The 72,089-nt window shown below is 42.5% G+C and overlaps 1 protein-coding gene across 2 annotated transcripts; it reads right to left on the reverse strand.

The window, feature by feature from the left end:
• Nucleotides 1-10,347: 10,347 nt before the first annotated feature.
• LOC147422291 (uncharacterized) lies at nt 10,348-43,908 on the reverse strand. Of its 2 annotated transcripts, XR_015186810.1 has the most exons (3): nt 42,061-43,908; nt 10,575-10,636; nt 10,348-10,423 (listed from the first exon to the last, which is right to left on the reverse strand). XR_015186810.1 is itself a non-coding variant. In XM_086503316.1 (1 exon), exon 1 carries the CDS (start codon nt 43,827-43,829, stop codon nt 42,057-42,059), a length of 1,773 nt encoding a protein of 590 aa, XP_086359442.1. In that variant the 5' UTR covers nt 43,830-43,908. The 2 variants fall into 2 exon arrangements, 1 of the variants encoding a protein (XP_086359442.1); XM_086503316.1 differs by lacking the exons at nt 10,348-10,423; nt 10,575-10,636 and having other exon boundaries at nt 42,057-43,908.
• Nucleotides 43,909-72,089: the final 28,181 nt, after the last annotated feature.

The following is a 72,089-nucleotide window of genomic DNA, read 5'->3' on the forward strand; positions in this document are numbered from 1 at the left end:
GCCTCTACAGGCTCCTCAGAATCAAGACGACATCAAGCTGTTTGTTATTCTCTTCTTGACTCTACTACAGAAGCTCGTTTTTTTTTAATTGTGAGTTTCACACTACACACTATTTTCAATTGGCCATGTTATTTGATGTCTTTGGCTTAAGAGCCCATTCACACCCCCTTCAATGGAAAAACTGAAGCACCCTTTTTTCGAAAGCTTGATGGTCTTCAGCCATGTGAAGTATCAGAGTTGAAAGCTGGGACACACATATTTGTTGTTTATAGTGACATTTTTTTTCAAAATGCAACTTACACAATTGAAGCTATATCAATCAAGTCCTTCAAAGATTCTACGGAGCAGCTGAGGGATATAGAAACACAGTTTCTTAAAAAGAGAAGCGAATTATGGCAGTTTGAGACCGAGTACAAAGAGACACTTTACCATGAATCATTGGAAGTTGAAGATTCAGGCATGGCATCAAATATTGACAAGTTTGACAATGGTGACCAATTCCAATTTACATCATCAGTTAGAGAGTTTTTCACTATCAAACCTCCATAAGATTTTGACATTTCAAAGGATTTACAATTTGGATCTTCTCGAATGCAACCATAATTTTTTTTTGCATGATGAGTGTTCTAGATTTCTCATGTTTTGTTTGTCAACATAATCATATACTTTCTAGTTCAAGCCGCCTTTTGCATTATCTGTTGTCAGTTATTGTCATGCTTGTCAGTTATCATCATATCAAATTTGTACAGGTTATAAACACTGCCACAACAATCAAGTGGTAAGACCTCCCAAAAGTATTTGTTCTCAGCCCATTTTCGTTGCACTTTCATGAGGTTACTAGGTACACCTTAAACCCAAGGTTTGGTAGTGAACCAAAAACTCCATTTTTTGGTCGCTAAATATTTGGCCTACACCCTATCTGTTCAAGGGGGGATTACTGACACAGCACCAGGTTATGGATACACCAGAAATCATTGGTCGTGAGAGAACCTAAAACTCACGGTTGACGAGTACACCAAAAACTCGAGGTATCATGAGTTGCATGTCTAGTTTGGGCTTGAGGGGGGGGATTGTTAGGTATTCAAGCCCAAGTTCGGCTAATATGCCCGTGGGCACATGCCCTTATGGCATGCAGATAAACAAGCATCTACAAGTTAAGTTTGCATGGAAGCCTCTTTCGGCTATATATGTAAGGATTACACAATCTATTAATAATAAAAAAACAATAGCGTGTTATTTTTGTTCTTTCTTGCTGTGTCGACTACTCTCTCTCTCTCTCTCTCTCTCTCTCTCTCTCTCTCTCTCTCTCTCTCTCTCTCTCTCTCTCTCTCTCTCTCTCGTTCAACTTTCTGTTGCACCTGCATCTCGCCATGAACCCCCTCTGGCATCATCCACCATAGGCTGCCTCAACATGATAGTCAACAGACATACGGTAGGACCCATCCATCTTTTGCACTAAAAGCATAAGTGAGAAAAAAGGAGATAAACTTGCACGTACCAGTCCCTTTTCTATGGGCTCATTAACTTGGGAGAGAATCTTCTCTTGTTGTACATGAGAAAAGAGGGGAGTCTTTGACAAAAACCATATACAAAAAAAGAGAAAACTTTATTGATTTTTGTATAGATACATGAGAAGACCTTTAGAGTTTAGCAAAAAGAATGGGTTTTGCTTAAACTCCTAAGACCTAATTAATTCAAAAGTCGGACAAGAACCCACAGAAAATCAAAACTTCTATGTAAACTCGCTAAGAGGAACTAAGATTCATTCAAAATTCTGCAAAGAATCAATGATACAACAATTATAAAGTCAAGTTGCTTGACCATTGACATATACATAATACATTTCATGTGAGTCTACTTAAGCCATTTAAGGAAACATCGACCCCTGTTAGGAAATAGGACGTAGCTAAGTAGATATTAGAGTAATTTACTTAATGGAGAGACATAATTTTTACACATGAGAGATTATAGAGTAGAGAGAGAGCACAATATACGTGTTTCACCCAATGTGGGCTACATTCACGAGAAAGCATCCATTCAATGAATTTAGTACTTCAAAGTAAAAGTAGGTTTCAAAGATATTATACCTTTAATGGAGCTCCCGCCTTGCTTCACTCTCAACACCTCACATCAACTTCAAAATGCACCACACTGCGTTTTGTGTGTAGAAGTGGCCTTCTTAGGCCAAAAGGAGTACCCTCTCTCATGAGAGGCAGCCGTGTGTAGCAGCCCTTGTGTAGACAAGTCCAAGTTGGATTCTCCAATGCACCCATGTGTGGCCGCCCTTGAGAAGACAAGTTTGATTTGAAATCAGCCATCGGCCATTGAATTTTGACTGATGTCCATCCTGGCTTCTTATCCTTGAATGCCGATTGAAGATGAGCAAAAGCTTAACTTCTTCTTGTTGACTAGCTTTGTAAACATGTCTGCAAGATTTTCACTTGTGTGCACCTTTCCTAGCTTTAGTTGTCCCTCTTCTAAAAGAGTGCGTATGAAGTGATACATCACCTCAATGTGCTTTGTCCTTGAGTGAAAGGCTAAATTCTTTGCAAGATGAATGGTGCTTTGACTATCAATGTATAAGACACAATTGTCTTGCTTATATCCAAGCTCCTCTAAGAATCTGTGAAGCCACTGAATTTATTTGCTTGCCTCCATTATTACTACGTATTCTGCTTCTGTGGTAGAAAGTGACACCACTTTCTGTAGCTTTGAAGCCCAACTTCCTGTTGTGCCTTCAATCGTGAAGACGTAGCCAGTAGTGCTCCTTCAAGTATCTTTGTCACCTGCGATATCTGCATCAGCATACCCTTGCAAGAAAATATCAGTGCCTCCAAAATACAAAGCATTTGTTGTTGTCCCTTTTAGATACCTAAGTATCCACTTCACAGCTTGCCAGTGCTCTTTACCTGGATTGTCCATGAATCTACTTACGACTCCCACTGTATGTGCAATGTCTTGCCTTGTCTAGACCATAGCATACATTAGAGAACCTATCGTTAGAGCATATGGAACTCTAGACATATAGGTTATCTCCTCTTGTGTCTTTGGACACATATCCTTGGTTAGTTTAAAGTGACTAGCCAAAGGTGTAGAAATCAATTTTGCATCTTACATTGCAAACCTTTCTAGTGCCTTCTTGATGTAATCCTCTAGAGATAGCTTTAGTGTCTTCTTTCTCCTCTCCCTTGATATCTTCATACCAAGTAACCTCTTTGCAGCACTTAAATCTTTCATTGAAAAAGAACACCATCTTAGAGAATTTAGAAATTTTACAATCCCCACTTTTAACAAGAGCTTAAGATTTGACCACATGGTCAAATCTTAGCCAAATTTTTTAAAGCATGGCTTGGAAGATCTTTTCAAGTACTACCTTGTGGAAGGCTTTGATCTTAAAAAACACATTGAGATTTCTACGTATGGACAAATCTCCAAGACATTGGTGATTCCCAAATTGGCTCTAAAGTTTCAAACTCTCTAATATGGTGTTATTTAGACGGCTCCTCTTTTAGGTCTTTGATGTCTTGCATGTTAGCACTTGCAATTAGCATGTCATCAACATACAACATTAGGATGATGAACTTCCCATCTCCCAAATTCTTTGTGTAGAGGTAGTGATCTGAGTCGCATCTTCTGAATCGGTGATACAACATCCATCGATCGAACTTCAAGTACCACTATCTTAATGCTTGTTTTAAACCATACAAGCTCTTCTTTAATCTACAAACCATTTTCTCCTTGCCTTTTACTTCATATCCCTTTGGTAAAGCATGTAAATTTCCTCCTCTAAGTCGTCGTGAGGGAATGTCGTATTTACATCCATTTGCTCAAGATTTAAATCATGAGCAGCCACAAGGCTTAAGACAAGCCTAATTAAGTTCATTTTTATAACAGGAAAAAATATTTCATTGAAGTCAATATCTTTCTTTTGAGAAAACCCTTTTTACCACAAGCCTCGACTTGTACCTTTTCTTTCCATCTTTTTCTTTCTTTAGCTCAAGATTTAAATCATGAGCAGCCACAAGGCTTAAGACAAGCCTAATTAAGTTCATTTTTATAACAGAAAAAAATATTTCATTGAAGTCAATATCTTTCTTTTGAGAAAACCCTTTTACCACAAGCCTCGACTTGTACCTTTTCTTTCCATCTTTTTCTTTCTTCAGCTTATACACCCATTTGTTCTGCAGTGCCCGCTTATCTTTAGGCAACTCGCGATGTAATGAGTCCATCTCCACTTGCATGCTCTTCATCCATTCTTCTTTGGTTTCATGTTGCATAGCTTCTTCATATGATTCCGGCTCTCCAGAATCTGAGACCAAGAGATGGTTGAAGGAAGGAACAAACCTTTCTAGAGGTCCATTTGCTCTTGTGGATCTTTGGATAATAGGTTGAGGCTCCTCATTTGGTTGACGTTGTTGCATGTTGTCACCGTTTGCACTCCTTGAGTCTTCACCGTCCTCAAGCTCCATGTATTCATCATCTGTTTATTTTATTTCCAAGTAATCTTTGTACATATTTTGTTCATTGAAAATTGCATCCCTACTTCTAAAGATTTTACCATCTTCAGGATTCCATAGGTGATACCCAAAGTTAGCTTCTCCATAGCCAATGAAGAAACACTTTTTGGGCTTTGAATCTAGCTTTGACCTAAGGCTTCTATCTATGAAAGCCTCCAAACACTTTGAGAAATGTATCATTCACCGGTTTACATGTCCATGCCTCTTCTGGAATTCCCCCATCCAATGCAGTTAAGGGTGACCGGTTGATTAAGTACACAGACATACTTACTGCTTCTGCCCAAAGCTTGAGCAGTAGGCTTGCATGTAGCCGCATGCTTTGTGATCGCTCCATGATTGTTTTGTTCATCCTTTCGGAAATGCCATTTGGTTGAGGTGTCCTTGGGATTGTCCTCTGCCTCTGAATGCCATTGCTAGCACAAAAGCTTTCAAAAGCTTGGTTGCAATATTCGCCTTTATTGTCGGATCTGAGGCATTTAATCTTGGTACCTGTTTCATTCTCCACAAAGGCTTTCCACCTTTGAAATATGAAAAACACATCAGATTTATTCTTCATTACATAAACCCATGTTTTCCTAGTCGTATTGTCTATGAATGTTACATAATACAATGAGCCACCAAGTGATGGTGTACTTGCAGGACCCCAAACATCAAAATGAACTAGCTCAAGTTTTTTAATTTTTCTTTCATTTTCTGATTTTAGAAATTTTACCCTCTTTTGTTTATCGTAATTATAATCTTCACAACTCTAAGTCCACTTCTTTCAAACCCGGTAGAAGTTTCTTTGATTGAAGGATTTGCATTCCTTTGACACTCATATGCCCAAGCGGGTAGTGCCACACCGCACTGTCGACTTCCATGGCTATTGCACAAGTTGAAGATTGTGTGCTGACAGTACACAAGTAAAGTGTACCAACCTTTTTTGCTTTGGAAACCACCAAAGATGCTTTTGAGATCTTCCAGCATTTGTTTCCGAATGCAATGTTGTGACCCTTATCCTGTAGAGATCAATTTTTTGTGAAGAGAAGGAACATGCCTAACATCTTTAAGCTTCCATTCATTTCCCTTAGTAGTTTTAACACAAACTGTAGCTTGCCGATAATTTCACAAGCTTCATTATCTCCTAGGTATACATACCCAAAATTAATTTTGGTGTAATCTTGAAAATACTGCTTGTCCATTGTAGCATGGAGTGAAGCCCCGGAATCTACTATCTAGGAATTAGACACATTGTCTAATGAGAGAATTAGAGCGTCTTGCAATACTTTACTTGCCACATTGGCCTCTGATGTTTTCTTGTTGTCTTGAGATTCCGACTCCTTCTTCTTCTTGGACCAGAAATCCTTCTTGGCGTGGTCCTTCTTGCCGTAATTCCAACATTTAAGAACTAACTTTGTGCGTGACTTGCTTCGCCTTGAGCAATCACCACCCTTTTGGTTTCTGAACCTTTCCTTAGGTCTTCCTCTTGTTTCCATTGACAGTGCAACACTTGATGATTCACATGTGCTTCTCCTTCACAATTCCTCGCTAAGGAGAACACCCACAACATCATCAAACTTAAGGGTTTTTGTATCAGAGACAGAGTTACTTACGGCCATCACAAGGCTGTCCCAACTATCCGATAGAGACGGTAGTATAAGGAGGGCTCGCACGTCGAAATTGACCTTCACTGATCGAAGTTAACTCATGTTGGTGTTAAAGTCGTTTAGGTGTTCTGCAACTACACCATTCTCTATCATCTTTAGATTGAACAAGCGCTTCATGAGAAATACCTTATTGGATGCTGATGGTTTCTCGTAGAGGCCGTCAAGTGACTTCATCAAGTCCTCCTGGTCTTCATCTCCGAAACGTTGAAAGCCATCGTTGACGCCAAGCTTAGCCGAATTGTTCCTAATACCTTTCGGTCAAGGACAATCCATGCTTCATCTGCCATTGTTGCATGTTTCTTTGTAAGATCGCCTAGTGGCAAATAAAGGTCCTTCTGGTAGAGATAGTTTTCAATCTAATCTTCCAATGTTGGTAGTTTTTGCCGTTGAACTTCTCAATCTTGAGTATCCCTTCCTGCGCCATTACTCCCACTCAATTCAAAGAATCCTTTCCTTGAGATACTTTAGCTACTACGAGCAAACCTTGCTTTAATACCATTTGTTAGGAAATTGGACGTAGCTAAGTAGATATTAGAGTAGTTTACTTAATAGGTATATCCCGTCTATGTAAAAAATCCTTCTCTCGCGTAAAGGTGTAGCGAGTAGAGGTTGTTGCTCGTGGCATGTGTGCTACACTAAACTGAAAACACTTGGTCATTGATACAAGGACATGATCTACTGTCACCCCAACAAGTCTGGTCCAACTATGAGGTCCTGGATACTAGAGATAAATCTCGGCTATGCCATGACATAATCCATTGTGCTAGCTCCATGTCTATGTGGAAAGCATGTAAAACCTCCCGCAATGGGAAATCTCTATAGGCAATGTCAAGATGGCCAGGCCATGTGCAGTCCCCATGTCTATCAAGTACCGTACATACTCAGTATGTTCCATATCCTGTGATAGTCTAGATAGGCCCATCTCCGTAGTATCCAGCTCCCTCAACATCTCCTCTGAAGTATCATAAAATATTGTCTGGTGGTGGGCAGTCCTAGCATTGAAGTCCCCCCGGATGATAATGTCACCATCCTCGAAGAACTCCCATATATCATCATCCAAAATAGAAAAGGGGGACTATCCTTTCGGTGGTGCTTGTATTGATGTACTCAGAGGAAAGTAGCAAGTAGCAATGTAGAGATATTTGCACATGTACCTAGCATGCTCATCCCTGCGAGCTATATGTATGGCTGCAACTCCCTGAATAAAATTGCCACTACCCTCAAGCCTCGTCCTCTGTGCTTTGATCGAGTCTCCTGTCTACAAGCTCTCCCATCTATATCCGCTGACATCTCACATAGAGTGCCCAAGGGCTAGAGTAGAAGATGATGTCCCTCCCAATGAAAGTATCCTGAAAGACACCCATGTCAAGGTGTAGGGACCCATTACAGTTCCAAGTAGCAACTTTGAGTGTGGTCTGATAGGTCTCGCACCGTCATACGGAGTGTCAGTCCAATATCACCACTCTTCCGTCCCGATAAAAAGCAACCTTTCCCTTTTCCCTTGCCGCTCTAATATTTGGCATTACCTCCTACATATGGCCAATTTGTGAGAGGTCATCTCTAATGAAGATGCCCGTCTTCTTAAGAGTTGGTCTCTTCTTCAAAAAGTCCTTTGCTTCCATGGAGGGGAAACAAAGGATAAGTCCCCTTTCTTTCGAGGTTTCCCCATTGCTGTCATTTGTCTTATTGCCCACTCTCCAAGTTGTTGTATGTGTCGGGTCATTAAACCCCATCATAGTCATAAGTTCTTTTACTTCCTTCTCCACATTATCTTTGTCTTGAAGGCCACAAATTCTCACATGTAAGACACGCACACGTCCTCTTTGCTCCTGTTCTAGTGTCAAGTTAATAATGATAGGTGTGGACGTTGTTTCTTTGCCTTTCCCTTTCTTGGCAACCTTGATCCATTTCTCGGTCTCGTCTACTTTCTGTTGGGTCTTTGTGATAGCATCCACCCCAGAAGTTGTCATTTCTTTGTGTTGTTCCTCCCCTCTTTGATGGCCCACACATGCACGTTAATCGTGTGGAGTTCTTCAATTACTGAGGGTTGAAGCTCTCCCTCTTCAAGTGTGCTTCATGATTGCACCTCTACCAGCTCCTTCTCAAGTAATGCAATCTCCGCTTCTTGGGCAATCACACAACTTTCAAGTGTGGTTATCTAGCTTTCCTAGGTCGACACACGCTCTTTGAATGCCTTTATTGTGCCTAGGAGTTTGTGAATAATTTTGTTGATGATCTCGCCCATTTCTTCTTTGCATTTTTGAATGGCGTACTCCAACGGGTCATCCTTATCGGCAAGCTTCTGCAAGTTTGAGAAGCACACTAGGGGAGGGAGAGGTAGAGAGGAGAAAAGGGTGGGAAAGAGACCGTACCATGCAAATACATGTTTCCACATATACATTTATATTGCGATCATGCATACATATGCTTATGCCACAGCCAGCTTCATTCTCAATCAATCCGAATTTATTGCAAATCTGAAAATCTCTACCCTTCTGAATTTCTAAAACTGGCTGAAATTCTGCTCTCTGGACAGCTGGCTGAAATTAGAAATTCTGAATTTTCACAGAAATTTACAAAATTTGGAAGAGTCTGAAAAGTTAATGTCTGAATTCTCTGGACAGCTGGCTGAAATTCTAAATTTTGAATTTTGGCAAAAACTCACAAAAATTGAAGAGTATGAAAAGTTACTGAAAAAAATTATGCCCTAGCGAAACAGAACGAAACGAAAAAAGGCGGGGAGGGGGGGGGGGGGGGGGGGGGGGGGGGGGGCAGAGAGAGAGAGAGAGAGAGAGAGAGTTTATGAAGGGAAGCACTAGGGGTAACCGGGGGGGGGGGGGGGGGGGGGGGGAGGGGGGGAGTGTCCCTTTTCTTCACTTTTTTAATTCCCGGAGTTAGTGTTTCTTGCGCCATATAATACACAAACTAAGACAAAATTTGAAAGAAAGAGGGAGACAAGACAAGCCTCCACACTATCTCGCACGGGCATGCTCAAATGGGATCGACGGCTGAGGTGATCTGGGCCGTCGGATGGGCATTTGGTAAATTCGGGAAGAAAAGTAAATTCGGGCAAGTTTGGAAATTCGGGTCAATCCGCACCCCATGTCTCGAACCCCCGACCTCCCCACCACAAGCCATGTGCACCAACCACTACGCCCTCATGCATACATTGAAATATAGGCGATTCGAGTATGTCATATTGTAAATGTGGGCCGATTAGTAAATTCGGGCAAATTGGTAAATTCAAGGCAACTTCATTGCTGACGGTCCATAATTGACGTGCGTCGTCTTTTCCTCCTCCACCATTGATCCCATTTGACCATGCCCGTGTGATATAGTGATGAGGCATGACGAGCAACGGGTATGTGAAAAGAGGGTAGTGTTGTGCTTATCACAAGTAGGTGCATCCATGGCATCTAGCCAATAAGTTAGTGCCTCTTAAAACCATAGACATAAAGGCATTCAAAGAACTCATCCAACAAAACAACAGGAGTATGCTCTATCATAACAAAACACACACTCAAACTGCACACTTAAGATAAAAACATACACAAAACGATGACATCTATATCATACACCACTGCCTTGCACTCAATACTGCTGCATGCAGCAAGAAATAACAGCCCTAATAAGAGGTGAGAATTTCTTTGCACTTTAAGGTAAATCTCAAATCCATAACAAACATGCAAAGTTGAACACGGCGCCTGGAGACAAACACTGGCACTGCCTTTCACTCCGGCTAGAGAGAGAGAGAGAGAGAGAGAGAGAGAGAAGGGAGGGGAAGGGAAAATGCCTTTAAAAATTTGAAGGGCACACGGCTCTGAAACTCCCTCGGCATACACTCCCTTTCTGCTGGAAGGGAGTGCCACAACGCTACATGCAATAAAGAACCTCTTGACATACCAAGAAAATGAACAGTTAAAAAGCACAGTACAGGATCCACGTGTGCGCTTCCAATGATGAGGACAGCATTCACAAGCCTAATTGGAAGTCGGTGCTAATCATAGATTAGATCACTCATTTTCTAAACCTACATTTGATGGCAGTCACACTAAACATTTATACCTTTGATGGCAGTCACACTAAACATTTATACCTCCATTCTTTGAGTCGAATGAGATGGCACTTTACAAGCAAAGCACGCAGAACGTATCTTATGCTTTGTGATCATGGCAAGGCAATGGAAGCAGTAAAAGGGCTTAAAATGAAACAGCTCGCCACCATTGAAGCTTTCTTTTGCCCTCCATTATTCTTGAGACCCTGCATTACAGGTCCTCTGTTGAGTACAGAGCCAGCAAAGCAATCACCATTACATAGACTGCCCGTTGCGAAGTTCACCAGTAGCCTTCTATGAAATCAATTACTATGAAAGAAGGCATGTAAACAGACCGCAAACACAGCCGCACGTCACCTTTACATGCAACCCAGCAGCAGTACCGTGTGGACGACAAATGACGACCCAAGTTTCAATCCCTGAAACAAAAAGTTTCAAAGGTTAATTTAACAACCTCAATGTCTAATCAAAGTCACAATAGTAAACCATCACAACAGAATTTAACAAACATTCACAGGTGAAGTTTATGTCCCACTGCCCATTCTCATAACTTAGTTATGTTTGGCTGCATTACCTAAACCTACTTGATACAGGCAGTCTAGTGTTCATGAGCCCTACTACCTTTTATTTCTACCCATAGTTACTTTTCCCAGATGGTACTGGAGTTCCAATGGACATTCTAGCCCTGTACTCCAGACACAGAGGGAGATAGGTCTCTTGTAACTGTTATGCATCTCAATTTATAGCCTGTTTATTAAGTTAGTCCTTTTATGTATTTGACATAGTTTATTTGGGCTGGGTCAGGCAACTTTCTATGGGAAATACGTATAAGAGCCCCAGAGCTGTTCTTGTTCAACGTACAGAACGTTCCATACGTTCCGTACGGTTTCGTCCCATCCGATTATCTCGTCATTGTCCCATCTGGCAGTTTCTGGCCGTTCCCTGTAGCCTGTTGACCGTTAACTGGTGCAGCTTTTCAGTTGGCAGTTTTCAGCCACCCATAGGATTCCCTTTTTGGGCCTCCTTGGTAGCATAGGATGCTCTCATAGCATCCTCTTACGCTCTCTCGAGCCCTTTGAGGGTGCACGTGAGGCTTTAGGCCTACCTCCTTTGAGGTTTGTGAGAGGCATAAGAGCATGCAATTGTGCTTCTCTCTCTCTCTCTCTCTCTCTCTCTCTCTCTCTCTCTCTCTCTCTCCAAGTATGGTCAGGAGATTGTGGAGTATACAGATGCACACACTTACTTGGGGGTAGTCTTTACTGGGCCGAGATTTTCTTTGAGAAGAGCAGCAGAGACTAGACGACTAACTAGAGCTGGTGCGGCTCTGAGAGGAATGGAGAGGATGTGTTCGCAGGTTCGGTTCCAGGAACCTAGGACAAAGTTATGGCTCTTTGATACTTTGGTTGCCTCTACTATGTTATATGGGGTGCAGGTTTGGGGACCTTCTATAGGCCAGGATGGTTGGAGGCGTATGGAGAAGCCCCTGGTATCTATGATCTCTCGGCTGATTAGAGCCAAGGCTTCCGTACCACATGATATCATTCGAGCGGAATTAGCTGCCCCCCCTATGGAGATTGAGGCGCTTACCAGATCGGTCTCCTTTGTACACAGTCTATGGGATCTAGAGACAGATATGCCAGGGTGGCTCTAGAGTCCTCCACACAATTAGCTCTTAATGGGGATACATCATGCTGGTTTGAACAGATGGCATCATGGTTTCAGACACATGGTTTCACCATGGACAGGTTGCCTCCTTTTCAATACTCTCTACAGGCACCCTTGAGGTCTCTGACACGGGTAGAGATTAATAGACTTATTCGTCAGGATCTAATCCAGCTGGACACGAGGACGACTTGGATAGAGCCGTTACAGGAGTTGGGCACAAAGATGGCTTTCTATTGAGAGCATCTTCTCCACCTCACGGGGGATGGGTTTGTGATTCGACCTAGCTATATGGACATTGTGCCATTGGCCAGATACGCACGTCCTCACATCAGCTCGAGATTGAGACTGGCAGAATCAGAGGGACACCAGCAGATAGCAGGATATGCCGCTTATGCCATCTAGAGCCAGAGACAGAAGTACATTACATATGTCATTGCACAGTGTACTATGAGATACGAGGCCGTTTTCATTGTCGATTCAGAGAAGGTTTTGGGCCTCTATCTAGGGTCATGAGTTATGAGGATCAAAGATGTCTTGGGCAATATCTACTTGAGTTACACAGGCATAGAGAAACTTTACTGAGAAGAGCTCAAGAGAGACAACCCCAGAGACAGATCACAGATTTCTTTACACTAGATATTGTACACCCAGAAGAACAGACAGAGGAGCAGCCAGCAGTCGAGAGGTCTACCCACACTACTGGCATTCTCATAGACCGAGCATTGGAGCTAGGGAGATCTAGACGACCCCGATGGAGAAGAGGAGCTACACAGTTTTGAAAGAGGCTACAACAAAGGATTTGAGCCATACTCTTTCTACGTCCCGAGTGCAGATGAAGATGGATCTCTATGAAGATGGATCTCTACTCCCATATTGTCTTCACATTGTAGTGCTTAGTTTAGGATCCCACAGTATTTATATTTTGTTATCCTAGTTTAATTTATTTTGTTAATCTGACTTTGTATCAGATACACCGCATTGTAACTTTCTGGTCTCATAGGTCACTTTGGCCTTTTGAAGACTAAATTTAATATAACATTTCAATTCATTTCATCTCTCTCTCTCTCTCTCTCTCTCTCTCTCTCTCTCTCTCTCTCTCTCTCTCAAGCTTGCCCATTCCTCTCCTTCACCATTCAGTTATCTACATACAAGCTTGAAGGCTTGAAGCTCATGCCTCTATCAAACTACGCAATTGCTCAAGCATCAACTCTCAACCTCTAGTCTCTCCAATGTCGATCCATCTCTCTCCCTCTCTCCAACACTTCTCAATGCTCGTCTCCATCAAGCTCTCACTTCATCACTCCTAAAGCTTTCAAGCTATAAGCCTATATCCATTATCCATCTACATCCTCTCTGAATCAGTACTCATCTCCTTCAAGCTCTACATACTACACTCTAGTATACACAATGCCGCCCCCTCTTCATGAAGCGCTTTGCCGCTACTATGAGAACAATGTTTGCAAATATCGCCCCAAGACCATGACTTCAAGTGTCACCCGCCTTATCATTCACTAAACAAAGTTGGACGGTCAACCTGGGCCATGGAATGCATTCCCAAAGACATCTTGATGAAGTGCAAAGCAATATCTCCCAGACTTGCTTGAACAAGATACAAACTCTAAAACTTTGCTCTGTTTCTCCAAGTGGTAGAATCCGAGAGAGAGAGAGAGAGAGAGAGAGTCCAACACACTTATTCAAAGGCCCTTGACCTACCAAAACTAATTACATGAAAAGCACTGAATCCAAAAGAATCTGGTCCAAAAGCTGCCGCCCATGGGGCCGTCCGTACAACGCTGCCACGTTAACAAGAGGCTCCACAAAAGGAGGGCAGATCCGTCCCAGCTGCCAAATCATCATCCTTTGCACAAATGGTCTATGCGCATGTGTGTGTGTTGGCTCTGCTTTATTTAGGGTTTAGGCCCCTCGGTCAATGTATTGCAAGATGCCTACCCCCTTTATCTTTTAGGCTCCTCAACCATCTTCAATAAGTTGGTAGGAACTTCTTCTACTTCTCTTTGTTAGGGTTTAGGCCCCTCTGCCGGGATCTACAGGTTGGCTAGGGTTAGGATCGGAGAGTCCTAAACCCCTTCCTCTTCATTGGTTGACGCGTCAGTAGTCTGTGACAGTTTTCGTAAGGTTTAACACCACATAAGCATATTTGTGGTTGTATGTCACAAACTGCTGACGTGTCAAGCCACTGAACACCTGGCAAGTTGGGTTCCCAAACCCAACCCTAGCCGACCTGCAGTGCCACAAAATCATGACGTGGCAGCAGGCTATACGGACAGCAAGATGACATGGCAGAAACTGTATGGACAATGGACAATACGGATTTCCGAAATCTGCACTGGCAGGCTGACGTGGCAAACAGTACGGATTTCGTGATTTGAGCTGACAACGTGCTAACGTGGCCAACTGTACGGATTTTAGTAAATTGTGATGGCTGTGTTTTGGGACAGATTTTTGACCGGTTGCTTTTGGGACTATTTGCTTTTGAGTTTAAAAGCTTTTGGGGCTCTGCTTTTGGGGCATCCCTTGTAAGAATAAATAAATAGGCCCAAGGGGCCTCACTCTTCAAGGCATCTGGACGCAGAGTCTGAGAGCAAAGAACCCCTCGGGAGTTATACTTTGCTCAAGCATTAATATAAAAGAAATACCAAAAGGGGCGCCAGTCTTTGGGGCCAATCTCTCTGGGCACGGGCCATGTTGACCAAATTGAACTGTGATTTTAAAGTTGTGAAGTATTTTAAGTGATTCTCTCACGTGTCGAGCCAGATTCTTCTCCTAGGGTGGCCAAAATTGTGACAGTGGTATCAGAGCACGGTCGATTTCTCTTCTTTCGGGAAATACGATCCTCTTACTGTCACAATTTGGTGGCATGGCATGCCCGAACACACTCTCAATGGCTGGTAGCAGGGTACAGGCCCGCAAAGAGCACCCACAGGCTGACGGCATTTCCTGAATTTGCGCCGCAAAATACGCTTGTAGGCTATATGGCAGATTGTACGGAAATCCGCTTTTTAAGATGTCTGCTGCTGACGTGGCATTGCGTACCCTGGATTTACGCTAGCTGAATTTACTTACAACTTTTGGGATGAATTGCTTTATTTTAAGGGCTTTTGAATTGGCAGCTTTTGGGGCTCTGCTTTTGGCATCCCTTGTAATCAATAAATAGATGGGCAGGGCTCCCACTCCTCAAAGCATCTGGACGCAAAGTTTGAGAGTGAGAACCCTCCCACTCTCTTGTACTTTGAACACAGATTAATACAAAAAGAAATACCGAAAGGGGCGCAAGTCTTTGGGGCCAATATCTCTAGGCACGGAACTCCGCTGAACGGTAAATCTCTGCTGTGTTGCAGTAGAATCTTGACTTGGAGTGTCCAAGTTTGTTACAGTGGTATCAAAGCGCAGAAAGATTCTTCTTCTACCGAGGATCCGATCCTTTTTACAACGCACACAGCTTTTGGGAAAGAATCTTCATGTCCTGACCCCGGACTTATTAGACACAACCACCCTTCATACATTGCGTATCGGGCGCGCTCCCGTCTTCGGCGCTCTGTCTTACAGGGCATAAGCCATTAAAAATCCCAGATTACACATGGGTTCTGGTGAAGAATCTGACAGAGATGACACCTCTCAGTGGGAAGGCAAAGAAAAGTTGACAATCCAGCGCGGGTATTGAAGAAAAGAATGAAGATTAGGACAAAAAAAAAATTCGGACAAGTTTGCCAGAAAAGGAATACAAACGTCAACTGCAGATAGACATATATGTGAACAGATTGATTAAGGACTCCAAGGACCCGAGATTGGTAATACACCTGAAGAATTACCAGATTGATAAGATTTACTCGAGACGGTGTGTGGCCATTGCTTCTCCTCTCAGGTAGGGAGTAAAGTCAAAAGGACAGAAGAGTGCAGAAAAGCAAAACCTATACTCGTTGAAAGACATGGACAAGCGAAGCAAAAAAGGCAAAGCCTCGAAAAGGGCAAGAAAAAGGCAAAAAAGCCTAGATTTCGCCCAATCTCTGACAGTTCTACCGAGGACTCATCCTTAGATGCTTCGGACTCCGACGATCACATGTTTTATGCAAAGAAGAAACATTTTTATAAAGCCAACCAATATGACTTCCTCGAAGATAAAAGCAAGAAAGTAAAAGAATTTAAAGAAGGTGGACGCTCAATTTGAATCCTTTCCGAGATGCTCGAACATGGTGGTTTACTCTTCTACTGAGAAAGGAAGCTCCAGTTTAATGGTTGAAAGGCTTTTTATTTCCTCTTAGCTGAGTACGAAAGAGAGATACGAATTGCTTGGAATCATCTTCGATGACCAAGGGAGATTCTTTGGACACTTATTGCGAGAGATTTTGGAACTCTTTTCTACCAACCTCTTCATTTACGAAGGTCTTGTTTAAGGAATAGATTGATGGATCATGTGAAACGGGGTTTTTGCGATACAGTGGAGAACTTTGACTTACCCCATGGATGAGATCTTGACTCAGAGAACCCAACAAACCTTTCACAATGAAAGTAGAAAGAGAAAGTTCCCAGAACAAAGAAAAGAAAGATACACGTCCCCGACAGACTCTTAGAGAAAGGGTTATCTATCTCAAAGAAGGGAAATGTTTTGGATGCAGGGAACATGGGCACATCTCCGCAAGATAGCCAGAGAGTTCTAGAGCAATAGAGGAATGTGGCAGAAAAGGCAGTTGAAAACAGAACTGGTACCTCATTGCGTGGGGCTCGAACCGAATCAGATGAACAAAAGTACAAACTTTGCCGCACCTAGGGCAAAGTGAAAGAACAGGAAGCCCTCATTTTCTTTGATATAGGAGCCAAGGCCAAACTTCTTTTCACTTGAATTGGCGGCTCGATTTGGGATTATGCCCGACAGGCTGAGGTAGTTCTGTACTCGATGAAATTCAGCTTCTTTCCTTGATTTTCTGGAGAGAACTGAATGATGATTGAAGGTCGAATATGTTTTGACCTAGAAAAAGAACGCCAAATTTTCTCCACACTCATGCCAATTGCTTTTCTGAGGGCCTGCAAGGCGAGTTGCCACCAGCTCGTCCCAAGGATCATACCATTGATTTGATACTTGGAAGCACACCACTGAACCGGCCACCTTACCATGTGAGGCGAGCCCAAAATGAAGAGATTATGAACCAAGTGAAAGACCTCTTGGAAAAGGGTCTTATCCAGCCGAGTACTTCACCTTACTGCTCTCCGATGTTGTTGGTTTTGAGAAAGACGGATCTTGGAGAATGTGCATTGACTATAGAGCTCTCAACAAAATCACCATCAAGAACAGATTTCCGATTCCTAGGATCGATGATATTATAGACCAACTACAGGGATCCTCTTGTTTCAGCATGATCGAGAGCGGATATCATCATACTCGAATCGCGCCGGCAGATGTCTACAAGACAGATTTTCGGATGACTTTTGGTTTATTTGAGTTTTTGGTGATGCCTTTTGGCCTAACCAATGCTCCAGCGGCATTTAACCGAATGATGGACAAGATTTTTCGAGAGTACAGACTATTTGTTGGCACTTTCTTTGACGATATTATTGTTTTCTCCAAGGATGAGGCAAAACATAGAGAATATCTGCTTTAGGTCTTTCACGCATTACGAGATCACAAGTTGGTGATTTATGCAAAGAGAAGTGAATTTTTCCTACCCGAGATACACTTTTTGGGACACATCACCTCAGCAACAGGAGTGCAGATGGACCTAGCCAAGATAGAGACTATCCGTGATTGGCCCAATTTGAAGAATGTCCATGAAGTTAGAGCTTCTTGGGCTTATGTTCTTACTACCGGCGGTTCATTAGAAAGTTTGCAAAGATTGCTTCCCCTTTGCATATTTTGACACAATAAGGCATCCCTTTCTCGTGGGGACCCACAAAGATGATTGCCTTTCAAACCTTGAAAGAGAAATTGACTACAGGACCAGTTTTGACTTTGCCACATTTGCAGAAGTCATTCGAAGTATATTGTGATGCTTGTGGTCGTAGTCTCCGTGTGGTCTTAATGCAAGAAGGCCATGTCATTGCCTACGAGAGCCGATTGTTTTCAAGGCCGGAATTGGCAGCACAGATTTATGTGAGAGAGCTCTTGGCGGTTATCCATGCTCTTACTCAATGGCAACATACCTACTTGAAGCGAATCATCAGAGTTTACGCTACTTCTTGTCACAGAAGCAGCTATCGGAAAAGCAGATGCGGTGTCACAAACGAGAGCGCATAACAATATGTCGGATAAATAGGCCAGAGGATATAGAGAGAAATAGATAGATAGATAGAGAGAGAGAGAGAGAGAGAGAGAGTGGAGAAGATCGACACAGTACTGGGGACCAGAAGATGGGTTGGTTGGTCACAAAGTGATGACGTGGCGGACAACGAGAACCCTAATTTCTGCCAAAAAATCTAAAATTCCTGCAAACCCTAATTTCTGCCAAAAACCCTAATTTTCGGAAATCGCGGAGGCTGAAAAAGAAAAAAATTTGAAAATGATGAGCGACGCGAATTTTGCTTTTTTTTATAAAAAAGAGAAAAGACTCTCTAAGAGAGAGAGAACTGATGCTTTTTATTTTAAAAGCTTTTGGGCTCTGCTTTTGGGCATCCCTTGTAATCTTTAAATTAGTGGTGAGGGCCTCACTTCTCAGGGCATCTGGACGCAGAGTATGAGAGTGAAACCCTAACCGCTCTCTTGTACTTTGATGATTGATTAATACAAAAAGAAATATCGAAAGGGGCGCCAGTCTTTGGGGCCAATATCTCTAGGCACGGAACTCCGCCGGGCCAGTGCAAATCTATTGTGATCTGTGAATTGTTTTGAAGTGGTTATTTGGTGCTCTCGCGGTTGATTCTTGACTTGGAGTGTCCAAGTCTGTTACAGTGGTATCAGAGCACGGCCGATTTCTCTTCTACGGGAAATCCGATCCCCATTTTTTTTTCCGCAGCACCTATGGCTTCATGCAAGGATCAGTCGACTCCCTCTGCATCTGGAGATGCAGGTAGGGATCACAACGAAGATTCCGGCAAAGAGTATGGCCCACCTTGGCCTACTCAGGCGGAGCGGCGAGAGATGGAGCATCGCCAGTTGATCGGCGATGCAACAAAGATGATGCTCAATTTTGCCAAGGACCCAAAGATGGCAAAATATATGAACCAGACCTCTTTGGAAGAGGTACAGACGGAGTGGCAGAGAACCACAACACCACTCCCGAAACCAGCTCTCAAGAAACCTTCTGCCTCCAAGAAAATATACGGAGAAGGAACTTGAGAACGTGGTTGATGCACGGATTGCTCAGCCTTTCGACGTGCAAAAGAAAGGCAAAAAGCACGGCAAAAAGCAGAAGAAAGGCACTGACTTCCCGGGATATTTGGGTCGTCGATCGACATTTGACAAGGCAAAGAAATTGAAGAAGCGCGTCAAGTTTGAAGACCTGCCCAGTTCTTCTTCTTCTTCTTCTTCTTCTTCTTCTGACAGTTCTTCTAGCTCTTCAGACTCGAGCGAAGAAGACAGGAAAAGCAAAAAGCGAAGCAACAAACAACACTTCGGAAAGGGCAAGAAAAAGGCAAGGAAGTCTAAGTCTCGCCCAGTGAGTGACACTTCTACAGAGGACTCGTCTACGGACACTTCAGACTCTGACAATGGGAACTTTTATGCGAACAAGAAGAATCTTTACAAAGCCAACCAGTATGACTTTCTCGAAGATAAAAGCAAGAAAGTCCGAGTGTTTAAGGAAGGTGGCCACTCGATCAAGTTTGATACTTTTTCAGGATACTTAGATGTTTCGAAGGCTTTGTCCTTTATACAGGAGTTTGACATCGCTTTTGCGGGAGGACGCTATTCAGAGCACTCCAAGATTCGGAGAGCTGCCTCTTACTTTAAGAGGAATGCTCGTACTTGGTGGTCCACGCTTCTTTTAAACAAGACTGCGCCAGTTAAATGGCTGAAATTTAAGAAGCTTTTTATTTCTTCTTGGTTGGTGCAAGAATATGAATGAGATATACGAGCTGCTTGGAACCATCTTCGGATGACCAAGAAAGATACAATCAATGCTTAATGTGAAAGATTCTGGAGCTCTTTTCTACCCGCCTCTTCATTCAAGAAGCTTTTATTCAGAGAACAGATTGAGCGGTTTACCTTGGGTCTACCTACAGAGATCCGAGATCACTACTTGGAACAGAAGTCAGCTTCTATTCAAGAGTTGATGAGTCATGCGAAGCGGGGCTTTGCCATTCACTCTGGCAGTTTGACCTACCCCACAGATAAGGCCATGACACAACGAGCCGAACAAACTTTTGGGAATGAAAGTAGAAAGAAAAAGAGCAACCCAGAGAAAAAGGATGCACGACCCAAGCTTACTCCTGAGGAGAGAGCTCGCTTCATCAGAGAGGGGAAGTGCTTTGGATGCGGGGAACAAGGACATATCTCTGCGAAGTGTCCTAAAAAGGCATAGAAAGAACAGAATGATAAAGACGACGACAGGCCTGAGAGTTCGAGAGCAGCTGAGGAACGTGGCAGAAAAGGCAGATAGAAAAGCAGAACTGGTACCACATGGCGTGGGACTTGCACCGAATCAAATGAATGAAGGTACAAACTTTGTCGCTTTTTGGGGCAAAGTGAAGGATCAGGAAGCTCTTTTGAAGGAGCCAAGGCCAAATTCTTTTCACTTGGAATGGCGGCTCGATTTGGAAATTACGCCCGACAGACTGACACCACAGGCGGAGGTAGTTCGACTGGCACCCAGATGGGATGTTGCCATTGGATGTTGCCATTACACCGAGCATTGGCAAACTTTGTTTGCAATGATAGGGGTGTTCAAGGCACGCGAGTGACGTTCTACTCAGGATCCCTTGGTACCACAAGAACTACGCCGTGGTTGACTACGGGGCCAAGAAAGCGACTTTGATAAATGAAGGGCTTAGAGATTGTACTTTATGAACTTCGGTTTCTTACTCATTCTTTTGGGAGAGAACTGAACGGTGGATAAAGGTTGAATATGTTTTGACCTTATCAAAAGAACGCCAAGATTTTTCTCCACACTCATGCCGATTTCTTTTCAGAGGGCCTGAAGATCAAACCATTGATCTGATACCTGGAAGCAAGCCACCGAATCGGCCACCGAATCGTGTGAGCCGAGTACAGAATGAAAAGATTATAAACCCAATGAAAGACCTCTTGGAAAAGGGTCTTGTCCAGCCTAGTACTTCACCATATTGCTCTCCAGTGTTGCTGGTTTTGAAGAAAGACGGATCTTGGAGAATGTGCATCGATTATTGCGCTCTCAACAAAATCACCATCAAGAACAGATTTCCGATTCCTATGATCGATGATATACTTGACAGGTTACAGGGATCCTCGTGCTTTAGCAGGATTGACTTGAAGAGTGGATATCATCAGATCAGGATAGCGCCAGGAGATGTCTACAAGACAGCTTTTCGGACGACTTTTGGGTTATTTGAGCTTTTGGTGATGCCTTTTGGCTTAACCAATGCTCCTGCGACATTTAACCGGATGATGGACAGGATTTTTCGAGAGTACAAGCTATTTGTTGGCACTTTCTTTGAGGACATCATTGTTTTCTCCAAGAATGAGGCAGAACACAAAGATCATCTGCTTCAAGTCTTTGAGGCATTACGAGATCACACGTTAGTGATTAATGCAAAGAAAAGTGAATTTTCCCTACCAGAGATACACTTTTTGGGACACATTGTGTCAGCAGAGCAGCAGGAGTGCAAATTGACCCGGCCAAGATAGAGACTATCCGTGATTGGCCCGATTTGAGGAATGTCCATGAAGTTAGAAGCTTCTTGGGACTGTGTTCGTACTACAGGCGGTTCATACGGAAGTTTGCAGCGGTTGCTTCCCCTTTGCATACCTTGACACAGAAAGGAGTACCTTTTTCATGGGGACCCACAGAGGTGACTGCCTTTCGGACATTGAAAGAGAATTTGACTACGGGACCTATTTTGACTTTGCCGGACTTGCAGAAGTCATTTGAAGTATATTGTGATGCTTGTGGTCGTAGTCTGGGTGCGGTCTTGATGCAAGAAGGCCATGTCATAGCTTACGAGAGCCGTTTGTTCTCTAGGCCGGAGATGACAGCACAGATATATGAGAAAGAGCTTTCGGCAGTGATCCATGCTCTTCCTCAGTGGCGGCACTACCTACTTGGAGCGGATTTTACTGTCTTTACAGACCATCAGAGTTTGCACTACTTCTTGTCACAGAAGCAGCTTTCGGAAAAGCAGATGCGGTGGGAGAACATCTTGTCACAGTTTCACTTCCAGATTGTCCATGTGCAAGGACAGAAGAATGTGGTGGCAGATGCTTTGTCTCGGAAACCGTTGGTTCTGGCTATTTCTGCGATACATCATAGGAGCTTCGAGGATATGGTCGATCAGTATGCCACAGATACAAATTTTGCAGATATTTTTCACAAGGATACGAGATGGGGAGACAGTAGCTCGATACTTCCTTCGGGAAGGCTACTTGATGAGGAAGACTATGTTGTGCGTTACACAACCGTTGAGGGAAAAGGTTATGATTGAATGCCACTGTCCACCTTTTACGAGTCACCGCGGCATTGCTATCACCATGAAGGGGGTAGAGAGATACTTTTTTTGGCCGAGACTCAAAAAGGATCTGGAAGAGTTTGTGCGCAGTTGCTTAGTATGCCAGTAGGTCAATTTTGACAAGTATAAGGCACAGGGATTGTTAAAGCCTTTACCCATACCCACCCGCCCCTCGAAAAGTATTGAAATGGATTTCATTTTTGATCTCCCGAGAACACAGAATGATCACGATGATTTTCCGATTACATGGCAGTCTGAGACGATTGTCTCCGACAGAGGCCCCAGATTTATGAGTTTGTTTTGGAAGGCAATTTGGGAGAACATTGGCACGCGGTTGCAGTTCTCGTCATCGTTCCACTTGCAGACTGACGCGCAATTTGAGATTGCCAATGTAGTGATTTTAGATTTATTGAAGTCTTGTATCTCGGATCAGAAGACTCAATGGGAAAAGAACCTATCTTTGGTGGAATTTGCCTACAGTAACACGATACACTCTTCAACGGGGAAGACTCCATGTGAGATTGTTGAGAGTGCGTCAAAGGTTCCATCCTTCCTGAGCACAAAAGATTAGATATTGGAAGCGGATGAATATCGCGAGATTTGGATACGGCTTTTGCCAAGGTTCGCGAGACTTTGCAGAAGTCTCAAGAACGACAGAAAAAGGCAACGGATCGCCATCGTCGCGACTTGAAACTGAAGGAGGATGATTGGGTGCTCTTACTTTTGAGAAGGCACGCCTAAGAAAGAAAAAGGAAAAGGAGAGGCTTTTTCCAAAGCTTAGTATGTGATACTACGGACCTTTCCAGATTACTGAAAAGATAAATGATGTCTCCTTCCGATTGAAACTGCCAGATACTTGGAGGATTCACAATGCATTGCATGTGAGTCTCTTGAACTCTGTTAAGGGTGATGTGCCTGATGATGGGGAGCTTGATAAGCAACCCGCAGTGGAAGAAAACAAGGAGACCCTTGTTCTTGAACAGATTTTGGCACATACGGATACGAAGAAAGGTAAAGTCCGAAGGCGGTTCTTGGTTAAATTCAAGAACTTTCCTGCATTTGATGCGAAGTGGATGGAGGAGGAGGACCTAGCAGATACTCCTCGGATTGTGAAACTCTACCTCGATGCTTTGGTTTAGCATAGCCTACTCCAAACCGAACCCAGAATTCAGCTTGGCCGGAGATCTGGTGCAGTGGGATGCACAAGAGGAGAGTTACTCCACTCCTTTGTCAACAGATGCCTCGATTTTGATACTAAAGTCACTGATGTCTCTTTGAGCTTCAAGGATACTGAGAGCTGACAGTATTCTGCTGGATGACTTTATGAAATGGAATTCCTGATAATGATACTGATTTGTTCTTGACTTCTTGTGAGTGTAGGAACTGATAGACAAAATGACTGCAGCATTTTGGTCTGATTGATCTCGAATAGACATGGTTGCAATAGGGGTTAGTCAATCGGACATCGATGAAGTTCCGATTGGACCTAGATGTGATTGCTAGCTACATTGCCGATAAATCATGGTCTAAGATCCGAATGAATGTTGAATGTCATGTGATTTCCTGTGATGTCTGGTGATGTCCTGTGATGTCGTGTGATGTGACTGTCGATTTTGTACATGTGCTAGATGTGTGTTCCTAGTACGTAGGTACTAACAGTCAGTGTCTGCTAAGACGGTTTATGGCTTTTGTCAGTTTTGCAGGCGTAATCGCGATCGATTACAATGCTTTCAAGAGGGGGGTATGTCACAAAGTGATGACGTGGCGGACAGCAAAAACCCTAATTTCTACCAGAAACCCTAATTTTCGGAAATCGCGGAGGCTGGAAAAAAAAAATTCGAAAAATGATGAGCGACGCGAATTTTGCTTTTTTTTATAAAAAAGAGAAAAGACTCTCTAAGAGAGAGAGAGAGAACTGATGCTTTTTATTTTAAAAGCTTTTGGGGCTCTGCTTTTGGGCATCCCTTGTAATCTTTAAATTAGTGGTGAGGGCCTCACTTCTCAGGGCATCTGGACGCAGAGTCTGAGAGTGAAACCCTAACCGCTCTCTTGTACTTAGATGATTGATTAATACAAAAAGAAATACCGAAAGGGGCGCCAGTCTTTGGGGCCAATATCTCTAGGCACGGAACTCCGCCGGGCCAGTACAAATCTATTGTGATCTGTGAATTGTTTTGAAGTGGTTATTTAGTGCTGTCGCGGTTGATTCTTGACTTGGAGTGTCCACGTCTGTTACATGGTTCCCCCCCGTAATAGTATCTTTATTACTGAGGAGAAGTCTATACGAGCACTTGAACCGAACGTATTACCACGTTCGTTCTAGAATAAGACTTTATGGTTCCCGGAAGCCTCAGCTTCCGATTCCTAGGGCAAAACCCTATTCCAAGAAACTTCCGTTCCTTATTCCAAATCCTTGAGAACCAAGGTTCTCGCCTCTTGATCTCACTTTCCAGACTCGTGGCATGACATCCTTGCAACTCTCTTTTCCAACTCTCTTTCCAAAGTCCTCTTCCCGTAGAACAACTCTGCTTTCCCAGACACGAAGTCCTTACTTGGGAATCCCAACTTCCGGATCACAACTTGAGAGACTACCTCTCTCCGATCCGTGGATCTACTTCCCAAACTCGGGTACAAAACCCTTGGGCTGATCTGGCTCTAGTTCCTCAAAGCGCTTTTCTCTTGCAGAGGCTCGTGCCTTCCTCTGCTCCTACTCCCTCACGAAGAGGAAGTACACCTGCAATCAAATACTCAGAGATCATAACATGAAAATCGTTACCTTCAAAGTCTCGACGCTCGGAACGCAACTCGGTTCTCGAAAATCAATTCCTCGGAAGAGATCTCTACATAGAAAATCCTCTCTTCCAATCCTACACACAAAAGAGGTGTGTCCTCGGGTTCCTTCTCGTACATCAGTCCCGTCTACGACGTTTATGGGCTGAAAACAGAGAAAAACAGCAGCTTGTCGCGATGGAAACACGCTCCGTAGGCACTTCTTCGCGAGGGAACTCGCGCACTCTCTTGGCGACATCGGGTACACTTGGGGCAGCCATGGGCATCACCGGCAAACGTCTTCTTTGCGGGTGAACTCTACAGCAGCATCTTTTTGCAAAAACCTCTGAGTGAGGGCATATGATGCTTTTATAGCTCCTGGCCACGGCACAATAGCTGCTCACGTAGAGATAGCGGCCGTTTTTTTTTTCTTTTTTTGCGTTGTTCTGCCAAAAAAAGAGAGAGAGAGAGAGAGAGAGAGAGAGAAAACGTTGGCTGATCTGTTGCCTTATTTATCAAATGGCTGCCCACTCATCAAGTGGTCAGCCGGCGTATTCTAAAAATAGTATGAATCTGTCCAAAAACTCAATAAAACCTTATAAGTTAAAAACAATGCTTTCACAGCACTTCAGGCGTCCCTGGATGCAATCACATGCACAGTTGCAATGCAGACATAGACTTCCTTGCGGGAAAGCATCTGCTTCTCGAAAGGCAATCCCGCCTTCTCAAAAAGCATCTGTTTTTCCTCAAAGTTTCCTTTGAACCCATCTTCATTCAAGTGCTTGCTTTTCCTTGTGTACAATTCCAACACAGTTCGGAATTTCCTCTCGACTATGGATATCCCCTTTCCGATGCACCCGTCACCCACCTTGTGACGCATCAGGAATACCCATCACCTAGTCCTTTCCTACCGACTTACGGTACAATCTCCTTCTCGATGCTCTATGTCACCCATCCTATGACGCATCAGAGATGTCCGTTCTCGGATGGTCGGATACTTCTTCCCGATGCTCCCTATCACCCATCCGATGTGACGCATCAGAAGTACTCGTTCCTGGTGGCCTTACAGATATTTCCCCTTTTGAGTGCTCCCGTCATTACTTTGAATGACGCACTAGGAATACTCTATACTCGGATGTCTCCAGTGAGAAAAACCCTCTCACTTAAAATTCCAATAATTCATTTAGAATTACTTTTCCTTGGTGTAACCAAGCAAGAAAACCCTCTCACTTATAAATCCAATAATTATTTTTCTGTCAGATAAAGCCAATTTAGCAACACGCAGTGGGCAAACATCTTGTCACAGTTTCACTTCTAGATTGTCCATGTGCAGAGACACAAGAATTTGGTGGCAGATGCTTTGTCCTGGAAGCCATTGGTTCTGGCTATTTCCACGATACAACATAGAAGCTTCGAGGATATGGTCGATCGGTATGCCACAGATACAAATTTTGCATATATTTTCACTTAGATACGGAATGGAGAGGTAGTAGCAGGATATTCCATTCGGGATGGCTACTTGATGAAGAAAACAATGTTGTACGTTACACAGCCATTGAGGGAAAAGGTTTAACCGAATGCCACTGTCCACCATTTATGGGTCACCGCGGCGTTGCTACCACCTTGAAAGGTGTGGAGAGATACTTCTTTTGGCCGAGACTCAAGAAGGACATGGATGATTTTGTACACAGTTGCTTGGTATGCCAGAAGGTCAAGTTTGACAGGCATAAAGCATAGGGATTGTTGCAACCTTTACCCATACCCACCCGCCCCTGGGAAAGTATTGCAATGGATTTCATTTTTTATCTCCCGAGAACACAGAGTGCGTTATTGACAGATTTAACAAGCAAGCTCATTTCATTCCAATGAAGAAAACAGTCAAGCCAGATCACTTAGCGAGATTGTTTGTGGCCCAGATCTTCAGATTACAAGGCATACCTAAGACAATTGTCTCCGACAGAGACCCCAGATTCACAAGTTTGTTTTGAAAGGCTATTTACGAGAACATTGGCACGCGGTTGCAGTTCTTGTCGTCTTTCAACCCGCAGACAAATGAGCCACCTAAGATTGCAAATTCAGTCGTATTGGATTTGTTGAAGTCTTCTTCGTAAGATTAGAAGACTACATGGGAAAGGGTTTCTTTTTTACCTTTGGTGGAATATGCCTACAATAACACGATCAACTCTTTGATGGGGAAGGCGCCATTTGAGATTATTGAAGGTGCTACGAAGGTTCCACCCTTCCTAAGCACGAAAAATAAGTTTTTCTTTTGGAGCGAAAAAGGCAGCAGATCGACATCGTTGCGATTTGAAATTAAAGGAGAATGATTGGGTGCTCTTACGTTTTGAGAAGGCACGCCTGAGAACGAAAAAGGAAAAGAAGCAGCTTTTTCCAAAGCTTAGCATGAGATGTTATGGACCTTTCAAGATTTCCAAAAAGATAAATGATGTCTCCTTTAGACCGAAGCTGCCCGATACTTGGAGGATTCACAATGCTTTTCATGTAAGTCTCCTGAAGCCTTTTAAAGGCGATGTGCCGGATGATGGGAGCCAGATGAGCAACCCAAAGTGGAGGAAAACGAGGAGATGCTCGTTCCAGAACAGATATTGGCACAAAAAGATAGAAAGATAAAAGGTAAAGCGATAAGACAGTTCTTGGTTAAATTCAAGAACTATCCCGCATTAGATGCAAAGTGGATGGAGCAAGAGGACCTCGCAGATACTCCTCAGATTGTGAACCTTTACCTTGAAGCCTTTGGTTTAGCATAGTCTATTCCAAATTGAACCCCGAACTCAGCTGGGCAGAATTTAGTGCAGCAGTTATGCACAAGAGGGGAGTCGCTCCACTCCTTTATCAACAAATTGCCCCGATTTTTGATACTAAAGTCATTGACGTGTCTGTTGAGTTTCAGGGATACTGTGAGCTGACAGTACTCTGCTGTATGACTTTATGAACTGGAATTCCCGAAAATGATACTAATTGATTTGTACTTAACTTCTTTGAATGCAAGAACTGATAGATGAAATGATTGCAGCATTTCGGTCTGAAAGATCTCGATAGACGTGATTGCAATAAGGATTAGTTAATCAAGCATCTATGAGGTCCCGAGTGGATCTAGATGCGATTGCTAAATACATTGCCGATTAATCATGATCTAAGATCCAAATGAATTTTGAATGTGATTTGTCATGTGATGTGACGTGATGTCAAGGGATGTCCTCTGATGTGACTGTCGATTGGTACATGTGCTAGATGTGTTATTCCTAGTGCGTCGGTACTAACAGTCAATGTCTACTAAGACAGTTTATGGCCTCTGTCTGTTTTGCAGGCGTAATCGAGGGCGATTACAATGCTTTCAAGAGGGGGGTATGTCACAAACTGGCGAGGTGGCATGCCCGGACACACTCTCAATGACTGGCAGCAGGGTACATGCCCGCAAAGAGCGCCAACAGGCTGATGGCACTTCTTGAATTTGCGCCGCAAAATACGTTGGTAGGCTGTACGGCAGATTGTACGGAAATCCTCTTTTTACGATGTCTGTTGCTAACGTGGCATTGCGTACGGATTTCCCCTGGATTTACGCTGGCTGAATTTACTTACAGCTTTTGGGATGAATTGCTTTATTTTAAGGGCTTTTGATTTGGCAGCTTTTGGGGCTCTGCTTTTGGCATCCCTTGTAATCAATAAATAGATGGGCAGGGCTCCCACTCCTCAGAGCATCTGGACGCAGAGTCTAAGAGAGAGAACCCTCCCACTCTCTTGTACAATTATGAATCTCTGTTGTGTCATGGTAGAATCTTGACTTGGGAGTGTCCAAGTTTGTTACACTTACCGCGACACATATGGATTCAATCGACGAATCCCGCAAGAATCACAAGAACCCTCCTGACACTTTTGAAACGAGAGGCAGCACGGAAAATTCGAATGGAGTAGCAGATCACGAATATAGGCCACCTCGGCCTACGTAGTATCAATTAATGGAGATGCAGCGTCAACAGAGCAGGTTGATGAGTGCACAAAGCTGATGCTCAAGTTTGCAAAGGATCCACAATATGCAAATTTTTTGACCCAACACCCGATAGACAAAGTGCATACGCATGGCAGAAAGCCATTGATACACCAATAAAACCAGCCTAAAGAAACCTCCTATCCCACAGATGTTTATTGAAGATGAACTCAAGGACGTTGTTGAAATACGAGTCAACCAACTGTTGGAGTCAAAGGAGAAAAAATTGAAGAAACGCAACAAGGGAACTGACTTCCCTTGTTACTTGGGCCGAAAATCCTCTTTTGCGAATGCAAGAAAACGGAAGAAGCATGTACGTTTCGAAGGATTGTCCTATTCGTCCTCATCTTCTTCTAACAGCTCATCCTCTTCTAACTCGAGTGATGAGGACAGAAAGGGCAAGAAACGACAATAGAATCAAAGATTGGGAAAGATCGAGAATAAGACCAAGAAAAGGACAGTTTTGATGAGGATTCATTCTCTGAGAGTTCAAACTCCGATGACCATACATTTTACTCAAAAAGGAAGCATCTTTACAAAGCCAACCAATATGATTTTCTCGAAGACAAGGGCAAAAAGACCAAGGAATTTAAGCGGAGGGATATGCCGTAATTTGAAACCTTTTCAAGGTTTCGAGATGCTTCTAAGGCTTTAGCCTTTATCCAATAGTTTGACATAGCATTTTTTGGAGGCCGCTATACAAAGCACTCCAACATTAGACGGGCAGCATCCTTTTTGAAAGGCAATGCACGGACGTGGTGGTCCACTCTTTTGTTAAGAAAAGCACCGACAAAGTGGCTAAACTTTAAGAGAGTGTTTATTTCTTCGTGGCTCACACAAGAAAATGAACGGGACGTGATTACTGACTGGAATCATCTTCGGATGGTCAAAACAGAACCCTTGGGTACTTACTGTGAGAGATTTTGGGATGTTTTTCTACCTGCTTCATCCTTTAAGAAGATCAGTTTCAAGCACCAAATCAAGCGGTTTTGTTGTGGACTTCCCAAAGGGATCCGAGATTACTGCCTTGAGAAGAAGTCCGACAATTGATGGGACATGCTAAGCGGGGATTTGCTATGCATTCCGATAACATGACGTATCCACTAGATGAACCTTCCACAAGTCATAACAGAAGCAGACGACAAAGAGATACACGATCTCGACTGACAGAAGAATAGAAAGATGAATATTTCAAAGGGGGAAAGTGTTTTGAATGTGGAGAACAAGGACATATCTCTGCACGGTGCCCCAAAAAGACACAAGAATGAGAATAACTGACAGATTGAAGATAGATAGATACTAGATTTAATATTATAAATGAACTAGCATTATTTTGCTCTATGAATTTATGAATGAAATAGGACTTTTTTTTATGATAGACTTTGATTTAAGTATGAAACTAATGTTTATGGCAGATCCTGCTATTTGTGAACAGATAACGGTATCGAGAATGAGATGATGATGAATTCGGAGCAATGATAGCTCCAAAATGGACCCGATAATGATAAGAATCATGAATTTTGAATCATGATGAATGATTGAATGGAACTGTCGTGAGCGCATCAAGAGTTCCCACGGGATGAGATGGCCATACAGCTTGAACTGAATGATTGAAACACTCTATTCAATATGAGCTCAGTGTCTGATTGATGGATTGGGATCCTCGGAAATGATTACTGGGTTTGAGTGCAGATGAAATGATTGACCAAATGACTGCAGCATTTTGGCATGAGAAATCTATGGACATGATTGCAATATGGGATTAGTTAATCTGACATCGGTAAGATCCGATGCAGATCTAGATGCGATTGCTAAATAATTGCCACGAATCATGGTCCTAGATCAGAATATAATCTCTAGACATGATCGCAATATGGGATTAGTTATATACCTTCATAAGTTCAATATAGTCTGAACTCACGAATTATAAGACTCATAAAACTATAAAAGCAAGGGACACACGAAAAGAAAAGAAAAACAAAAACAAACAAACTAACTAACTAAATCACTTTGTTTGCTTCGAAACAAAACTAGATAAAACAAAACATTATTAACTAAAAAATGTTTTTAGGAAAGGTATGTGTAAAATAAGTTGACGCAACTTACTTGGCTTAAAACAAGTACTCAACTTTAAGCAAAAAAAGGATAAGACATCTTAAAAACTTAATCCTTGAAATCAAACTTCACACAACAACTTATAACGGAACACATTCTTAAGTCCTCAGGTAAGCTAAATATGAAATCGAAAAATGAATACTACTACAAACCTACGAAGAGCAAAGAACCAAACTTGACAATATGTGATCTCAACTTCACTGCTTGTCCAAACAGGAAGAATAAGATTATCACCTTTATCATGCATAGCTTGGACAACAGCTATGACATCCCTACTCACGTCGTCAGTGCCCAAGAGTAGGTGCAGGTTTACATAGAGGTCATTCATGCTTTGAACGTACTCTACAAAACCAACGAGCTGAGTTTCTATCACCCTCCGGAGGTGATGGGCATACTCAGCCATGATAAAGGCTAGCAATTGTCAAGCTATAGTGAAAATACTAGAAGCGCTAAAGATCAAAACAACAACATAAGGTGTTATTAAGTCAAACAATAAGTGGGCTTTTTAGCTCCCCACTTCTATTGAATTTACTACTGATTATCTTGAACATTCCAAAGGAAGAAACACTAAAAATAAACTTACTACGATGCAAAAATGAACGAACTTTTTTCACGATTCTTTTGAATGAGTATCCTTTTTCAACTAGTAAAGAAATAAGATGGCAAGATTGAACAACAAAAGTAGATTTACTAGAACAAAGACGAGAAAATCTAAATAGTTGAGAGCAAATGACACTGTACTTAGCTAAAAGAGAAATGTTCAAAGAAATGTGAGGCATGCGGATGAATTTTAGATTGGCATATTCTGGTTCAAGGCGCTTATCATAGATATCTACTTCTAATCCCAAGGGAGTCTGAAAAATCTTAAGGTCTAAAAAGGCACAACAATCACTATTTGTGGTACAGTTAAGTTCACAAAACTCCTTGGGATAAATCCCTCCACCTACACAACTCGAATTCAAGTACATAAAATCTTGAAAAGAAGGAACGTCAGGGACAAAAAGATCATCTACAAAGCGTCTTACATTGCATAACTTGTGCAAAAATATTGGGCAAGTGTTAGCAAGGACAAGACGCTCCATAAAATCAAACTCATAAGTCAAAAAAAAGAAATTAGCAAGAAAAACAGCACAATTGGTGCCCATAGGGATACCAATTGTTTGCTCGAAAAGAGAGTCGCCGATGGTTATATATAAATTGTCCAAAAGAAAATCTAACCAAGATATGATGTCAATGTCATCTACAATCCTGGTGAATCTCTTTCTTCCTTTGTCTACATCTACATTCTTATTTTTCAGCCATAAGAAGTCAAAGTTCAAGGCTGACTTTTCTACTAGCAATGCCTTGTACCTATCCTTCTCAAGCTTGTACGCAAAAATTTTTGAAATAAGAGACTTGACTCTAAATTTAAGGTCCTCCAAATCTAGCTTCGTGTATAGCGTTGTAAAGTCAAAAGTTTGAAGACATAAAGAAGAAGATTTCTCCTTAAGGCTTCTTGAAGAGTTCAAAAACTTTAAAACAGGAATCACACCTACTGAATCATTTAAAATCCAACTTGAATCGGTAGGTACGTCTGCTTCCTTTAGCATATTATTCCACAATTCATTTACGCTAGGTAAAATGGCTTTGAAACAATTATTAAGCCATTTGGAAACCTCGGTCAAAGAGGTGTTACAAGAAGCAGCTATAAATCTAGGCTTTATAGGGTTCTTGTGGAACTTCCAAACGGTATATAAAAAAGGTACTTTAGGCGGGCACTTGAAACCAAAAGACTTACAAAAGTCTTGATGTTTCAAGATAACCTGTTGCATTGAAAGATCACAATCACTGTAAGTCTGAGAGTTTACTTCACCTAACAAGCATTCTAAATAGAACTTTTTGCACGTAACAACAAAGTTATTAGAGCACTTATCTACATAAGAGATTACAAAATCACGATGAAATTTCCTAAGAGCATCACGATCAGAAGAAGATAAGTTGTTCCTTCCTGAAGAAACGTTCCGAGAGCAAGATGCTAATTTCAAAGAAGCTTTCTTGAGGATTACAGACTTCCAATGGGTAAAAATACCTTGAACTCCTAAAGACTCCTCGAACTTTACTACGAAACTAGAAATTCCTTTTTCTATGGCTTTGAGAAGGCAAGAGTCGTTTGAGGAAGGGAGCCTATATTTAGTACCTCTTGAGAAAAGGTCTTTCAAGGAATCCGAAGGAAAGATAGAACAATCGGCAGTAACTACATGACCCAAAGCTCCATTTACGTAAGAAGAAAAGGCAGTTTTACTACAAGGGCAATCAATACTTGAGATTGCAAGCCTCTCTTGCTTTTTAAGATTACGTCCTATGTCACTATAGTTGAAAGTTTTTTGTCCTAAAGTTTTCACATATTTGAAAGCTACGACAGGCTGGTTCCATACCTTTCTCACACAAGGAGGGAGAGCATCCAAAGCTTCTTGAGATCTCAAAATAGAGCTTAATCCAATCTTGTCTAAGTTAGGGGAGGTAAAGATAGTTATCAACAAATCTTTCTTTCCAACCAAGGGATTTTTCAGACTAGGACATTTGGACTTCAGAAATTTGCCTAACAGTACTCGAAGTTGAGTACTATGAGACTCTCTTAGCTCCAAATCTTCATAAGAGTAGTTCTCAAGGGTATACAAGAGCTTAAATAGGATCCTTATATTATACCTTTCAAATATTTTATAAGAAAAAGAACCCAATTCCATGGCTCTAGATAGGTAAATCAATCTCCGTTTGAAATCTCTATAAGCAAAAATTCTATGGTTAGAAGGGTCATCACTCTCAATTCTAGAGATTGAAGCCCTAGGAAGACATCAATGAGGGCCGGTGCGGATCTAGATGCGATTGCTAAATATGTTACCAGGAATCATGGTCCTAGATTGAATGGATTCTATGTGATATGATCTGAATGTGATGTGAATGTGATGTGATTGTCGTCTTTGAACAAGTGATGGATTTGTATCGTCTAGTGCGTCGATACTTGTATCTACTGAACTGGTTTATGGCTTATGTCTGATTTTGCAGGCGTGATCAAGGGCGATTTCAATTCTTTCAAGAGGGGGGTATGTCCCAAAATGATGACGTGGAAGCATGCTGTACGAACAAATGGATGACGTAGCAAAAACTGTAAGGACAGCAGACAGTGCAACTTTTCGAAATCTGCACTGACAAGCTGATGTGGCAGGTAGTACAGATTTCCGTGATCTACGCTAACAGTTGATGTGGCAAGCTGTACGGATTTGCGTAATTTGCGTCGAGTGCTTTTTGAATTTTCTAGCACATTTTAGATCAGATGCTTTTACTACTTGCTTTTGAGTTTAGAAGCTTTTGGGACTCTGCTTTTGGGGCATCCCTTGTAGGAATAAATAGGCCCAAGGGGCCTCACTCTTCACGGCATCTGAAACCTCGGGAGTTGTACCAATGTAAGGTGCAGCAAAAATGAATGTTGAACTTTGCTCAAGATGAGTGCTCCGAACTGTGCTCAAGGGTTCCTTTTACTTACGGAAGGGAGAGCCTTCCGATCCTTTAGTGAGAGAGTGCAATGGACACAAACAAAGTAGTGAACACTGTGAATGAAGGTGATGAGACTGAGAGATAGAGAGAGAAGAATACGACACCAGAATGTTGTCAAACCCTCCTCCGAAGGCCCCACTCTCTATGGCAAGAGCGGTCTACTATTGATTGCACAAATCTCTACAATGCTTTGGACTTGCCGACGATGTCGACAACGATGAGTACGACGACGAGACGGGCTGAAATCTGAAAACGCTAATGGCTGAAATCTGCAAATCTTTATCTGTTGAATTCTGACTCTATGTCGATGACGACGATGCAACGACGACGCGCTGAAAACGCAGATGCTGAAATCTGCGTTTTCCGGGCTGAATCTGCAAACTACGATGGATCTGACCGTGCGACGAGGATCTCCTGCGGGAAGGTGAGATCTGCGAAGTTCGGGACTTGTTCTACAGGCTCTGATTGCTGAAAACTGAAAACGCTGAAGCTTCTTGTGGATCTGTCGCGATGAATCTGCAAAATGCTAAGCTTGCTTGCTGATCCAAAAACGCTAGGGCTGGTTCTGTGTTCTGTTGCAAAAACGCTAGGGTTTATGTTGTCTTGTTGTTGCCGGGGCTGATCTGCTATGCGAAAACGTTGGAAGCTCTGCAAGGCTGAAAATGCTGGTTGTTCTTGTGGCTGAAAACGCTAGGAGTTCCACCCGGGGGGGTCTTGCTGAGAAGGTGCCTGATGAACACAAGGTTCCTGCTGCCTCTTCTGCCAGAAAGTGCTAGCGCTGGGTTTTCTTATAGACTTGCTTGTCAAATTGCCCTACCCAGTTTCCCAACAAAAGTCACTTAAAAATAATAAGTGAAAATTGGCTAAAATAGGGAAAATAGGTCTATGCACTGTAAAAATGTCTTGATGGGTTCTGATGGAAATCTGATGATCATGCTGTGTGCAACCAGAGGATATGCATCTACTCTAAGTGCCTGGGCATGCACGGTCTGCGAACAGACTCACAAAAGTGCCAGAACACTTCCTAAGCTAGGCTAATTGAACTAAACTGAACCCATGTCATGAAGTAGCTTGTCCACGTACACATAGGGTTAGATGTGCACATGACAACTTTGCTCAAGCATTAATATAAAAGAAATACCAAAAGGGACGCCAGTCTTTGGGGTCACTCTCTCTAGGCACAGAACCACGTCGAGCCATGTCGACCAAATTGAACAGTGATTTTAAAATTGTGAAGTATTTAAGTGATTCTCTCGTGTGTCATGCCAGATTCATCGTCTTGGGGTGACCAAGATTGTGACATGCAGCACCAGCCGAGGGGCCTAAACCCTAAGAGAAGAAGCAACACGAAGTAGAAGCAACACAAGAAGTTTTCACCAACTTACACGTCCTTGCCAAGAGGGGGCAAATGAATAAAAGAGATGTTACCAACTTATGGGACTCCGTCCAATGGGACCCAAAATAATAAAGCGGGACCTAAACATACACACACAAAGTATCCTTGCGTAAAAAGTGCTAGAGTGGCAACCGTATGGATGCCCGGCGCTTTGCGCTAACTGCCACATGGCAGTGTACGGAATTCCGCTAATAGAGCTGGTAGATGATGACGTGGCAGCCAGTATGGACAACCTTATTAACGCTAGCTTTTGGAATTGGTCGTTGTACGCTGCTTCTTGCTCAATTGAGATATACATGAGTTGCCAAGCATGAAACAAAAACCACTAGTGCAAAATCATGTGTCACAGCCACCTGTCCAATCGAAGTGTGAAAAAGGAAGGAAATCTGGTGGCAATGATCCCTCCTTGCTGCTGAAGTGGCGGGAGATTTGTTTAACTGCCTTCCATGCTTAGACTTGGGCAATACATAAATTTGCTCACCTATGAGATTGCATTCTGATTTTTGCATACATAAATTATGCAGCTAACAACTCACTGTGAGCCTAAATTATGCAACCCACAGCTTGCTAATAGAGAGTGACATTAAAGTTATCTCCCAACATCCTGAGGACTAAGCTTCAAACATGTCTTCATAATTGTAGCAATAGGCTTGTAGTCTTCAGCACGGAATCAGTGTGGCAATGTCTCAATGACTTTGACTGACACAAAGCAATGCCTCCATCACACTACTCAGAATGTATGCCCAAATAATGATGCAAGAATCCATCCCTAAAGACATTCCAAAATAGGCAACTCTACAACTTCGTCCAAAGATTCACAAGGATTTTGTAGTCCTATGTAAGGTGCAATGGAAATGAATGTTGAACTTTGCTCAAAGATGAGTGCTCCGAACTGTGCTCAAGGGTTCCTTTTACTTATGGAAGGGAGAGCCTTCCGTTCCTTTAGCGAGAGAGTGCAAATGATCACAAACAAAGTGGTAAACACTGTGAATGAAGGTGCTGAGACTCAGAGATAGAGAGAGAAGAATACGACAGCAGAATGTTGTCAAACCCTCCTCCGAAGGCCCCACTCTCTATGGCGAGAGCGATCTACTGTTGATTGCACAAATCTCTATAATGCTTTGGACTTGCCGACAATGTCAACGACGATGAGGACGACGACGAGACTGGCTGAAATATGAAAACGCTAAGGGCTGAAATCTGCAAATCTTTATCTGCTGAATTCTGACTCTATGTCAATGACGGCAATGACGACGACGCGTTGAAAATGCAGATGCTGAAATCTGCGTTTTCCGGGCTGAAACTGCAAACTTCGGTGGATCTGACCGTGTGGTGAGGATCCACTGCGGGAAGGTGAGATCTGCGAGGTTCGAGACTTGTTCTGCGGGATCTGACTGCTGAAAACTGAAAACGCTGGTGCTAATCTGAGTCTTGTCGTGATGAATCTGCAAAACGCTAGGCTTGCTTGCTGATGCAAAACGATAGGGCTGGTTCTGAGTTCTGTTGTAAAAATGCTATGGATCTGTTGCTTCTGCTAATGTCGGGGCTGATCTGCAATGCAAAACGCGAAGGGCTGATCTTGCTGAAAAACGCTAGGCCTTGCTATTGCAAAAAGGCTAGGTGTCTTTGGGGTCTTGCTGAGAAGGTGCCTGTTGAACCTTGGTTCCTGCTGCCTCTTCTGCAAGATTGTGCTAGCGCTAGCTTTACTTATATACTTGCTTGCTAAATTTGCCCTACCTAGTTCCCAACAAAAGTAACTTAAAGCTAATAAGTGAAAAATGGCTAGAGTAGGGAAAATAGGTCTATGCACTGTAAAAATGCTCTTGATGGGTTCTGATGGAAATCTGATGGTCATGCTGTGTGTAACCAAACGATATGCATCTACTCTAAGTGTCTAAACATGCACGGTCTGCAAATGGACTCACAAAAGTGCCAAAACACTTCCTAATCTAAGCTGACTGAACTGAACTGAACCTAGTCATGAAGTAGCTTGTCCATGTACACATAGGGTTAGATGTGCACGTGACATCCCCTCCTTTTCAAAGTGAGGTATTGGTACCAAACTATATGGCGTCGAGGGAGATCGCCAACAGCGTCTAGAATCCTGGAAAGGACTCTTCGCCGGCCCACTCTGATGCGTGGGTCATGCGATACTTGAACTTCATAAAAGTCTGCAACGCTTGCTTCTCTGGGCGACGCTGAAAGCCACACAAAGTCATTTGTGGCTCCTTCAATGCTTCAACTTCGTCTATAGTCATGCGTCTACCTCCTTCAAGAATCTCCGAGGTTGAAAATTCCTGAAACCACTTCCAACACAAAAACATGAGCATACCCATTCCATGTAAAGTGACTGGAAAAATTCTAGTCTTTCGAAAAGACTGTGTATGCAATGTAGATGAACATAGAGACGGAGTGGCAACCCGTTCATCGAACACACACAAACAATGGATTCGAAACTTGTCTTTCTGATCTACATCTATCAACTGTTGCAAATCACAATGAAAATGCCGATGCTTGATGCTCAATCCTTCTTGTGCTCTTTCGGATACTGTGTCATGCCAAGGAAGAGACATGGAATGTGAATTCCTTGAATGCAAACATTTCATCTTGTCATGAGTAATCCGCATACATCCGTGCTCATTCATGAGTGAGTGAATCGTGTTCATTGTACAATGTCATGCCTATGAAAAGGGATCACGTAAGGATGGTGACTAATATACACGAAAGCATCACGAATGAAACACTCGAACAATGCGTGCTAACTAATGATTCGAGCACATAGTACTTCCTGTGGGGGTTCTTGAGACCTCGACTCGAGAGCCAAGATCGGGTCTTTATGATTGATCGAATCTTCCTGTGGCGGTTCTTTGGACCTCGACTCAAGAGCCAAGATCGGGTCTTCGTGATTGATCGAATCTGCAATGAGGTTAGCTTCGCTAGACAAAGTATCAACTAAACCATCATGCTCGTGAATAATCACATCTTGATCATGCAAATCATCATGCTCATGAATAATCACATCTTGATCATGCAAATCATGTGTGTGGTGCTTCGGAGAAGAAAAGACTGAGAGAGCCTCCTTCTCCTGATTCTTGTCAATCTGCGCCTCCACACTAGAAAAGAGTCGGAACAACTCTTGCATGTGTTGGGCTCTTTGTTCCGCCACCAAACATGCGTGCTCGCGCTCGAAGGCTATCCTTCTATCTTCGGCCGCCAAGCGCGCTTGTTCGCGCTCGCAATCCAATTCGGCTCTTCTTTCCTTGGCCCCTAAGCTTGCTCGCGCTCACGCTCTATGGCTGCCCTTCTTTCTTCGCATTCACGTGCTATGGCTTCCATTCTTTCTTGGTACTTACAATCAATTGCTACCTTTCTTTCTGCTGTTCTTTCTTCGCGTAACTTCCTGTCCATCATCATCTTGTCGAAAGCCTCCAAAGGAGTTAGTGCAATCCTTGGCGTAGATGGGGAAGGGGGAGGGTCGGAAAAACCTCCTGGTGCGGAAAATTCTTCTTCGCCCCTTCCAGCTCATCACCTCTATGCGAAGTATCCATTCCGCTTCGGGTGATGACCATGCACTAAAGTCTTGGGTTCTTAAGTTCACGAGGAACTTGGGTTCTTGTGGTTCTTGGGTTCTTGGGGTTCTTGAGGTTCTTGATGGTCCGGACTCTTGAGGTTCTTCTTTAGCTTGCAATCTGTGTTAGAGAAGGATCTTCTCTTACCCAAGCTCTTCTCTTTCCCGCGGGCGCACCCCTTGGCGGCCTTGCGCTCACACCAAGGTTGCTTTTTTCCACCTCACGTCGATTGGCAGGCCGCTAAGTGCACAGTCCGCTCTCAATGAGTGAAAAGGGAAACAAGGGGAGGACAAGCCCTTCTTTCTTGGGTTTCCTGTCACTCTTCAAAAACAAGATTAGAAATCGACACGCACAAGAGGACTTGGGTTACGTGCGACCTCAACAAGCAAAAAAAAAAATGTGGTTGTTGTGGTTCTTTCCTTGAGTGATACAGAACACTGCCAAAGCTCTAATACCAATGTAAGGTGCAGCGGAAATGAATGTTGAACTTTGCTCAAGATGAGCGCTCCGAACTGTGCTCAAGGGTTCTTTTTACTTACGGAATGGTAAACACTGTGAATGAAGGTGTTGAGACTGAGAGATAGAGAGAGAAGAATACGACACTAGAATGTTGTCAAACCCTCCTCCAAAGGCCCCACTTTCTAGGGCAAGAGCGGTCTACTATTGATTACACAAATCTCTACAATGCTTTGAACTTGCCGACGATGTCGACGACGACGAGGACGACGACGAGACGGGCTGAAATCTGAAAACGCTAAGGGCTGAAAACTGCAAATCTTTATCTGCTGAATTCTGACTCTATGTCAATGACAACGGCGATGAAGACGATGCAACGACGACGCGCTGAAACCGGGCTGAAACTGCAAACTTCGGTGGATCTGACCGTGTGGCAAGAGTCTGCTGCGGGAAGGTGAGATTTGCTAGGTTCGGGACTTGTTCTGCGGGATCTTACTGCTGAAAACTGAAAACGCTGGTGCTAATCTGAGTCTTGTCGCGATGAATCTGCAAAACGCTAGGCTTGCTTGCTGATGCAAAAACGCTAGGGCTCGTTATGAGTTCTATTGTAAAAACGCTATGGATCTGCTGCTTCTGCTAATGTCGGGGCTGGTCTGCAATGCAAAACGCCAGGGGCTGATCTTGCTAAAAAATGCTAGGCCTTGCTGTTGCAAAAACGCTAGGTGTCTTTGGGGTCTTGCTGAGAAGGTGCCTATTGAACCTTGGTTCCCGCTGCCTCTTCTGCAAGATTGTGCTAACGCTAGTTGTACTTATATACTTGCTTGCTAAATTTGCCCTACCTAGTTCCCAACAAAAGTCACTTAAAAATAATAAGTGAAAAATGGCTAAAATAGGGAAAATAGGTCTATGCACTGTAAAAATGCTCCTGATGGGTTCTGATGGAAATCTGATGGTCATGCTGTGTGCAACCAGAGGATATGCATCTACTCTAAGTGTCTGGACATGCACGGTCTGCGAACAGACTCACAAAAGTGCCAGAACACTTTCTAATCTAGGCTGACTGAACTGAACCGAACCGAACCCTAGTCATGAAGTAGCTTGTCCACATACACATAGGGTTAGATGTGCACGTGACATCCTAAGAGGCATGGAGCTTCCATAAATATTCAAAATAGAAGCCCAAACCAAAACAAGAAGACAACCTGATTGACCAGCCTAAACATAAGCTCCCCTTCCTAGCATGGGCACAACCACAATGAGGCCCTCACTTAAGAGAGAGGGATCGGAAAATGAATACATGGAAACCATACAAATGCACAACACTAATACATAGGTTCTAAACCTTTTCAACCGGCCACAAAATGCTATGAAATACTAAAATCAGCTTTTGTGGTGATGACTGTCTTTGTAAACCACCAAACTCTTCTTAACAATGAGAGCCTCAGGTGTTTGAGCAAATGAACGGTACTTAAATGAATAACCACTCCTATCAGAAAGCATCAATCAAAGACGCTTGGCCCCTCCAAACTCTATGACTAGGTTAGAATGCAATGGAATACAACATTAAAAAAGCGTCACAATATGCCCCACATGTATGTTTAGTAATCTGCACATTCCCCCCCCCCCCCCCCCCCCAATGGGCCCCTTAATCCATGGAGATGCCAATCTTAAAACAAACATAAATATAATTGAATTTCCGAACAGAAGCTAAGATAGCTACAGGAATTACATAGACAAAACAAAACTTACCAGTATTTGATGAGCCCGTCCCAGCCGCATGTAGCTACTTTGCTCTGCTCCAAAGGATGCCACTCACAGCCAATGCAAACACCATCATGGCAATTCAAAGTCCTGAAAACCTTACATGTCTTCCAGTCCCAAAACCAGCAGCGACCTTCCCCATCACCTGACATAACAAAGCGCCCATCGGGCGAGAAGTTGACCTGACAAGCATAACCTGCTACGATGTGGCCTGCAAACCGTTTCTTTTTATTGAGACGAAACCTTTCTCTGGTGCTGTAAATAAGAATTTGATTATCTAGACTCTGTGCTGCAAGCCAATTTCCGTTTGGATGCATCGAGATGGAAGGCATGGAGTGCATGTGGGGCTCACTGATATACTTAATAACAACAGGAATCCCAAACTCCCACACGCGCAATGATTTGTCATCACTAGATGTCACAAACCGACGGTTGTCATCTACAAAAGTGATGGTATTCACAGCCCCGAGATGCTGATCATACTCCTGAGTAATTTCACCGGTGTTCATATCCCACTGGACTATCTTCTTGTCACTCATTCCAGCTAAAAGAACAGATTGTTTGTCCTCGTCAGGATGAAGTCTTACCACATAAGGAATCTTTCCCGTAGAAAAGGTGGAAATAACTCTACCAGTTTCAGTGTCCCACAGCTTAATTCTCCTGTCGTAACCAGCACTTAGAAACTTTGATCCATCATTGTTAAAGGATATGTCTCTGACTGCTTTTGAATGCCCCATGTACGTTCTCATGCATTTGCCGCTACCATGCACATCCCATATTTTAACTTTTGTGTCCATACTAGCTGAAAGGAGAAGGTGCCCATACTTTGGAAAGAAGCGAATGGCTGACACTCCTTTAGTGTGACCACTCCATGAACGCACCCATCTCTTTGGAATATAACAGTGATCATTTGATGCTTTGACATCTTTAGGAGGAGCAATCCACGATCTCCCTTGGTAATCATGTTCCTCTTTCCCATGAAACGTACTTTTGTCCTGAATTTCAACATTGTCGCCCTTCTCTTTCTCACTCTTCTTCAGAGCATACTCCTCAGCGTACTTCTTTTGTTCCTCAGTGAGCTCAGTTTGCAAGCCTTCCTTCTTACCAGACCAAGGACTCTTACTATTTTTCAGCAGCCAAAGCTCAGAGGCAGGATTTTGAGTTTCCTCAACGGCCTCAGCATCCATCTCTTCATCTGCGTCACTTTCTTTCTTATCTGCCTTTCTTTGAGCCTTTCGCTTGCGGTGTTCGCTCTGCCGGAGGTTATAAACAGAGGCAACATCATTTGCCTTGGCAAGCTCACCATTGCCAATGATGTTACTACCCACATCTGCAGAAGGGTCCGCAGCATACCCAAACCTGTGGAAAGTGTTGTATTGCTCATCAAAAATAAAGGAGGATATGGCAGCATCTTCCACAAATCCTAGTTTGTGATTACGCATGCCCTGTGCAATTCCATCTTTGGAATAGGGGTGAGCAGGACCAGAGATAGGGGCCCATAGCTGATCATAAGTAGGGTTGAAGTTGATTTTTCGCTGTGAAGGATCGACAGGACCTGTGATGGACGACTTGTCTACAGGTGCAAGGGCCAACAAGGATTCGTCAACAGCAGGAGCGCAAGACTTACTGAGGACCATGAGGCGGACAGGTGATGAGTCCGGCGACGATAGGGGGCTCCCTGCTGCTTCTGGTGCTGCCTGCGGTCCGCCCGTGTCGTCTTCGTCCACTTCCCCTTTGTACTGTGCGAGAAGATCCATGACGAGAAGCGAGGGAGGTAACAGGTCTTTTTGGTGACTGTTTTTTGTGTTAAACTTACGTTTAATCGCTTTTCGACTTGCAACATAGCTTTTAATCATTTTCACGGAGATGATCGGTTAGTGTGTGTGTGTGAGGACCAGGACGTCTATATAAAGTAGAGTGCTTCAGCATTTATGACTGGAATCTCTAAAGATGCCAATCTCTCTCTAGCATTGGAAATAGAAGGCATGCGATGGTTGTCTCTCTCTTTCTCTTGAAGAGTCTCTCTCTTTGGCCACTCATCAAGGCTCTTTCAAGAGGGAGTCAGGCAGGCCTCTCTCATGTAGGCTTTCTTCTTCTTCTTCTCTCTCTCTCTCTCTCTCTCTCTCTCTCCCCACAGTCATTATAAGTAAAAACTTCAAAAAGAAAAACATCCATTATTCATAGAATATGTTACATCTTGTATGACATGTAGGGCATAAGATGGCACTTATATGTTGCGATCACAGTCAATTCTAAACGGCTCAAGTTGTAGGCAAGAGATTATTCACCACGCGCTCTAGTTTCTCCTTCAGTCTGCCCTCATCCTCCTCTATGATGATCGTAGCTATCTTTCAGTAGGAGATGGAGAATTGTCCCTTTTCATTAATTTTAGCAACATGTGCATCTTGAGCTCCATGTAAATATGATAAAGGCCATACATTTCTATTGTTGCCTTCACCGCCTGCTTGAACCATTAAGCTCCATATCTTGCTTCGCTATTGGTGATGGCCTCCAAGGCATCCAAAGCAGCCGCGATGGACGTCTCAAGGTCGTCAGACATTATGGTGAAAAACTAATGCTCTGTGTAAGGTAGTGGGTGTAGAGTCCTAAAATGTGAAGATAATGTCATTTTATAGCCCTTGAAAAACTATTGCTCTATGCAAGGTACTGGGGGTAGACTGCTAAAATGCGAAGATAATGCCATTTTATGGCCCTTGAGAGGCTTTTCCTTTTCTGATAACATTAACAGATGGTTGTTGTGACATACCAACGACTTCATTCCCTTTGGCACAATATTAAAAACCATTACAAAATAGTGCACTATAATGTTCAGCAAGCCAAGGAAGATGTGTTCCAAAATCGTATCAAAAACTTGAAGCTATCGATAAACCTTTATCATTAGAATCCAAAACTACAAACATGCAGATGGGAGAGGGTCAATGGTAAATTATACATTGAAGAACAGGTTTCATTGTTGAAGAAGGTGAACCTTAAACCCACTTACATATCTATGATAGAATAAGTGCACAACTTACTTAGTGCATTGAAGACTTGAACTTTGCTAATAACTTGTTAATGGATAAATATATTCTCATTCTGGTTTAAACTTAAGACACACAAAAATACAAAGTGTATGTGCTTACATGCAAGATATCGTTTGCATGCTACACCATTTTGAAAATCTGGGCATGTGCAAGTTGTCTCTTTACAAATTTGAAGATCGTACTTATTGCCATGGTTTCCTTCTCCATGGGTTTCCTTTTTGAAAACCTCATGGAGCCCTTTAGCCTAACAAATCTCATGTGTCACCCTTATCTTCAAAGCCAAAATGCTTTTTCCCTTCTTTACCTTGCCCCAAAAACCTATTACCTTGGAAGAAGGCATAGGTGCAATCTCATTTCAAACTTAGAAGTGCATAAATACCAAATGATCTTTGGTTAGGCCACTGCGCATTACTGCAGCAGATCATAGTAGAAGCATTCAATGTAAGGAGGATTACAAACATCGTACATTTACATATTATATTTTAAAATTAGAAAATATCAGTGCAATAGTTTATGCAATGGATCGGTGACCAGTCGTCTTGCACCAAAGGACCGATTTTCTCTACCATTGTGTAGAGTTTTTGCTTACAAACTATTTGGTATGCACCATCATAGTTTGGTATGTACCATCAACTCGAACAATTGATGACACTATTTTGCCACACACATCTATACTTTTTTTTTATCTCGATTGATGGTCTACAGCAAGCACTTTCTTCACCATTTCATTCCTTATGTTTATGAGTGATATGATGTGCCGTCATGAACATTGTTAGAGTATTTACTATGATGAATTAATAGTCTACTGCATGCCGCATCCTATAGCATCACTTAATACACAAGCATTCACAAGTTCTAATGTGTAATGTAGAATTAGAGTATTAGTGGCATACTATTTTGCCTGATGTGGTGTCACACACCTTGCCTGGTGCTGATACCCTTAACACGCTATCGCAGAAGTGTGTACAGTTTAGAATAAGCTCACAAGTTTAGGACAAACCTCATTAATGCATTTCAAAGAACCAACATATTAGCTTCAACATGTAACCCCAAAGAAGTCCGTGTTTGAAGTTTGGGGCTTTGTTCATAGATGAGAATCCTATGGATATTTCCTTCAGTCCATTGCATGCACTTTCCCATGGTCAGTGGAAACTTAAAAATGATGTCACCAACATCAGATGCCTTGGGAATCTCTGTCACCTTCTTCCTTCCTTGTAACTGAACAATGCAAAATGTGCTTCTGCTGACATATCAATCCCATTGAGGCTGCTTAAATCAATGAAATTTTTTGTACTTGTTTTGGAAGCCAATGGGGAAATTTTAACACTAATAGGAACTGTATCAATAAAGCCCCAATAAAGTGATGAAGAGTTGCACCTTTGCGGTACTCACCTTGTAAACACTTGACAAATACTCCTCAAATACATGACCACCTTCACCAAAATGGTTGATTGTATGTTCCAAAGGTACATATATTTGCTATGTACCAATATCAATCATAGCATCTATAAAGGTAAACTTTAATAAAGCAACTTGATCAACCAAATTATTCTCAAAAATTATAACATTTCCATCATAAAAAGCAAAGGTTTGATTGAAAGTACAAAATCAAAGAGTACAAGCCATAAGAAAGTGAGGGAGAGATATGGAGAGAGGGATCCAAGGGATAGAAACTACAATAAGATAGCAACCCTCTAAACATTAACTAAATTAAATTTATATGATGTCAAGTTTAATTAGCCGTTAAATGCAATTAAATAGTAATTGTTTAAAAGGTTTGATTCTTTTAAATAAAAGTATTTTTTAATTAAGAACCCCCCTTCTCTCTCTCTCTCTCTCTCTCTCTCTCTCTCTCTCTCTCATGCTTTCACTTTCTCCTCTGCCTCCCCCTCTCTCTCTCTCTCTCTCTCTCTCTCTCTCTCTCTCTCTCTCTCTCTAACCCACCGTCCCCTCTCCCTCCCTCACTCTCCCCTTCCCCTCTTTCTCTCTCTCTCTAACCCACCATCCCCTCTCCCTCCCTCACTCTCCCCCTTCCCCTCTTTCTCTCTCCCTCTAACCTGTCAAAGGTGGCAACGAAAGATGCAATGAGGACAAGACGTGGCTCGTGATCGGGTGGGTACCTCGACTCCGATCTAGAACACCTGCAATGCCAATTACATGAACAAGGCACACCTATGTAGAAGAGAGATGACATAGGTAGAATGAGACAGGACATCTAAGAATGAGAGAGAGAGAGAGAGAGATATCTGGGAAAGGCTCTCCATTCTGATAACAATATGCTCATACAAGTGACCAAGAGTGGTCCGGCTCATAGGTTGCCCTCCCTCTTCTGCCTATATAGGCCATATGCCCGACCCAAATACTCAGCCCCACGACTTGGAAAAGAAGGGAAAAATATGGGATGGGTACCACATGCATGGGAAAAATATGCCAGGGTTGGGGAATGTTATTCCCAGCTTGCAAGACAACTGGAGACCATGGAACCAAGCCAAAACCCGAGCTAAACATGGCTAGACATGACCCGACATGAGAGAACAACCTCACACTGGCCGGGCACAACCACAAAACATCCCTCACTCCCTAATCTGCTCCTAGGAGATACTGGAGCTACGACCGGACGGGAATATGAACTCTAACATCCCCTTTGAAATCCTGGACGAGAAACGGATCCAAGGAGCTAGAGTGAGCAATCTTCGACTATAAAGAGAGGGTTTCGTGGACGAGGATATCTGCTACAAAACTCTGAGGTTGAATAGTACTTGGCCAATATACCATCCACCCGCTTATCCTGAAAGAGGTCCGGGAAGTATAATGTTGTCTGTTGAAAGTAAATCAAGCTCTATGAAGAATCTCCTCAAGCCAACCGACTCACAAGTCACACAACCAGCATCTGCACAAGGTACTACTACAGACCGCTCATCCGAACTGAGGGTAAAAGGCATAAAAAAGAATGGTATCCGGATTATTTCCCAACTCTGAAGTACTCCACCCTCAAGGAAAGAATCGAAAGTTTGTACCTCCGTTCATATACCACATGCCATAAACTCCAAGCTTCTATGAAAGTCCAAGGAAGGGAGCAATCCGAGGCTATTATGGAACTATATGTCCGATGATGAGGAACCAAAGAACTGCACCAACCACCATATAGAATGACGATCTGTAAACTAAATCTGAAGAAACTTCATTGAAACTCAGAGTGAAACTATAATTGATCTTTCCGGAACACCACCCGAGAGAATATCAACCCCACTCTCACAGTGGACCGTGAACAAACATCTAGCAGAATGGAAACACACATCAATATTGGGACTGCAGCTAACACGACAAGATCAAAGGAAGATCCTGCTCCCAAGCTCTGCAAGAGAAGAACAAGGTGTTGTAGAAAGCAACCAAATAGACTGTCAATCCTGTCTACTACACATGGAACCACTAGAACTGAAAGGAAGTAGTCCGCGAAAACAGACTCCCAAGCTGGCTCCATATCCCCCTCTGAAGGGAGAACACGCGAACCATGGATAACTGCCATAATTCTCCAACATTCTCTGCCTGTGTAACTCGATCACCAAGGATAGGTGAATCCGAAAGGAAAATAATAATGATATACGTGTGGAACCTGGAACCAAATCTGGGAGAAGCAAGAAGACAATGTCCCCTCTTTGAAGAATGCCATGGCTAACTGTAGTTGGTTCCTAGTCCGAGAAGGACCACTATCCACCTGTACAAAAGAGAACATGCCGGTCTAAGGATAAGGGAAGTAGGTGTGTCCTGTATGGTACAATTCAGGGATCAATTTGGAAGACGAGGCATAGGAATTACTGCTCGGGTGCACTATGAACTTTGAAGAGCAACCGTCACACCACAAATGTGAAAGACGGGGCAACCACCAAAATAGCTAAGGGAAAACATCCACCAAGATAATAATTGCAATGTGGGCTCAAACACAGCATCCAAAGCCACAAGGAATGGGCAAGGGAAACCTAGGACTGAAAGACACCATACATGGTACTCCGCTGAATGGAGCACTGGAGCCGACTGAAGACAATAACCTGGAAGCCCCCTTTGAAAGAGAAGTATCCTCAAAAGTACGCTCTGAGGTAGCAAGTGACTCAACCCACGTCGGAATAGAGCAAACACTAGCACTGAAATCTCAAGAGCTAAAGCTAAGAACTCTGCCAAAGATGGGAAGTCCCCCTCTCGCTCAATCCTAGGAAAAGAGAATGAATACCACCAGAAAGAAATATGAGACAACCTGGAGTAAAAATTGCTTCCTCTGTTACAACATAGCAAGATTTGAATCTCATGAAACTCGAGACTCAAAGAGAATCAAACCACCGGTAAACTCGGACTGCAAAGAATAGGAAGACCTAAAAGGTTATCACCTAAAGATCATGTTTGCCAAAGAATCCGTCAGGGTCCAAATAGACCTAGCTACTCAAGAAAACTCCCTGAGATAAAACCAAATGTCCGCCATATCTTTGCATCTGCCTAGATCAAATCGATCGGTACAATCCAATACAATATGCAAAACTACATACAGATTCGGAATAGCATATATACTGCCATTGTTGTAACTTGCTTCCTTGAAATTCATCGGAAAATTGTCCGTTGTACTTGTGCTGAAGAGAACATACCCACAACTAAACTGTGCAATCAACATCCAATACACAACATAACTCTGATACTCAAATGGAGAGTGAAGGAACTAGCTTGGGGAACTAGCCCATGAAGGACACTGCGGCTGATTTGTAACATGCCAGAAAATTGGGCACTAAATTGCAAGGGAAGAACCTTCTATACGAGCCAACCGTGACCAAATCTTCTCACCTGAAGAAGGGATGCCCCCAAGGTTGGATCTCTCCAAAGGGATGTATGGAAGAAGCATCCAAATGTTGCTGACTGCGGGAGTAGGAACTAGATGTCCTCACTAACTGCCCGAAGGATCTCAACAAATCTGTTGTCGATCATAAAAAAAAGTGCCCATAAAGGGTTGTAAACCTGTCCCAAAACTGGTGTAGACTAGCTGACAAGGATCATAAAGTGTCCCACAACTGATACTGGCAAGCTCACAAGAGGGCAAGGAAGTAACCAAATCTGTAGGGCCACACTACAATTGGGGAAAGGAGAAAACATGGAGAAAGGAAGGGTCCATACTCCAACATAACCTCCTCGTACTGTTGTCATTGTTGGCTAAGGGTCTGGCACCACATGCTCCACCTCTAAACCTCATCCAAGGAAGTCAGATGATCAAACAAGAAGTGGTTCTAGAGCTAGAAGTATCCCCCTTTGCATGTCAAATCCAAATCCAACACATGCATTGGAACATGTACCTGAACTGCTGCATACTGGATAAACAAGAGTCTACTGAAGTTGGAATTGGAACTTCCATCCATAGATGGAAAATGAAAAATCATGGAACATCCCTACTTCAGGTCAGGAAGAAACCCCCCTCTGTCATCCATAATCCACAATCTGGAACAAAAGTGTGACTGAATCATCAACCTGTTACCCAAAGGATAGGAAGCTCCGTCGACAATTACAAGAAAGACGTGCATTTGCAAAAGTCAAAGCAAATCTGCCAATTCATCTTCTCGAAGAAAACACAACCATAGAAAGCTCCTCCAAAAAGGGACGAAGAAGATCCTCTTGCTATCCAAACACTTCTCTTCTCTGAAGAAGAAGCTGAAAATGAGTAGCTCCCCCTTTGGATCCAACAACCGCATGCTTGCTCTCCTTGCGGGAAAGCACGGTAACATGACTCCATCTAGGATAACTAAAACAATCCAACACTGCTTGTCATTAAATATCTAATATCTAACCAACCCAAATGATTTTCTCATATTAAACTGATCATTTAATGTGGGATAATAAACGGGAACAAGGATTAGAATATAGACATGTGCTTACAGATCTATCTCGATACGGGGCCAATGGTAAAGGGGCCCAAATGAGAGATGGTCTGTCAAAGAGCAAGGTTAACTAATGGAGCTTAAAATACCTTAGGGTTAGCTTCATTAAAGACCTCCAATGGTTAGTGTTAAAAGTCCTTTGACCTTAAGCAAGCTAGGGTTGAGCCACGGGAAACATGTCAGACTCTCACTAAGCTTAACCACATGGTGTGCTTGAATGCTATTGGTGGGGCTAAAGAGGGGTCCAATGAGCTTCTACTTCCATCCGACAAATATCTAGATATTTTCAAGCTCTCTCTCTCTCTCTAAGGGGTAAGGAGGACACTTGTCAAAAGACTACCCATGTACTTGACTGCATGATGCATGTGATTGGCTAAGGGGAGAGGGGTTCAATGAGCTTGCAACATGTAGAAAAGTCATCACTCTCCCAAAGCAAGGAGGGGGGGTGCTAGGGGGATATACTCCACACACACACACTCATTTGCAAGGCCATTCTCACTTGGTAAAAGTGGAGGAACACCACCTCCTTCTCCAAGCTTGTGAGAAGTGAGAGCCTACATCAACACTCTTGGCTATGGAATGCAAATCCAACCAAGAGCCATGCTTCAATGCTTAAGCTTGCCATCTTCTCCATCTCCATTACTATGCTATTATGTATGCTTGCAAGAAGAGTAATGATAAGTGAGGAACTATTTCTTTCTCCTATGGAGTGTTTCTTCTTCCTCTTCCCTACCCTCATTCCCCGCTAGCTCTCTCCACCTTCGAAGGTGTTTGAGGCCTTGGGATAGTTAATGCTTTCTACAAGTTAATTTTATCCTTGTGATGCATGAAGATTTTCATCTTCATCGCATCACGTAGGTCGCAAGGAACACAAAGATCGTATTGTACCAAGTCTCTCTTGATGGGAGAAACTATAATACAAATGCCTATTGGAGGGGGGACCGGCTCCATATGAATCCGGTCCTCAACTATTGTCATGTTCTCTAAACTCTCTCTCTTGCAAAAGTATTGTTCTCACCAAGTTAACTAAGTACCATGTTTATGTTGCTACCATCAATTAAGTTCACCCGCTATGCTCACAAAGTAATCTCTCAAAAGTGCTTCACCTAATTTCCTAATTCCGCTACTCTCAAAGTTCATAGGCCATTTCGATTACACTACTACAGTTCCCCTCTGTGAAGAGAGGTTGTGATAATCAAGGGTAAAGGCGGAGAAGTTGTAGACAAAGACCCAAGGCCTCCACATACCCAAAGCTGCCCCAAACTTGGAGAAAACCATTAAAAAACAACAAGCTTCTTCTCTCTCAATCATGTCCAAAACCGCACCGGATCAGCCATATCCAAGTACTCAGGGTGTTGTAACACCATAGAGCTTTGATACAAAGGTGGCAAAAGAAGATGCAATGAGGACAAAACCTGTCTCGTGATTCGATGGGTACCTCGACTGCGATCTAGAACACATGCAATGCCACACACATGAACAAGGCACACCTGTGTAGAAGAGAGATCACATATGTAGAATGAGACAGGACATCTGAGAATGAGAGAGAGAGAGAGAGAGAGAGAGAGAGAGAGAGAGAGAGAGAGAGAGAGAGAGAGAGCGATATATGGGAAAGGCTCTCCATGATGATAACAATATGCTCATACAAGTGACCAAGGGTGGTCCGGCATAGAACTGACATGCCAATGATAGACCCGAGGATACGCACAACTGCGACTGCTACTGACACTGCCAACTGCTCCTGCACCCGAGACCACTGTCACAGTCTCCACATGGGCTGTACCGAGCTGCATCTCCTCCCAGCAGCAGGATGGATCTGGAGAGAGAGGAATCAAGGCTCAAGGCTGTTGTCGTATGGTTGCCCTCTATAGGGAGAAGGAATCCTCTACTCTCCTAGGCTAGCATCAGAGATGCATTGCCTCTGCATGAGATCGTCCACCATAGGGATGCCCTGAGGAGAAAATGCTAGGAGGGGTGCCTGCTGCCCACTACATCTGCTACCCAAGGAAAACATTGGGGCTGAACTGTTGTGCAAGAAAACTCCGGGCTGATCTATGCCAAAACGCTAGGTTGCCGGCTACACCAAAAACGCAGATGTGGGGGCTGCCCAAAAACGTTGGCTGCCTCTCCTCTGCCTACCAGATGCTTGGCCTCAAAAGGGCTGCCCCTTGGGGTACCCAAGAGAGGGTGCCCTTGGTTGGGGCTGCTCTGCACTTTGCTCATAGGCTGCCCCCCCTCCCTTGCCTATATAGGCCATAAAGCTAGCTGCCCGACCCAAATACTCAGCCCCACAACTTGAAAAAGAAGGAAAAAATATGGGATGGGTATGAGATGCATGGGAAAAATATGCCAGGGCTAGGGAATGCTATTCCGAGCTTTCAAGACAACTAGAGACCATGGAACCAAGCCAAACCTGAGCTAAACATGGCTAGACATGACCTGACATGAGAGAACAACCTCACACTGGCCGGGCACAGCCACAAAATAGCCCTCACTCCCTAATCTGCTCCTAGGAGATACCAGAGATACCACCGGAAGAATATGATGTCTAACATAACCCATCTGCCTCTCTCTCTCTCTCTCTCTCTCTCTCTCTCTCTCTCTCTCTCTCTCTCTCTCTCTCTCTCTCTCTCTCTCCCCCCCCCCCCCCCCAAACGTGCTTAATGCCTCATGTGGGCACCTTGGGGCAATTGCGTCCCCATAGCATCCGATGCAAGTCTCATCATGCCTCTATGGCACTTTGTGCAAGGCGACATGCGTGCCTTGGGATAGGGATGCCCCCTTGGCAGGCAATACGGGGTGCTGCTTGTGGTAGCCAATATGGGTTGCCCCATGGGCTGCATGTGGGAAATCCCACACTCGTGGCACGACACATGATCGGTTTCTACCCACGTGGCATGTCATGAGGGTAGGGTTTTCCACTGTGGTACTAGGTAGTTCATGTGGATTGCCATAGGGTAGCCCCCCCTCTCATAAATACAATTCATGGCATATCATCGAGTGGTGCCATTAAACTTGCTACATTGGAATGGTATAGAAATGTCTAATTGGATTAGTAGATCTAGACTCAAGAAGTGTCACTTACTTCTAACCCCAAAAATGATGACACAAGCATATGGAGCATGCCAAAGAAATATGGATCGGCTACTGCAAATTTAAGAAGCCAAAGAGGAAGAAAGGCTTAGAATCATCAAAATGAAAGCTCGAGCATAAGGAGAAATACATCAAGAGTTTTTACCACCACCAATTCAAGTAACTCAATCATCATTAGAAAGGCTAGGAGATACCAATGTATGATTCAATGTGCAGCTTCCCGATGCAACATTCAAATGCACTTTAGTCAATGTTAAGGCAAGAGCAACCATGATGAACTATACATACAACCTACTACAAGTTGACCACTGCAACTCTTGCCACATAGCAAATTACTCTCAAGGTTGCAAATGAAGGCATCATGATAAAGTATGGGAGTTGCCAATGCCAACGTCAATATGGATGGTCATCAATCCCTGCATCAATTTCACATCATGGCAGACACAAATATTAATGACTCCATTTTTCTTGAAGTACCTTGGATATGCACTTGCAAGGCTACACCAATGTGATCCATGGATTCTTTATAGTTTGTTATTAGTGGTCTGACACATGAAGTTCCCTTTGCCACAACAAACTATGAATGGCCAATACTCCACAACACATCACCTCAATCAAAATCCACCACTACCGCAACCATCACCTCAAGTATGCAAGGAACTAAGTAAATTTGGTTAGCCAAAAAGATGCTCCAAACATTTTCCACACTATTTGGGTACCCAAACACAAATTACTATCAATGTCCACCACAAAACCTTTTCGCATTCAACATAGAAATCTGCCTTGCCAATCTTAGAAACTTCACCATCGACGACACTTAACAAATCCACCATAACCTCCAACAAAATAGTGAGGACGTGGAAACCTAAACCAAAAGTCCTACCCAAGCACACCACCGGCTGAAAAAATTTGCAAACCTCAGGAATGAACTAAGTTCATATACATTTGTCGATGCTTTAGCTTGCTAAACACACTTGATTTTATTTTCATACTTCTCAATACCATTTCTAGAAATAGTGTGCCGTAGAAGTTGGCATTTCCATCCCATGAATATTGAATTGAATGGGTTCAGACAAATTCGCTTTTCCTTGCATCAAATACCATTTCAAGGAATAGTAGATACATTTCTTTAGTTGAGAAGATTGTAAAATCATCCATAAAGATAGCCAATTACTTCTATAAAAACTCATTGTAGATCTCCATCATCCATTGTTGAAAAGTAGTAGGAGCATTGCACAATCTGAATGGCACTACCAGGTACATGAATGCTCCCCATTCAGTGATGAATGCCATCTTTGCTTGATCTTTTGGTGAAGTTTTGAGTTGATTAAAGCCACTTTAGCCATCCATGAAGTTATACATTTTTGGCTTGCTATCTCATCTAATAGCATGTTTGTCAATGGGAGTGGAAATGGATCCTTTGTTGTCTGAGCATTGAGATTACGATAGTCCACAAACACCCACAACTTCCCATTTTTCTTAAGTACTACCATAATTGGAAATAGCCAGTTGCTACTTGCCACCTCTATTATGAATCCGACTTTTAGAAGATTATCTATCTCCTCTTACAGCTTCTTAACATAGTTGGGCAGCCACAATGGTCTCGCATCGGGCTTGAGTGGTATCCGATGGTGGCACCCCTCTGGATCAATGCCCTTCAAATCAGTGTGCTCGCAAGCAAACACGTCTTTATATTTTTGAAATAATGCCTCGGCCTTTTCTTCACTCTCTTGCTTCAGATGCTTGTTAATCTTTACCATTATGGGGTTTTCCTCTGAGTCGAGATTCCATTCCTCTATTTCTTGATCATTTAAAAGTAGCCAATTTGGACTACCTCCTTTTTGCTTGACTAGCAACTCTACTTCATTGTCAATTCAAATACCAGCTACATATTCATTGAGCTGGTCCCCCAACTCAGCGAGTTATGGTTCCCTCTCTAAGTGCTCAACGACTTGGTCTAGATTTTCAACATTAGTCTGGCCATGACCTGCTGTTGATTTGCGGTCTCCCTTTGTAGGTAGTAAAAACAATCCCTAGGTTGGAGTTCTGACTGGCGACAAAACTAATAATTGTTGAGCCAATTACTATAGTAATTACACAGTGGACAGTTAGTGAGAGACCCAATATACAACCTATAAATAGGGGCCATTACTTCATTTTATGAGGAATGCTTTGGGGAATGTCTTGGAGTTGTCTTGAGAGACTTTGACACTATTGTACTTTGCTCTTGTCCTCTTTTTCCTATAAGCTTAGAGCAATCCTTTGGCTCACGTTGTACTCTGCTGTAGTTGTATTGATTTGAATACAATTCAGTTCCAGATTCAGTCTATGTGTCATTTCCAGTTCAATTACTATTTATAGTTCCATTTTAGTGTTAATGTCTTTATTTGATTTGTGGCATGAAGTCTGTCTATTTGAACTGACAACTAACTCTTAACCCAACACTAGAATGGATGTTTGAAGAGACCAGCTCAAACCCATTTTGGTGATCACAGTGGCTTGAGCTAAAGTGCTCTTGACAGAGGATCAAATTCCCAGATGGTGTTCTAGACTTCGAGTTCATCATGATAAATTCCAGAGAGCAACATGGGAGGAGGACTTCTAGGAGACTTACTACAATTTAGGATCCTCTCTTCTATTGAAACAGATTATGAATCTGATATGAGTAAATCTAGAAGACAACAAACCACAAGAGCGAATAAGTGTGGTTGAGTCGCTTAGGTCTAGGAGAATAGCTTAGATCAGAGCCCATCATAAAGAATCCATGTATACGAATATTAATGAATATTTTCTTCAAAATTGGGTTAATTTATTATTAGAAACATTTCAAAAATTGCAAGTATTGCCATTCTAAATGTCATTGAAAGTATCATTGTTCAGTTAAATACACTAAATGGAAATCTTTTCAAAGACATCGTACTTGTTCCTACTACAAAGATCTTTTGGCAATACTAGAACCTGTCAAGGAAAGGTGGTAGCAAACTTTGATTCAAAATATTCAACCAAGCAAGAGATGTGATCATTGTTAGAAAAAAGGTCATAAGGTTCTTAATGCTGAGGCTTGCCCATACTTTATTCTTCAAACTTTTGCAAATGTTCGGACACAAGTCCAAAACCATCTGAATATTCCACAACTCAATGACACTTGCCTACCTTTATCTAATATTATGGTTAAGCTTACTTTGGGAAAAGCTTACTTTGGGAAAAGAATACGCCACCAATGAGGGATGGGCTGGTCTCTAATTCAGGTTCAGCTCAATAAGTTAGATGACCACCCAAAATTCCAAGTTTCAAGAAAGTATGATGTTTCTGAAGGAATTACTAGGATCACAATGCTAGAAGCTTGTCTCTCTAATTGCATGATGGAGGATGCACCGGTTCCTTGCATGAGGGTATTGCATGAGCGGATGAAGACAATCGTTACAGAAGAGGTGATGCTGTTCCATAAGGAAGAGGATGTGCTCATCACAACTTCATGCTCACTGCCCCACCATAAGATCGATAAGTGTGTATTCCAACAGAAAGAGCAGGAGATTATCAAACTGTGGAACTTAGAGGTTGTTGTGAAGGCCACAAAGATCCCCTTTGATGAAAAAATTATCCAATAGATGGTGGATACTTTCAATCCAGACAAGGGGGAAAATAAGATTAATGGCAGAATAGTTGAACTAACAATATCCCATGTGCTCTATTTGCCCTTCACCCCTTGAGACACGACTGACGAGGTCAATTATTGAAGGAAGATGCATCAGCTAAAAAGAAGCGCAAAACAGGAGGTCAGTGTATTCTAATGGCTTCATTAGAATGCAAACCTGTGTACAAATTTATGTCTAAAGCTATTAGTCTCAAGAATAACCCGACTTGTATCTGTGAGAAGTTATTCAATATGCTCTTGGAAAACATTATGGATCCCAAAATTGAGATCAATATCATTTAATATTTGTACATTAGTATTATGCAAGAAACAACCAAAGTAAGGACACAAATTTTTTTCAAAGCATGGTATGCCTGACAATTCTTCTATTGGGCTACTTGCATACCACCACATGCCACTACTTAGAAGATCTAGAAAAAGGTGCGTGGCGGAAGACACTAGAGGAGTAGATCACAATAGGCAAGGGGAAGGAGGTGACAACTGTTGGATCTAAGAGATCAACAGCTAAGCTGGAAGCCAACCCATCTAAGAAGAAGAGGAAAACTACAACCTTTGTTGAAAAGCTCCAGGCAAGTGTGCACACCACAGATAAGAAGTCTACAAATTCTCCAATAGAGAATGTCATTGACCTGGTCGGTACACTAGAAAACACAATAGCTGCAGACAGAGCCAGTACCAAGAACAATGAAAATGGAACCATAAACTTGACCCTGGACCCAGGGTTAGACAATTACATACCAGATTGTTAACAAGGATAATGTACCTGCTAGCACATTTGAGTCCCAAACTCAGGTAGCAGAGAAAACATCAACTGAGTTGGTCTGACTGGATAGGTTAGAATGACTATACAAATATTCATAGGGAGACTGATCATGAAAAAGCCCTATTCTTTTCCAATGACTATGTATGAAACTGATCAAACCGATTAAGATGCCATTACAAAGGGCTGTGTAGTTGCCATCCAATCACTATGGAATGCAAAAGTAGACTCCATAGCAAATGATGGAGGTCCACGGGTTAGTTTTCACTGCTAAAATAATTACTTTGAAGAAAGAACCGCAATGTACTAAGGCGAAAGTTGAGGCACTGAAGAAGGAAAAATTAGAATGGAAAAATAGATACTGTTTTTTCAAATGACTAGAATCAAAGTGCTAGGACGATATCTACCCTCCAGAGAAAGATAGATAGTCTAACAATTCATAATTAAATAATGGAAGAAGAGAAGAAGATCGCCTAGCAGGCAGCTGAAAGGTTCAAAAGACTACTGAATAACAAAAGGGTTGCTTTCAGTACACTCAATGAGATGCACACTATGATGAAAACAACCATTTTTGAGAAGTACATTTATCAATCTCTCATTGATATCACTGATGCAAATGACGATATCACTCTAAAATTCAAAGATCTACAAACAATTGTTGAGACTGTCCAATCTAATTTATAAGACAAAGCCAAAGAATATAGCACAACTCTAGTTAATGAAGTGCTCATGAAATATATGAGAAATCAAGATTAAGTCGATGAAGAAGTATGAAAAGGATGAAGAAGAAGACCCTGACAATGATGGTGTAGGTCCTAGTGATCAAAGGGACGAGGACAAGGATGATGATGATAACCCACCTTAATGAGTGCTCATGAAATATATGAGAAATCAAGATTAAGTTGATGAAGAAGTATGAAAAGGATGAAGAAGAAGACCCTGACAATGATGGTGTAGGTCCTAGTGATCAAAGGGACGAGGACAAGGATGATGATGATAACCCACCTTCTCCTCTACCACTCAGATTAGTAGCAGGGGGACTAGGAAAAATGGCACACGAGGTTCTGATGAAAAGAAAGTTGGAGAAGGAGTCAAACACAAACAAAGGATCTGAGTGAAACTGACCCACCCCAACACCAAACCCAACAGAGCACCCAACAGCAGTCAAGAATGCAACAGTCTGAATCAGCAACGCTAAGCCTGGATAAAGCTAAGCACATTCTTCTAGATTCAGATTCAGATTTAGATTCGGACACAAATCCATTTTTTTAAATTGAACTGCTAACATTAAATAAGAGGTTATGAGTTTTTACATTCAGGTGCTAGAAAGATTTCAAGGCTGGTTGTTGACAATGGATGATGTGGTGGTTGACCCACACATAAAAAGACCCTTCTACTGTGAAGATTCAGGGTTTAGGCATAGAGTTAGAAATGGTGCTATAAACCCACATATAGATGTATGAAGGAGATTAGGGTCCAAATCAAGAAGATGTTGGTAAAGAAGTACTAAACCAAAAAATCATGATACTACTAGAAAATAATGCCACCAATAGCAAAGGAGTAAAAACACGCATGATACAGAGGGAGCAAGAGGTGCAATTGAAGAGTCTATTTTATCTCGTTAGAATATACAAAAAGATGCTCTAGTAGGAGAATCATATGGTTATGAATTTCATTGAGTTTGTTCCTAATTTGCCCATACTATTGTATGCGCTATTAGCTAAGGAGGATGAACTTCCTCATTTTCTTCCTGCTCGCTATCCTAGCTATAATGAACCAACTGATCACAAAGCGGTATCAAGACTGTGGATAAGTTGAGAATTTGGTATGATGAGAGAAAAGTTGAGTGGGTTATCTAGATGAAGATTTTGAATGAAGTTGAGATGAATTCCACAATAGATGAATTGAAATTTGACCTTTAGCTTTCAGAAGCAAAATGTACCATTAGCGAACTCATCTTTGACAATTGATCAAGATTATTAATGGGTCGCTACAATTGTCCGTTGAAGCTTCAAAAATTCCAAAGAAGGAGTTGACCAAGCAAAGCTGCATCAAAACCCCAATTCAGGGAAATGGCTGAAGTTCTATTCAAAGTTAGAATTAAAACCAATCAGCATATCTTTGAAGGATGGATTCACATTGCTTCTGTGTGTCATAAGCTAGCTAGTGCAAAACTGACCAAAGGAAGGCAAACTTTGTACAAAGCAAACACCAAAACTTGGAATGCATTGCCACCATATGAAGTAGAAATGATGATTGAACAAAAGGAACAACTGAAATAGGAGACTATTTATCGACTTATTTAGAAGGACAATGCGGATACTACTGCTCAAGGTACTTGTCCACCAACTCAACCTCCACCTAGGGTTATTTGGAAACCTACACGGAAGAAGGCTCTAGATAAATAGAACCGCTAACCTCTAGTATCTAGCTAAGTAAGTCAGCTCAAAAACACAGAGAGCTAAGAGGCTTACCTCTGCTAGGAAGAGGGTAGACCTGGCTAGTGGGTGAGCCTTTTCGGAGGGACAATGAAAGAAAAGTAGGTGGGTTCCAATCCACCCCTAGCAACATAGTTGAAATTTTTGGAAGGCATCTTCAGTAACATATTTGAAATTTTCCTAGCAATGCTAGTTTCGGAGATCAATGCATTCTAACAAAGCTTGTTTCAAATTGTCAAATATCAGCCATTGGAAATTTTGAAAGTATTCCATAGTCAAAGAGAGGGGGGAAGGAAATGTAGATTGTGGGAACATTCCCTAGGCTAGAGTCCTGACTTATGACTGGATTGGTAATTATCGAGCCAATTACTATAGTAACTGCACAATTGACAATGAGTCAGAGACCCAGTCCGACACCTATAGATAGAGGCCATTACTTCATATTACGGGGAATGCTTTGAGGAATGTCTTGGATTTTAGTCTTGTACTCTTTTTCCTATAAGCTTAGAGCAATCCTTTGGCTCATGTTGTACTCAAGTTTCTGTCATATTGATTTGAATACACTCCAGTTCCATTTCCAGTCTATATGTCATTTCCAGTTCAGCTACTATTTCCAATTCCATTTTAGTGTTAGTGTCCGATATGTGGTATGAAGTCTATCTATCTGAACTAACGACTAACTCTTAACCCAACACTAGAATAGCTGTCTAAATAGACCAGCTCATTCCACCCTTGTTCGGGTTTGACTAGTTTGTTGTTCTCCCATCTAGTGGAGTTGTCCTCTCACCAAGATTGAATTCACTAGACTGGTCAGGCTATTTCTGTTTTTGTTTCTCAGACTCTTCTATGTCCATCAAAATAGAATTCATATCACTCTTTGCAACATGAAAAATATTCATGGATGGGAGCATACACTTGTTCTTCTTTGTTCCATATTTCTTGTAGAGTTTCTCTGGTCACATCACCTTCTTCTAGCTCCTAATATTGTCAGTCTTTACTTGAATATGCCTATTGGGCCACCCTTGGATAGTCAGTGTTGACCTACATAATCGTGTATGGCTCCAACAGTCTTGAGCCAAGGTCTACCCAATAGCATCCCATATGTCCCTTCTACATCCATTACTAATAAGTTGGTTTTGAACTTTTCTTTTCCTACTCTGATCTGCATATTCTCTATGAGATCAATAGCTTGGACCACTCTTTGATCAACCATTTGTATCCTGAAAGATACGGGTTTGAGATGTTGGATACCCAATAGCCTGGACCACTCTTTGATCATATCCTAAAAGGTGTGGGTTTGAGATCTTGGATACCCAGTTTCTATCAAAGATGCTCTTCGAAAATATTCACTCCTATAACACCATCTAGTATCCCTCCCAACAAGGGGTTCCCATTGCTTTCAAATCTTGTAATCAACTTGAATAATAGGTACCTCATCATCTTTGATAACTGATAAATCCATTGCCATGGTTGATGCTTGTTTTCTCTTCTTCCTAATAAAATTTGTAGCTTCTAGTAAGGTTTTTTCATATCATCCAATTCAACTTTGAGCTTCTCAATCCGCTCACACACCTTAACATAAGTTTCATCCTACTCACTACTAAAACTCCCATTTAAGCTAGAAGACCTCTCTTCCAATTGACTATCTTTGCAGTGCCAGTCAACTTGCCTCCCACATCTAGTGGCTTATTAACTGTTTGATGACGATTTGGATTGCTCTCTGAATTTTTTTGTCCTTAGGTCAATATTCGCAGCTCTATCCAAATATGTCCTGACAAAGAGTTGTTTTCTGACAAAAAAATCAATCTTGATTTTTCAGCATAGCATTTCCATCGTGAGGCCACAATGATGTTTGCACAATCTCTAGAGCTTTTCCAACCATCTGGGGACATGATTTGAGGAAGAGGAGGGAGTCCTCCCCAAACAACTTTGATATGAGTTGTTCATTGTTAGGCAAGGGCAATCCTTGGATATTCCCTTTCACAGCATTGTCTTCCAGCATTGAAACTAGTGGATGTGAGCCGATGGCAAGTAGTAGAGGGGCAAGTGGGCAACCTTGTTTGATCAGTCTCTTGACCTCAAACGTGTCCACAATTTTGTTGTAAAAAATAGCTCATAGTGGATTCCAACATTGAGGGTGATAGCTATCCAAAAAATCCATGGCCCAAAGCCCAAAGCCTTCATAACTTCCTAAATGAACATACCTCCATCCTTTTTTTAGGCAATACAATGTTATTCAATTCAATAAAATAATTGTGGCACATAAATTTGGTAATTTTGGGTCATCTGATAGTTCCACAAGCTCCTTTGGCTCGATGGTGTGTTGCAGTAGAGTACTTCCTATTGCTTGAGCATCATATTTGATTCCCACCATCATGCATATTTGATTCCCACCATCATGCACACCGAATGCCCACAAGTTGAAATAAAGTTCAGTGGGGTTCAAGAATAATAGAATACATGTTGAAAGCATGCACCCTTTGCTATATCTAGCTTGACACACACACACATATATATATTTGTGCTCACCACTTGAAGATAGCAAAGACATTACTTGTCTCTTGTGTTTGCAAATGTGGAAGCCAAGGGGAATGTGTGTGAGATGATCAATTCAACACGACATATTATGTGCTGTGTGAGATGATAAATTCAACACAACATATTATGTGCAGTGTGTTGGAGTTGAACGTAATTGTCCAACCACCGCTCTTGCTCCTATTTTTGTTTGACCTTCACCATTTCTTTATTGAGCTGCTTGGTCTTCTCATTGGCTTCCTCTTGGACTTATTAAATGTCCTTGACATACTTCTCTTGCAACAAAGAGTTTACAACAAAGAGTTTCTTTGTTGCTTCCATCTCATCAAAGAACATAGAATACAATGTCCTACAATAGCCAAAAAGTCCTTCGTCTCCATTGACTACCTTCTTCTCCATTAACTACAAAACGCAATAGCTCAATGAAATTTTGAAATGGTAGTGATGCATTGGTTAGAGGATAACTCAGGTAAATATGACCATCAACCCCATAGATTGATTACTGGCACCTTACGTACAACCGAGATGGCTTGCCATTTTGATGATGAATAACTATATATCATCATTTTGATCATTTGTGCGAGATTTGGTTGAGCCTGAAGTTTGAAGTCCTCCAATTTTTCCCATATTGGACATGCTTGAAGTACTTGCTTTGCAGATTTGGAATTTGCTTTTGGACTTTGATTTAGACCTTCCTGGTGATAATGGTGGAGTAAAGATAGAGTCTCTCTTACTCCGATCGAGTGTGCTAGAGGCGTTGGACCGCCCGCCACTTGTACACACCTTATTCTTTACTAGATGGAAGCATAATGCGACAAAGCTTGGATTTTGACCATACATCGTGCCATTTTTGTAAGTGACCTGTTTTTCCTCTCAGCAACACCATTTTGCTGAGGTGTATAAGGCACTGTACATTTGTGTTTTATCCCACGACTAGCCAAAAATGCATTAAATTCATGAGACATATACCTCCATCCTCGATCAGAATGGAGGGTGCCCATAGTACATTTCAAGACATTTTCAGCCATAGCCAGAAATTTGTTTGAAGCACATAAAAACTTTGGACTTCTCTTTAAGTGGAAATACCCATGCATGCCTGGAGTAATTATCAATGAAAGTCATGAAGTAAAGGTAACTTCCCAAGGACGGAGTTTGCATGGGCCCACAAACATCACTATGCACAAGCTGCAACCTACATGTGGCCCTAATTGAATGATCCTTTGGAAACTAAGAATGTTGCATTTTACCCAAAATACAGCCTTCACAAACATGTTTGACAGGTGCTTCAAGAGGCAGCAATGAAGCAACCATATTAGATTTCTACAAACGCAGCAAACTGGCAAAATTCAGATGCCCAAAACGTGTGTGCCACAGTTTTTCATCTGAAACAACCCTTGAATCTACAACTGCATTTGCAAAATTTTGTCCACACTTGTCATACAAAGTGAGCTTATACAGCCCACAACACAAAAGGCCAAATGCAACAATTTCATCACCAAAATTGAGATCATGAACTGTACATCTGTCATCCACAAATTTGACTACAAGTCCAAGTCTAGCAAGTGTAGATACAAAAAAAAGATTCTTCTTGATCCCAGGTACATAAAGTGCATCAACAACTGTGAAAGAACTTCCATTTGCAACAGTAAGCACAATCCTTGAACCGGATAAGAGGCATTGTTGGCATAAGTGACTGAATTCCCATGAGGGATAGACTCGAGAGAGGTGAACAATTCATGATGTGAGGTAATGTACTTTCCAACTCCTTGAACCAGATAAGAGGCATTGTTGGCACAAGTGACTGAATTCCCATGAGGGACAGACTCGAGAGAGGTGAACAATTCATGATGTGAGGTAATGTGCTTTGTAGTACTACTGTTGAAATACCACACATGTGAATCTACAACAACTGACATGCATGCATCATGGACATTAGGATTGTAAGTGCACTCTACACTAAAGGCCCATTCTCCATCAACATCAGTATCACAGTCTCACAGAAGACTCAACAATGCCTTCATTTGTAGTGGAACTAGCATTTGCAGTGGAACCACCCTCTTTCTTCTTAGCATCTTTGGCCTTCAACTTAGGACACTGCTTGATCAAGTGATCATTAGCTTTTAATAATGGCAACGCATCTTCTTTTTGCCCTTATTAACAGAATTTCCACACGAATTGCTGCCAGTAGAAGCATTAGGAACAAAAGCTTTTCCACTCGCAACAGAACCATAAGAAGTGGTTACATTGATGTTCCCACCTTTTCTTTGAGCTACAATAAAAGCCTATTCAACTGCATGCTGCCTAATCCAATTTTTTTGGAAAGTGACTCTTGCAACAAAAATGTGCATAATGCATCACACTTGACAACTTCAAGATTTTTTTGGGTCATAAGTCTTCAAGTACTAGCAAAATTCTGCTAAGAATCTGGCAAAGCATCAAGAACAGTTTGCACAAGTGAACTGTCAAAAATGACTTCTCCTGTAGATATTAGTTGCTCATTAACATCCTTGACACCGGCAAGGAAAGTGTCCATTTCATCTTCCTCATGCATAATCTTTGATTCCATCTCTTTACGTAGCAATGCAATTTTAGCCTCATTGTGGCTTGCTTAAAGACCAGCCAAAATATCCCAAGCCTATTTTGCAGATTTCACTGAACGAATGTGAGGAGTAATGGTGCACTTCACAGACAACACAATCAACGATGAGCGTGCGCATCCTTTACATCCCAACGAGCTTGTTCAGATGTAGGCAAAACAATTCTAACAGCAGCAATCCTTGCAGCAAGACCTGCAACATCCTCAACATCGCCTACATCATCAGAACTGGGATGTACATCAATGCCCTGCACAATATTCCAAACACCCTTTGACACAAGAACACGTTGCATCATGTAAGCCCACATAGGGTAATTATCCCCATCCAATCTGTCCTCAACAAACATCTTGAACACATCTGTGTTGTTGTCAGCCATGGTAAATGCTACACCTGATGTGAAAACTACCCCAAACGAGGATAAACAAAGCGAGAACAACACATGCTATATACCAAAAACTGTAGAAGACTCTAAGGGACCTGTTATGCAGAAAACGGCACAAACAAATATTCTACACAAAATGACAAAATAGCAGGTGCAGTATTGCCTATAGTGGAAACAGAGGCCAAAATCTCTCGAAGTGGAGATCTCTTGAAACTTTTGTTGACCTGCGAACACTCACCAAAGCTCACAGATTTCGGAGAAAGTGAGCAGGCATGTGCTGGAGCTGCTGGTGACAAGGCTTGGGAGGACGCAACCTGCTCTGATACCAATTGTTGGAATTAGGGTTGTAGGAAAACACACACAGCTTGGAGAAGACGAAGGAAGCTCAAGGCACACTGTATGCTTTGCCGTATGTGTCAAAGGCTGGGAACTTGCCTATACACTGTGTGTGAGCATTGAAAGGCTGCAAACACACGGCCAGAGAGTCATAGCAAGCTCAAAGAACAATGGTGTGTCACTCACCTCTCAGTGCTTCCATCGTGAAGGATCCTATGCTGCAAAGAAGGAGCTACCGCCGATGCTGCACTCTACCGCCTCGCCGCCGCCGATGTCGTAGCAATGCTCTCTCTCTCTCTCTCTCTCTCTCTCTCTCTCGCGTTAGCAAAGACACACATACATGAAGGAGAAGGAGACAAAGATGGAGCAAGAGAACTTCTTAGCTTACACCTCCAAGAATGAGGATTTTAAGGTCAAATGGACCTTTTATACGAGTTCGGTCCATTCACACATCGGCGCCCACAGTGGCCGATCGTTGCAATAATATTGTAAAAATAAGATAAGTGGTGCGCTTCTCATCGACTATCACATACACACCTATTGGACCGACAAGCCTGGTCCATGACTCAAACAAATAAATAATACGACATTCATTGTAGGTGATAGGGTGTCCGTGAGGGTTAACATGCCCCCATTCCTGATTTAGATTCCGTCCTCGGAAGCTATTGAGATGAAACTCGTGTGTCGAGGTGGAAGAGCATTTGAGATGAATGTCCTTAGCCTTCTTTAGTCACTGCAAAATCAAACAAAATTGACACAATAATTGCAGTTTCAAATACAATTAAAAAGCATATGCAGTTGTAGGCAGACAAATTAATTGGCAACAGAATATTAAACAATTTGTCAGCAATAAACATTAAATTATAATATAGTCAAATGCATAAACAAGTGTAAATGTAAAAAACTAAACAAGTCTGGGGTCGCTAATTTAACAGTCGAAAGGCACTAGAGATCAACTATTAATACCATGGACAAGCTTCTCAATTTTCTATGTTCAAATAGTTGTTTAATCGCGAGAGCCAAGTATTTCATGTCCGAGGCTGACTAGAGGCTTTACCTAGAAGACCTTGTTAAGCTACGATAAAAGGAATTGCTCATGAAATCATCGCCTGACTTATTTCCTTTTCTTTGACCCCCCAAAGCCTTTTCACATTGATTCAATTTTGAAGTGTGTGCTTATTTTGTATACCTTGGGTTTTTTCTTTTCAAGGAAAAGCGCCCACACTGGGAACCTCTAGGGCTCTTGTACCATAGGCATACATGTGAGTGAATTACCAAATCATCCAGCTTAAGATTTTACATTGTGGCACTTTTGTTTTTTATTTATTTTTTGTTCGTTTTCAACATTTTAATTTTGTAACTTTGGGGGGTCATATAACATTGTTACCCTCCCCAGGCTCATCACACTAATAAACTCCCTTTATAATACTTAAGCTAAAGGTCAATAGGGACTAAGCCCACTAGAAAGCCCTAGTACATTGCACACAATGCTGCCTAAATCTGATTAAGAACCTATAGTAGCCATTGATTATTAGGAAGGCATTCCCCATGATATTAAGAGAAGATCTCTAACTCCTAACTTGGTCAAACTAGCTTAGTCAGACTGCTTGATTCTAAAACCTAGAAAAGGGATTATGACAAAAAGTTATATAGAATCTAATGTTTAATCTAAGCAAATGTGCGGAATATTGTGCTACCAATCACATTTAAAACAGACAAACATAGATGCAAAAACAAAGACAAGGGGCAATGCTAATGGTCAAGAAACACCTATTTGCGTTGATGATCACGCTTGGTTTGAAGAGTGAACGAGAGAAAGATTCCATGAAGGTCCAAATCCTAAAAATAGCAACATGTTCCTGTACACACTAGGAAACACAAAGAATACCTGTGGGAGGCACATCAGTGGGAAGCGGCACCAACCCTTATTGAACACAATCAAACAACATAATGAACCCTAACCTAATTATTTGCACTCCCCCGAGAGAGACAAGGGAATAGGATATTGTAGAGATTGGGGGGGAACCCTAAGGCTAAACCCCTATCCTCGTCATCATAAAAAAAATGAAGTCATCATCCATGAGACCATATGTGCCATCCGTGTAATCGTGTAACTCTTCCTCATCATTAGAGGCACAAATGTTTACTAAGAACATAACTAGACGCCTATAGTCATCTTGGTCAAGAGGGTAGTCTTGTGCAATCGGGATGACATCCTCTACTAAGTATGGATCACTTGTGGTCAAGAGACGTATCAACCATTCTAATTCCTCAAAGTTCCTCTCACACACTAGTGTATCTACCAAAACCCATTCACATGCAAGCACCGGGTAGACTATGTGAAACACTTGTGCAAAAGTAAAGAGGGTACCTCTCACCCGAGGTAGGAGTGGATGACTCTATCGTACTAGCCATATTTGTACACATAGATAGATGATGGTTAAAGTGAAAATATTATAAGGGTCTGTTAACCCTCACACACATTCCTATCACCTACGACGGACGCTGTATTATTTATTTGGTAGAGTCAGGTACGGGGCTTGTCGGTCCAATAGGAAAAGGATAAGAGTGATCGCCGATGAGAGGCGCATTCTAACTGGAACATTCAAGGGATTAGTTGGCTAAGCATGGACGCCCAAGTGTGAATGGGGCGAGCTCATATAAAAGTCAACTAAACCTAAAAATCACTCATTCTCTCATTTGTGCAATTGAAGAGTGCTCTTGCTCCATCTCCATCTTCTTCTTCTTCATCTCTCTGTGTGTGTGTGTGTGTGTGTATGCGAGAGAGAGAGAGAGAGAGAGAGAGAGAGAGAGAGAGAGAGAGAGAGAGAGAGAGAGAGAGAGAGAGTGTGCGATCGAGCATTGCGACGGCACGACGGCGGTGAGGCGGTTGAGTGCGGCGTAGCGGCGTCTCCCTCTTCTTCGCAGCGAGAAATCCTCCCCGACAGCAAGCGTAGAGCGGTGAGTGGCACACCATTTACATCTTTGAGCTTACTAGTTTAGCTTTGTTGTGTGATTGGAGCCATTTGTGGCTCGCACACAGTGTATCGGCAAGTTCCTTGCATTGACATGTGCGACAGATGCGCACATTTTTGGCGCCATTGCCGGGGAATGCCATACACTAAGCTTGAATGGCACTCTGTGCTTTTTTTGTGGTGCAATTTCAATTGTAGGAAGGGTAGGTAAGGAAGGTGTGTGTGTTGAGAAGAAGGATTTTGTGTTACTACTGTGTGTTTTTTTGTTAATGAAGTTTTGAAAGGTTATTGTGTTTTCTCTATGTAAGGTGTTAGTATTAAGGTTGTTAGTTCTGTGTAATGTAATGTACAATAAGTAGGAAGTAGATCTGTGAGAGCTAATGAAGTGTGTTAGTGTGTAATAGTAGGTGTATTAGTTGTAAGTAGGTAGGTAGAGTGTGTGTGTGCTTGCGCGCAGATCGCGACGACCTTATCCTTTTTTTTAAAAATAAAAATAAAATTTTTAAAAAGGTAGGACCGGGATCTGGAATATCTCCCACACCCAAGCCTAGACCCAAGCCCAAGCTCACGCTCAGGCTCAGGCCTCAGTCGCCCTTTAAAATTACGTATTTTAGCTTCACACGTAGCTAAAAATCGACTTTTTTGAGGACCAATAGAGCTTCAGGTGACTGAACGTTGTGCTGTAAAGCACACCACGACCCTCTAAGTGATACGCTTGTTTCAAGCTATCACACACTTTAATTAAAAAAAACCGATCATTAAAAAACATATTTAAAAAAACCAAGTGAAAACGGACGCTTAAAAAAGTAAGCGGTCAACCATCGAGGTTATTCGTCGACGCTTGTAGGGTGCCAAAGGCACATGCATCTGTACTTTGGTCGTGTGCTAGAGACGGAGCAACTAGAGAGAATTTCGACTTACGCAAGTTCTCAATATCCACCTACCTTAGGTTCCCGGCCCTCGGCAGAGACCAAAGGTAGTACAAACCAAGACCCGAACATAGCGGCTAGTGACTCTTCCTCTGACTACGATGTCATGGAGGGTTTCCCAATGCCTGATCCCAATAGCTCAAGCCAAGACATGCATGTCATGGGCCCACGGTCTGGGCCGAGCGTGCTTAGCTGCTTGAAGGAAACCTTTAGTAGAGCCACTTGCTCCGAACATGGAGCTAATGATGTAAATGAGGGGGGTGGGGAAGTAAATTCTCCATTCATGACCAACGTAGACCCTATGCCCTTAGAGAATGTGCACGTGAATACTTCATTCACTGCACCTCCTGACTCTTCAGAGTTATTTCCCTTCGAGGTCATATTACCCGATGGTAGAAGCCTTGCCGAAGTGCAAGAGGTTGAGCGATATATCCTTGCAGCAAGGGAAAAGGAAATCGAGAGCTTACGCAAGGTGGACTAATGAAGAGAGTTAAAAGCGAAAGCCGTATGTCAATATCCTTGCTAAGAGAGCAATCAAGTGCTCTTGACTTAGCAACCGCTAAGGGCCAACCCCTAGAAAGCAACATTGCATCTAGTTCAAAGGACACCCCTAGCACCTCAATCCTAGATGGAGCGTTCTTAAATGAGAACTGGGAGTACGAACTACAAATGGAAACTCTGACCGACCTATACACATGTCACACCTATCACGTGGGTTGGTTAGATGTCCTATAATCCACAATGGGTGCCACTAGTGTGGAGGATCAACAACAAAGAGTTTGTGAGGTCATCCATAGGGTCATTGAGTTAGAGAGACAGAACAAGGGGATCAACATGCCTTCAACGGGTCTCATGAGATTCTTGGATACAGGAAAGTCTAAACAACCGAACTTATTTCAAATGGAGACTCCCTTGGTAAGTCCGATGGATCCTCCATATGTTGTTTCTCTAGGGGTCTCAGTGCAATCTAAGCCCACAAGTGATAGCTTTACCTTTCCAAGTCTAGCTCATCTTTCCCTTGATGACACTATAGCTACCATGCCTACCCCAATGATGGGCATGCCAAGAAACACGCCATGGACCTCATTTGTTAGTAAAGCACCGCTACATGGTAGCTGAATTCCTGCAACAGTACCTACAAGTGTGTACCAATCATATACACCCATGGGTCCTTGTACTCATCTAGTCCCTACCCCTCCCATTGTTTCAACAACTTATGCTCCACAACCACAACACCCAAGCTCTTATTTCCATGGGACGATACCGGCTAGCATTAGCATGTCACATCCGATGTCTGCTATGCCTAGGGCCACACATGAACTTTGGGCCACCACATGGCACAACATCGTATCCAACGTGGAACCCAA

This window comes from Adiantum capillus-veneris, chromosome 27 (assembly GCF_014529385.1).
Source record: "Adiantum capillus-veneris isolate H3 chromosome 27, ASM1452938v2, whole genome shotgun sequence".
Taxonomy (NCBI): Eukaryota; Viridiplantae; Streptophyta; class Polypodiopsida; order Polypodiales; family Pteridaceae; genus Adiantum; species Adiantum capillus-veneris.

What these genes read in the sequence shown, in the direction of transcription:
- LOC147422291 (XM_086503316.1), bottom strand. Translation starts at nt 43,829, where the DNA reads ATGGATCTTCTCGCACAGTACAAAGGGGAAGTGGACGAAGACGACACG.